The following is a 72089-nucleotide window of genomic DNA, read 5'->3' as shown; positions in this document are numbered from 1 at the left end:
AGTAGTCTCGCAGTGTCTTGTCATATCCTAGTTTTGCCTCTTCTTAAGGCCAAAATGAAATCAGATAGCTGAGACTTCTATACCAAATCTTCAGAGCTGGTGAAACTAGTGACTGTCTAAGGAGGTCACCTTCATAGAATTTGACATGAGGCAATACTCCGTGATACTCCTTAATATTGGCCGAATGAAAAGAAAAGACAGGAAGCAAAGTGAAGTAGTTTAGAAATGGTTAATGAAATGCTTTTTCCAAAACTGGTTAATGGTTATAGTCATCTTTCACTTTATAAATGAAACATTTGACTTGAAGGGAAGTTAGGAGATAAGGTGGGCAAGGAAACTGGGTTTTTATCTGGAAGCATCAATAGTGTTCTTCAAGAGATTCTTCTAGGACCTTCAAACTCAGACAAACAAAAGCTTAGAGAACTTGTCAGAAAACCTGCACTACAAGAAATGCTAAAGAAAACTCTTCAAGCTAAACAAAAATAGCAGCTATAAACTTGAATTTATACAAATGATAAAAAGAGTACTAAACATGAAAACTGTGTGAGTAAACATAAAATACATTTTACTTTCAATCTTGATTTCTTTAAACATTGTAGTTAGTGTGTAGTGTGAAAGCAAAATGAATGATCAAACACAATGAAGAATGGTGGGGGTGTAAATTTATATGTGATGTAGAATAATATTATTTGAAGAATAATCAAAGAAAATGAAATCAGCACTTTGTGATATCTGCATTCTCCACAGCATTACTCACAATATCCAAGATATGGAAACAACTGAAGTGTCCATCAACAGATAAACAGATAAATTGTGAGATTCATTCATTCATTCATATTTGCTGGCTTGCGCTCTCTCTCTCTCTCTCTCTCTCTCTCTCTCTCTCTCTCTCTCTCTCTCTCTCTCTCTCCAGTCTTTACCATTAGTAACATATGAATGAACCTTAGAGGACTTACACCAAGTGAAATAAACCAGAAAAAGAATGAAAACTATTTCATGGCTGTTATGATCTCACTTAAATGTGGCATCTAAAACATGTATCTACATCTCAAATACACAGACACAGAATAGATCAGTGTGGTTGCTAAGGGAAGCAAGAAAGAGGCAATAAGAAGATGTAAGTCAAAGGGTACAAAGTTTACAGTTAGCAAGAGAAAGAGAGGAGGAGAAGGAAAGAGGAAGAAAAGACAAAAAATTTGGTCAATTTGACTTAATTAAAAATTATAAAGGAATAAACCACAAACTAGAGAATATACATTCTTTTCAAGTGCAGAAAGAACATTTACCAATTCACTGTGTATTTCAACAAATTTTCACTAGTCCTAGTAAATTAAAAAGACATCATAAAGTGTTTGTGTTGTGATCAAAACCCAATTAAATCAGAAATCAATTACAAAACGAAAAATAAAGGCCCTAAATATTTTCAATTAAAAAAACATATTTTTAAACACATAGGTGAAATAAGAAACCACAAGAAAATTGTAAAATGTACTGAACTGAATGATAATAAAAACACAACATATCAAAAAACTTAATATTTATCTAAATTAGTTTTTAAAGGAAAAATTTTATAGCTTTAAATGTTTATATTAGAAAAAAAGAAAGGTTAAAAATCTATTACACCTAAGTTTCTATATTAAAAGGTAAAGCAAAACAAAATGCAAAATTACAAATTTAACTAAAATAAAACAAAGAGAAGGAAATAATAAATACATAATTAAGCAGAAATAATTGAAATAAAAAAAGCAAAAATCACAGAGAAAAACCAATAAAATGCCCATCCATTTTAACCTGCGGTTCCTAGACACTAATACATACTTATAATCACTATTATATAGTGATAGCCATCATGATAGAATTTATGCTAAAAATTCTGAAAACTTAAATGTCAGAAATGAGGTAGTATGTTACAAACATTTCCACAATGGAATACCATGCTTCCTTTCTTTAATATGCAGCAGTTTTAGAGGTACTAATGTGGCATGATCTAAGATATTAAGCTAAAAAAGAAAGATGCAGAATATGTAAAGAATATTATCATATGTCTAAGTGTACACTTTTTAATCAACATATGTGTGTTAATTTTTTTATATTTACATATGCATAATACATCCCTGGAAATATACACCAGAAACAAGTAATAAATAGCAGTTGTTTCTGGAAAGAAGGGCTGTGGCTTTGATATGTAGACAGTATTACATTTCACTGTTTTGTCCTTTATAATCTAATATCGTATAAATACTCTATTCAAAAACTATTTTTAAATTTCATTGTTGACACATAACAATTGTACATGTGAGGTGTCATATTGTAAGGGTAAAAGAAATTGAAGTTAAAGCGTAAAAGTTAAAGGGTAAAAGACAGGGCATTGTAAAGTTTCTAAGCTGCAAGGTCTGAGTTAAAATGTAAAGGATTAGGTATTGTTAGGTTTCTATGCTACCTGCAAAACCTGAAATCCCTGTAGCTATTAGGACAATACTGGAACTGCCCAGTAAATATTCCCACTGACTCCGTGGTTGTCCAATAACTCGGGACTCTGTGTAACTGGTCACGTAGTCCTTTAGGCCCTAAAACCAATCAGTTTGAATGTGTACCCCGTTTAGAACTGACCTATCACTCCAGCCTGACCTGTTCCCGCCAATGAATGAACTAATCATGTTTAGGAGTTGTTGTTTGATTTTCCCGCGGTGTATAATGATTTGTTAAAGGAGACTGTGATGTATGTAAAATCCCCGCCCTTCCAAAAAAAAGTGTACTTAAGCAGTGCTCAGCCCCTGCTCGGGGCTCTGGGCTGCTTTCCCTTCTTGAGTGAGCACGGAACCCCAGCATGCTGGTTCAATAAATCCCCTTCTGCCAATTGCATGAGTGGTCACTTGGTGGTCTCTTTCTCTGACGCTTCGCCTGACCCTTACAATGTGATATTTGATACATGTAAAAGTTGTATAATGATCAAATTAGGGTAATCAGCATATTTATCACTTCAAATGTTTATCATTTCCCTTTGTAGTGTGTGCATTAAATATACTATATTCAATATAGTATATTTGAAATATACTATATTAACTACAGTCACCCCATGTAACAGAACACCAGAACTTATTCCTCCTATGTACTTGTAACTTTGTGCCCATTGACTAACCTCTCCTCATCCTCTTTTCTACCTTCCCTCCTCAGGCTGTGGTAACTACTCTCTACTTCTATGATATCAACTTTTTAAAATCACCCATATATGAATGAGATCATGCAGTATTTGTCTTTCCATATTTGGCTTATTTCACTTAACATAATATCTTCCAGGTTCATCCATTTCCCTGCAGATCATAAAATTTCATCCTTTTATGGCTGAATAGCATTCCATTGTGTATGTAAACCACATTCATTTTCATTATCTATTCATTTGTTAATGGACACTTAGGGTGATTCCATATTTTGGCTGTTTTAAATTATGTAACAGCCAAGTGCTGCAATAAACAAGGGAGTGCAAACCTTTTCAATATACTGATTTTATTTCCTTGATGTATATCCACCCCCCCCACCCAGTAATGAAACTGTTGGGTCATATTGATAATTTTTTGAGGAAACTCCATATTGTTTTCCATAATGGCTAAACTAATTTACATTTCTATCAACAGTGTGTAAGGGTTTCTTTTTCTCTACATTCTCAGTCACTTGTTATTTTTTTATCATTTTTAAGTTTTTTTTAATTGTTGATGAACCTTTATTTTTTATTTATTTATATGCAGTGCTGAGAATCAAACCCAGTGCCTCACAAATGCTAGGCAAGGGCTCTGCCACTGAGCCACAACCCCAGCCCTTTTTTGTCTTTTTGATAATGGCTCTGCTAACTGGAGTGCGATGGTATCACATTGTGGTTTTTTTGTTTTTTTTTTTTAATTTTTTATTGTTGGCTGTTCAAAACATTACATAGTTCTTGATATATCATATTTCACACTTTGATTCAAGTGGGTTATGAGCTCCCATTTTTACCCCATATACAGATTGCAGAATCACATCAGTTACACATCCATTGATTTACATATTGCCATACTAGTGTCTGTTGTGTTCTGCTGCCTTTCCTATCCTCTACTATCCCCCCTCCCCTCCCCTCCCCTCCCCTCTTCTCTCTGCCCCCTCTACTGACATTCATTTGTCCCCCTTGTATTATTTTTCCCTTTCCCCTCACTTCCTCTTGTATGTACTTTTGTATAACTCTGAGGGTCTCCTTCCATTTCCATGCAATTTCCCTTCTCTCTCCCTTTCCCTCCCACCTCTCATCCCTGTTTAATGTTAATCTTCTTCTCATGCTCTTCGACCCTACTCTGTTCTTAGTTACTCTCCTTATATCAAAGAAGACATTTGGCATTTGTTTTTTAGGGATTGGCTAGCTTCACTTAGCATAATCTGCTCTAATGCCATCCATTTCCCTGTAAATTCTATGATTTTGTCATTTTTTAATGCAGAGTAGTACTCCATTGTGTATAAATGCCACATTTTTTTTATCCATTCATCTATTGAAGGGCATCTAGGTTGGTTCCACAGTCTTGCTATTGTGAATTGTGCTGCTATGAACATCAATGTAGCAGTGTCCCTGTAGCATGCTCTTTTTAGGTCTTTAGGGAATAGACAGAGAAGGGGAATAGCTGGGTCAAATGGTGGCTCCATTCCCAGCTTTCCAAGAAATCTCCATACTGCTTTCCAAATTGGCTGCACCAATTTGCAGTCCCACCAGCAATGTACAAGTGTCCCCTTATCCCCACATCCTCGCCAGCACTTGTTGTTGTTTGACTTCATAATGGCTGCCAATCTAACTGGAGTGAGATGGTATCTTAGGGTGGTTTTGATTTGCATTTCTCTGACAGCTAGAGATGGTGAGCATTTTTTCATGTACTTGTTGATTGATTGTATGTCCTCCTCTGAGAAGTGTCTGTTCAGGTCCTTGGCCCAATTGTTGATTGGGTTGTTTGTTCTCTTATTGTCTAATTTTTTGAGTTCTTTGTATACTCTGGATATTAGGGCTCTATCTGAAGTGTGAGGAGTAAAGATTTGTTCCCAGGATGTAGGCTCTCTATTTACCTCTCTTATTGTTTCTTTTGCTGAGAAAAAACTTTTTAGTTTGAGTAAGTCCCATTTGTTGATTCTAGTTATTAACTTTTGTGCTATGGGTGTCCTATTGAGGAATTTGGAGCCCGACCCCACAGTATGTAGATCGTAGCCAACTTTTTCTTCTATCAGATGGCGTGTGGTTTTGATTTGCATTTCCATGTTGATTACAATGTTCAGCATTGTTCACATACCTGCAGTTCCATCTGTATATCTTCTTTGGAGAAATGACTATTCGGGTTATCAAAAAATATTTTAAATAAAGGAAAAAAGGTTATAAATATCATAAGGAGAGAAATGGGGGAAACAAAAGCATAAAGGACAAGAGTCAGAAGTTTGTCCTTATCTGTAAGTAGTCTCTTTTAAGACAGCAGGTCATTGTTTATCTAGATAAAATGGCCAAGAAAAGAGCTTCTGTGGCCTTTTTCTCTTTGCCCTTATAGTGTGTAAGACATAACCATGACAGGAGTCTTTTGCACGCGTGTGTATGCGCACGCTCTTACGCGCGCGCACACACACACACACACACACATTTACACAAAGAAGATTAAAGATTTAAAAGCTTCAGACAGGGCTGGGGACATAGCTCAATTGGTAGAGTGTTTGCCTAGCACATACAAGGTCCTGGGTTCAATCCCCAGCATCACCAAACCCCCCCCCCCCCAAAAAAAAAAACCTTCAGATAGACGAGCTCACAGGATTTCCCATTTACTGTTACAGTAGCCAAACTAAGGAATCTTTCTTTGAGTTACACATTCCACACAAGCTACCAGGTACCTTTATTTTCTTACTATGATGGAGAGAAAAAGGAATGATGCAATAATTGCTTCATGACCACATACATAGGACAGTCACAAAAGCTAGCTGTCAGAACTTGTTATTGTGGTATATCACTTGATAAAAATCCAGGTAAAAGAAATTTTCAGGAAATAAAGTAAAATATTTACATTTACTTCAGATAAAATATTTAAATTCTCCAGCTTTTAAAATTAAGGTTACCTTCCATGTGTAGAACTAGACAGTGTAATTTTATTTATAGTTCTAAAACCAGCCAGGTTCTACTTCATTGTCCAGAATAATTTCTCCTCTCTGATTTTGTTACCTTGAAACAATAAGTTTTGTTTTCTGTGGTTTAAATATATTTTCAATTTTAATATTTAGAAATTTATATTCTATTAACCTTGGAGCACCTAATTTTATAAATGACTACCAAAAGTCACTTCATATTTATGATCATCTTTATATAAAGCACCTAAATTTGTCTTATTAAAAAAGTACTCACAAAATAAGTAATCCTGTCTGATTCAATTATTCTAACAGCACCACTAATACAGAAAAATGATGTCATATAAGTATTGGTATTTGGAATCTAACCTATGACTTCTGAAGTTTCCTATAAAGTACTCCATTTAAACCTCCATTCTTTTCTTTCTTCAATCAATAAATAAACTACTATACTCTTTTCAGGCAAGGCAATAATCAGTTCCTCTATCCAAGTAAATTAGCATTACGGAAGTAGGTAACAAAACAAACATAGATCCATTTGTCATTTTTTGAAACTAAGACACAGGTTGCTATTTAGCTCAAAGTCGGCAAAACATTACTTGAATTTGTTTACAATTTGAAAAAGAATGAATTCACATCCAAGGAAAAGTCACACCAGATTTCTAAACCAATTAAGAAAGTTCTTCAATTCACTCTCAGTTATCACCAACAATACAACAAAAACGTAATGTTTGCCTCTATATTCAGTGTCAAATCTAAAGGAAAATTTTATAAACCCAATGATCTTGACTTGAGAAATCTGAAGTATACTGCATATAATTTACACTGTCTTTTATTTGCCACTTATTAATCTTGCCCAAGTGCATAGAAGTTGTTGGTAATGGGCAAAAGCCAAAACTATCTCAAAATCAATGACAGCAAATATTAACTCACATATTGCTTACAAAAATTAAAAAAAAATTAACAGGGCATATATAAATAAGTGGAGATATATAAAGGTATGTTTATGGACAGAAAAGGTCTATATTTTAAAGAGAAATTCTCTCCCAAATTAACCTATAAGTTTAAAAAATTTCAACTGCCATTTTCTAGAACTTGACAAGTGATTATAAAATGTATATGGAAAAGCAAAGAGCAAACACTGGCCAATGAAGAAGAACAAGATGGGCAGATGTGCCCTACAAAAATCCTCTTCCAAATACTAACAATTACTAAAGTCAAGATAAAGACACACACAGGGGTTGACAACAAAAGAGAAAACTTACACCATACACAGAAATCACTGCCAGGATAGTATAGCCCTAAATGTGAAAAAAAAAACAAAAAAGAAAAACAAAAAAAAAAACTACAACAGTTTTAGAAGACAATTTATAACCAGTTTTTAAATATTATAGCAGGGAGGCATTTCTAAAACAAAAGACCAAAAGCTGAATTAAAGAAAGAAAGAAAGAAAGAGAGAGAGAGAGAGAGAGAGAGAGAGTGTCTCTGCACTCATGGAACTTACATTTTAGTGGAAAATGCCAGAAAAATCAATGAGTATGCAAATAATTATTTTCAGATAGTTATGAGTATTTAAAGTAAAATAAAGAGTTATGGAAGAGAAATGATGAAGTGCTAGTAGGAAGGAGTGCATAGGAGAGTAAAAAAAAAAAAATTGTTGTGAGGGAGCATCATATAAGCCTAGTCCTGAATTCAGTCCAGAATACGTCTCAGTCAAGACCATTCTGGACCGTAAAGAAAACTGAAAATGCAATGACACTGAGACAAGCTTTTTCTTCAAGGTAAAGAATGAGAGCTTAGGGGGTTGTGGCTCAGTGGTAGAGCACTTGCCTAGCATGTGTGAGGCCCTGGGTTCGATTCTCAGCACAACAGAAAGAAAGAAAGAAAGAAAAGAAGGAAAGAAAGAAGGAAGGAAAAAAGGAAGAAAGATAGGTATTTTGTCCATCTACAACTAAGAAATATTAAAAAGAAGGAGGAGGAGGAGGAGGAGGAGAAGAAAAAGAAGAAGGAGGAGAGCTTAGAATGGTAGGAGATGAAAAATAGGCAGACAACATCTGATCACCAAGGGTCTCCTAGGGCCTCTTTGAATTTTAACTTAATCATAATTAGAAACCTTTAAAGAGTCTACTTAAAGAAATGGTTTGTTTTTTAGATCATTTTGTGTGTTACATGAATTACAGGAGCAAGAAGGAAGTGGGGGGCATGAGGAAAGGAGCCGCTGCACTTAGTAAAAGCAAGAGATGGTGGTGGCCAGACTGATCAGACATATTGGCAGGGAAGGTGAGGTAACGGTAATCGCTTCTGAAAGTAGAGGTAATAGGAATGGCGGCTGAATAGAAAGATGCGTTGTACAAGAGAAGGAGTCATCTGGAGGCTGAAGAGACTGGAATCAAGGATGGCCACTTAGTTTCTGTCTGAACAACTTACCAAATAGTAGTTTCATTAATTGAGTTGAAGGTGAGCAGTTACGGAGAAGAGACATAATGAGCTCCATTTTGTACACTTATTGATCAGCTTCTCTATACAAGGCACTATGATACACAGAAGTCACAGGTATCCGTTCTGAAGAACACTTAAGCTTTTGTCAGTTGCTAAACAGAATCAATAGTTTCACTGCTATCTGGATACTACTAGACACAGCTCAGATCAAAACACAAACAAAATGGTTCATGAGAGATATTGTAAGTTTCCTTCCTAATAACTATTCTCTTTTGTCCTTATTAAACAATCTTGATTAGTTTGTCAAGACAAATATGTGACCAATTAAAGATACTTATTATATAAACCATATATGTTTTTAAAAAGGGGGGGGGATATATACTTGAGTTAACTTTTAGATTCATTTAAGAATCTCTAAAAGGAGCTAGGGATGTGGCTCAAGCGGTAGCGCGCTCACCTGGTATGCGAGCAGTGCTGGGTTCAATCCTCAGCACCACATACAAATAAAGATGTTGTGTCCACCGAAAACTAAAACAATAAAAATTAAAAAAAAAAAAAAAAGAATCTCTAAAAGGATTGAAAAAAGACTACAATCAGTAGTTATTTATTGAGGGGAAAAGACATAAAACTAGAAGGAGGGAGATATGTGAAAGTAAGATTTTTACACTTTGATATTTTGACAATGTATTGGCTATTCAAAAGAATTGAAAAAATTAATTTAAAAAAACCTCACCTCATAAATGCCTCATGGCTAGAAGTGATCAGGTCTGTGCTAGCCAATGAGATAGAAATGAAAGTCACCGAGAAGGGCTTGCTTCTCTTTCCTGATAAATATAAAGCCGAGCAAGAAGACTTTCATATTTGGCCTTTGCTGTTTTCTCTCTTTTTACCTAGGATGTGAACGATATAATGGCTGCAGTTGGAGCACCCATTTTGTGACTGGAAGGACAAAAGCTGCACATTAAAAATAGGACAAGAAGCCACCATAAAGAAACTGGGTCCTTGACAACCTCCTCAAGTAGCTAACCAGCTCCAAATTACCTACCTGGGCTCTATGTTTTATCAGAAGGTATTAGATTAACCACTCTAGTTGAGATAAAGTTGTAACTGAAACAGTCTTAGAACCCAAGTTAGGCCTGCACCATGATAGAACGGTGGCTAATGGATGGTCAAAGTAACAAGAAAAGGTGGCAGAAGGAAAATAATACCTCAAGGCATTTCTATGTTAATTTCTAAGAATAAATGGGTAAAAGTAAGTAATCATCATTTTCAAGTCTCATAATTTATCCATTCTGACATATGTTTGGATAGCTGAGTTCCTCATACAAGCAATGTGAAAGTTTGCATTGATTTTTTTTTTGTCTTATGTAAGTCATACGAAGAGAGCATAAAAAGTATAGGATAGAAGATCTAAGGAGAAGAATTCTGATTCTTGATTATGTCTAACTATGATTTTTATGCCAATCTCACCCAGAATTTGTATAAAATACTTGGTTACCATTAGAATTTCATAATGAGAGTATAGAATAAGTATTTTTTATTACAAAGCCTTAAATTCTACTACTTTAATTGCAATGAGCATTTTAAGATGATGGTCAAGAATAACCCAATCAATAAATGGGCAAAGAAACTGAACAGACACTTCAAAGAAGAAATATGAATGATCAACAAATATATAAAAAATGTTCAATATCTCTAGCAATTAGAGAAATGCATATTAAAACTACACTGAGATTTCATCTCACTCTAGTCAAAATGGCAATTATCAAGAATATAAGCAACAATAAATATTGGTGAAGATGTCGGGGAAAAGGTACTCATACATTGCTGGTGGGACTGCAAATTAGTGCAACCACTATAGAAAACAGTATGAAGATTCCTCAGAAAACTAGGACTGGAAACACCACTTGAACCAGTTATCCCATTCCTTGGCATATACCCAAAGGACTTAAAAATCAGCATACTATAGTGATGTGGCCACATTAATGTTTATAGCAGCTCAATTCACAATAGTAAAGCTATGGAACCAAACTAGGTACCCTTCAACAGATGAATGGATAAAGAAAATGTAGTACACATACACAATGGAATATTACTCAGATAAAGAAGAAATTATGGCACTTGCTGGTAAATGGATGGAATTGGAGACTATCATGCTAAGTGAAATAAGCCAGTCCCAAAAAACCAAAGGTTGAATGATCTAATATGTGGATGCTAACACACAATGTGGGGAGGGATAGAAGTTCAGTGGATTAACCAAAGGGAAATAAAGGGAAGGGAGGGAGAATGGAAACAGGAAAGACAGCAGAATGAACTGGAATTTTCCTATGTTCATATTTGAACATACAACCAGTGAAAATCCACAATTAGGTATAGCCAAAAGAATGGGATCCTAATTAGAATAAGCTATACATTCCATGCATGTATAACATGTCAAAATATACTCTACTGTCATGTATATCTAAACAGAAAAAATTTTTCAATATTTATTTTTATTTATATATGACAGTGGAATGCATTACAATTCTTATTACTATATATAGCACAATTTTTCATATCTCTGGTTGTACATACAGTATATTCACACCAATTCGTGTCTTTATACCTGTACTTTGTATAATAATGATCATCACATTCCACCATCATTAATAACCCCATGCCCACTCCTTTCCCCTCCAACCCCTCTGCCCTATCTAGAGTTCATCTATTCCTCCCAAGCTCCCACTTCTTATCCCACTATGAAGCAGCTTCCTTATATCAAAGAAAACATTCAGCATTTGGTTTTTTAGGATTGGCTAACTTCACTTAGCATTATCTTCTCTAACTCCATACATTTACCTGCAAATGCCATGATTTTATTCTCTTTTATTGCTGACTAATATTCCATTGTGTATATATGCCACATTTTTTTTATTCATCATCTATTGAAGGGCATCTAGGTTGGTTCCACAGTTTGAATTGTGCTGCTATAAACATTGACGTGGCTGTGTCCCTATAGTATGCTGTTTTTAAGTTCTTTGGGTATAGACCATGGAGAGGGATAGCTGAGTCAAATGGTGGCTCCATTTCCAATTTTAAAAACAACAAATTTTTAAAAAGAATTACGCTTTCAATAAGAATTCTTCTTACATTCGTATTTGCTTATCACTTTTAATTTCTTCTATAGGATATTTTCCTAAGGTACTAATAAAAAGTAAAACATACTTGTTTTAAAGAGATCTTTTCAACTCAAGTCTGCTCTAAAGGAGACATGTTTGCAGAATTTCTCAGGAATACAATGTATACACCTTGCATTACTGTTGAGAACCACAGCCCAAAGGAGCCCCAGCAAACTTCCAGCTGCCAGCAAACTTCCAGTTGCCAGCTGATGATTGGCTCACAGAGGCCCCAGCAAACTTCTAGCTGCCAACTGATTGGCTCCTCTGTGGTGATGCTCATTGGGCTGTTTCCCTGCCCTTTCAGACCACGGAGCTGCTCACTGGGGGATTTTTTTTGGCTCCGCCCATGTGACCCAGCCAATCAGCCTCAAGAGCGGGAGGAGTGGGGGAGGTGGAGCGGCTTGTGGGAAGCTGGTGGTGGCAGTTGGGCTCTGAGGGTTTTCCTGAGGAGCTGTGTGGTGTGGTGTGTGTGGTCTAAAAATAAAGTTCGTTTCTTTTGACAAGTGGCTCCTGAATTGTGCCCAGCCAGACTGCGGCACATTACCATATATAATTCTGCATGATGGACATGGTCACTCATTTCATCCTGCTAATGTATTATAGATTATCAAAACTGGTAGTCAAAAAGAATATGCAACCATAATGAAAAGTAATACCAAAAAATCCTAACAATCTTTTTCCCTCTACCTTTTCACTAAAGTTTTAGAACATTACCTTTTAAGCAAATATCCACATTTCCTATCAGATTCAACATCTATACTTCAATCTTAGTTTTCCACAGTTCAAGACTAAACGTGTATCAATATTCTTAAGATTTTCAAGGAAAGAAGCAGTTGGATAAGATACTTTGAATTCCAATTTCAGCCACCTCTATGAGATACATACAGAGAAGCTACATATTCAGAGTTATTATTGTTTCACTCTCTGCAGTACTTAAGTCATTCCTGGGTAGTAAATGAAAGGACACAGAAAGGTACATTAACTTTCTCAGGCCACTTGGGAACTATTTGGTGTACAACTACAGAAAAGCACTAAATGTGCCCCTAAGAGTATGGCTTGCTAGCTCAGAATTGTTCCAACACTAAAGAAAACACTTCATTGTTGTTTAATATTATCTGTTAGATGTTGCTTTTTAAACTAGCACTATGCAAAAAGTTTAATGAGATGATTTTCAAATGGAAATATACATCAAAGAAGTTACTAAGTCTCTGAAAATAATACAGATCAGAAAGGCAACCATGAAGCTCAAGTTTTTATTACCTTGATAATGTAATATTTTTAAATGTCTGGATATTAAATGAGACCATTTGTTTAAACTGATTGTGACATTGTTTTAAAAACTTAAGAGTATATATATGAATGAGACACAGTGTATAATGGAGGAGAAATGGAATAAGTAAATATTTCAGGAAGCACTGAATGCATATATAAATGTGATTTAGAAGAAGCAGGCTGTGAGATCAAATATCCATCTTAAAATTTCAGTTCTTTGGTGGTTAAAACAGTAAGAGAAAAACAACGTTGTTTTGCACTTAGAAACCTGTTTCTAATCAACTGAGCTACTCCTATGGGGTCAAATAAAAATGATTAGCTTATTAAAAGCATAGCTTTGCTATTTAATAAGCAAAAATGATTGAAAATTCTGCACCAGATCCTGATAATTTTAGTGTTTCTAGTTAAGCCTGCAAAATTGCATTCATTATTAGTGTCTAGATTCATTAACAATTCAATTTATAGATATTAATGCTTATAATGCATGCTTCGCTTGCCAAAACTTGAAGAGAAATTGTTTCAATTAGCTTTCATGGATCATGAATCCAACCGGCTGGGTATTTTTAGACAAAAGATACAAACACATCCCCAAGCAATGCTAATGCACAGCTGGGACTTGTGTGTAAGGTCACTTGAGCTAACAGTTTAAAAGGAAAAACAGTAAATGAGTTTTACACAGATGAGCAAGACAGGAACAGTCTTCTATTTCTAACCAAATATTTGAAAGGCATATATGCACTTAAGAAAAATGGCAACAAAATTATTTGCTTTTGAGATTTCTAGAAGACAAAACCATGAGATAGAAATTGGCAAGCTAAACTCAAGGAGCAATATTTAGCATATAAGACAATATGAGAAAACTCAGTGAGAAGCCTTTAATTGTCCCTTTGTAGAAAGGAAAAGGTATTTCTTAGAAGTCTCAAGCTTAATAGAAATGCAAATTTCGTCACCTTCACAAGGGACATGCCCCAGTAGTAAGAGAATAAAAAACAGATTGATGTCAAATGATCCAGATGACAAGGTAGATTTACAGATAATTATTAATTCTTTATTTCATGTTGGGCTACCAATTCAAAGTTTCTATTTACAGTCAGTGATAAAGGGTATACTCATAGGTAGAAGAGACATTCTTTGGAGGATGTCCATCTCCTTAGGATACATTTATCTCACATAAGTCTTCACATAAACTGAGCAGTAGCCCACCTTTGCACTTTTCATGTACTATAGTATGGTGTTGTGTTGTATCATATGGGATCAGATCTCCATCTCCATATGGTCTCTGCTTGTTTGTAGCTTTTTATTTACTGGAATAGCAAAAGAAAAAAGAGACTTCTTACATTATAACTGAGAGATATTTCATTTGCCTTCACTGAAATGCTGACCCTTGTCATAATGAAAGAACAGAATGAATAAGGATTCCTGGTTGTTCCAAGAACTAGTTTCAACCACCTCAAGGATCCTATGAAAGAGCCCTAGACAAAAATCTAAAGCTAGTAGTATAAATCAAGTTAAGGTCGAGATTCTAGAAAACAAATGAAACATTTCTACAACTCTAAGAACATAAATGTCTTAATAGTACAGTTGAAAAACAGACCATAAAAAGAATAAAAACTCTTCAGGTATACTTGAGGAAGTATGAGAACATGTAAAATATTCCTTCTGAAACTAAATGAAACTTTATATTGAAGTTTATATACTAGTCTAGAAGAAAAACAAATAGATGACTTATACATGTATTCATTATTATGTTCTTTAGCTTTATAGTGGTATAACATTTCCCAAAGACAAATGGGAGTCTAATATAAACCATAATTACTTCAAAAGGCACTTAATAAAACTAAAATTATTAGGATTAAAATCTAGATTTCTAGAAAACTAAGAATAAAATGAAATCTGATTGCCTTTACAAGGTAATAAAAACTAATACAAGGAGAATGAACGAAAGCAGGTTAGAAGAAAAATGTAAAACAACTTTAGGTAGAAAAGTGAAAATTTCCATTTTTGATATATTAATTTGAAGAAAGTTCCACAACTAACAGAAAAAGAATAAGGTTAATAGCAATAGGTAAGTGGGATTAAATGCAAAAATTAATGATATAACTTACTTGTTTATTCAGTAAGTATATATTTCTACATTATATACATAATTAATGTATATTACATTTAATATCTAATATAATACACACATATATGTAAATTCCTCATACAAATTCACAAGGAGTAAATTATTCTTAATCAAAAACTATAATTTATTTTTTAAACAAAATAAGTTATTTGATAAATTAGTGTCCCCAAAGATACACATGTGCGCGCGCGAGTGCGCGCGCGCACACACACACACACACACACACACCCCTAAAAAGGAATGATGAGAACCATGATCATTGAAGAAATCATTAGCAGTACCACATTACTATTCAGGTCCATAATTCATTTTTTAGTATTAAAGTCCATAGGGGCCTGGTTTGCTTTGCCACACTGAAAATAGGGAACAGCAGGGATTCCTGTTATAAGAAGCTAGCTTCCCCCATTTTTTCATAAGCTTCCTCCAGCTTCTAAGTGCTCTGATTATTCTTTTGTCTCTCTGAGGCTAATCTGTTACTTAAGGTACTTCTCCCTCCTTGCTCCTCCCATACCTCTATAATGGATGTAAAGGTCAGCAACTCCCCCTGGGGAATAGTATTTTCAGCAAGCCTTGTGATGAGGTAGTCATGGGACTCCCATTGCTGTTAACAGAAGTCATGGGCTATATTCCTTCACTGAAATTTAACCCAAAGATCTTTCAATGCTAAAAATTATATTTCATGTAACCTATATTTTCTACACAATCCATATAGTTTAGGTTATAAACCAACAAAGGATATTTGGAGGATGACAATAAACAGTAATAAATATAGCAGGGTATGCAGATGATGAGAAATACAAAGTGGCATATAGCACTATTAAAGAGCAGGTTAAACAGGTAGTCAAGTATAGAGATCTGGGGTAACTATATATCATCATTTTGATGAAACACATGTGGAGATGCGGACAGGGGTACTTAATATTACTTCATCCATTAGAGAAAACATAAGTGCCTTTCTTTGTTGTTTTTTTAAATTTATTTTTTAGTTGTAGTTAGACATAATATCTTTATTTCACTTATTTATTTTTATGTGGTGCTAAGGATCGAACCCAGGGTCTCGCATATGCGAGGCAAGCACTCCACCACTGAGCCACAACCCCAGCCCCCATAAATGCCTTTCTTATAGTAATTTCCTACAGAAACAAATGTCAACAAAAAAAACTTTCTATGTAATGTAACATAGGACAAGTTAAGCAAATATTACAACTCCATGAAGGCAGGCATATCATCTTACTCACCAATGAACTCCATGGCCACCCTAAAATAATGTCTGCTTCATAGTATGCATTCAAATATTTGATGATTCCTCATAATGCGGCCTAACTGTCTTCCTAAGTAAAGCAAAATAATAATAGTTTTTTTTTTTAACAGTGTTTGTTAGGATTAAAAGAAATCAAGAAGGCTGGAGGTATGCCTGTAAACCCAGCTACCTGAGAGACTAGCAGGAGGATCACAAGTCTGAGGCCAGCCTGGGCAACCTGGCAAGACCCTATCTCAAAATAAAATAAAAAGGGCTGGGGATGGAGTTCAATGGCAGAGCACTTGCCTAGCATGTGTGAGACCCTGAGTTCAATAGTTCAATCCCCAGTCCTGCCAAAAAAAAAAAAAAAAAAAAGAGGCAGTAACTTATGATAAAGGTGGAAAGTAAAACCAGGTAAGTGGACATATGGGGACTCTATACTATTTTTGTAATTTTTCTTTAATCTAACTTATTCTAAAATAAGGCTATTAAAAAAAAGAAATTAAGAAAAGCACTTAAACCATCATCCAATATATGGCTAGAATGATCAAAAAACATTTGCTGACTCTCCACTTGGTATTATCCATGTACTCAAAGAAATCAATTTCTTTTTAGCTCCTAAAACTTGTAATAGCCATAAATTATCTTCAATATTCTCACTGGATACTACTAAAGGACTCTGCCAACACTACCTCACTACCTTCCTTTTTTTTTTTTTCTCTTTTCTCTCTTGTACTCCCTGCCCCCACCATCCCCGGTCTCCTCCTGTCATGGGAGGAAGGCTTGAGGAGGTCCCTAAGGGTGTCTCCTCAACTCAGGACCATTGGTGTTCTGGACAAATGTCACAGAAAAAAAAAAAAATATATCAGTGGCACAAGCAGAGGCTTATTTAGGAAAGCAAGGATTACTCAGCAGGAAAGAGAGAATATGGGCGATCTCAAAAGTAAAGGGCAACACCTTGGACCAGGGTTTTAATATTTATAAAGGGACAATACCAAGGGGCTGACCTAGAGGTGGAGTCGGGGCAAGGTTACACAATTTCATGTCAGTTTTTCTTGTGTGGTCAGGGCCTTTGTATTATACTACTTCCGGGAGTAAGGACATGGGCCAGAGATGAGTTGCTCAGGAGTTGCTTGTTTTGCATTCTAATGGTTCATGGGTATTTCTTGCATTCTTAACAGATCTCTTTTGAGAGTTTGTATTTATTTTTCTTTTTATTTCTATCTCTAAGATCCTATCGCAATCCCAAGTAGTAGCCATTCAAACTTGCAGGAATGTTTTGAAGGTGTCTCCCATTTTATTTATGGGAAAATGTTATGCTACTCTTTTGGAAGAAACAAGTGACTTAATTTAAAGGATAATTACAGTTCCCCAGTTGTTCTGATGCCCTAAGTCTAATAAATAGGATGGCAATCTAGTTAAAATACAAAAATATTCATCCCTTTCAAATGCAAAAAAAAAAAAAAATGTTTATACAGACCACTTTCCAATTAATGACAATAAATGCCAAATGCACACATGCCTATGAACATTTTTAGTGAGACATTTATTCTTACAACTGGCAATGACATTTTCAAAAAGTTTTTTCAGAAAAAAAGTATTAGTTATATTCTTTCTCAACAGCAATCTTTCTTCTTTTTTAATTTCAGAAAGTTTGAATAAAAGATTTAACATTATCAGTGTAATTATGTCATTTTGCAAAAATATTAAAAACCATTCCAAAATAGCAAAAACCATTCCAAATAGTATAAATGGAATCATTTTCCCCATGACTTCTATTAAAAACTGGAAAGGCATTACCATTAGAAAAAAGAAAAATATTAATTTAAAAATTATTTTAAGGGATGTAAACATACACATCCAACATACACTGCTTTACCAAGACTTAAAATATATCAAAAATTACTACTTCTTTAATTCAGAATCATAGAAACAAAAGATAGTCTCTGAGATTTCCTAATGCTTTTGGTTATCCACTTATAACAAAAAGCATGCTCATCTGCTCCTTACTTATTTCATATTCCCAATTCAGATCTTTGCTTTATCTGAATTCTTTGTAGAATTGAAAAACAAACAAAATGAGAAAATCAAACTGAAACAAGAAGCTATAAATATGATGAGAGTTGTGAGTATACATTTAAATACCAGATAAGTTGGTGGGGAGTAGTCTTTTTCCAGTGGTTCTCAAAGTTTGTCGTCTGCGGACCTCTTTTTTGTGCTTTCAAAAGTATTGAGGATTGAATGCTGGATGTGGTAGTGATAGGTAACAGGCAGATGTAAGCAGTGGAAACATGAGATTAAGGATAATTCTACAAACTTGGGCCTACTGTACTGACCCCCAAATGCTTTCTTTCTTTCTTTTTTTTAAATTTTAGTTAGTTGTATATAATAGTAGAATGAATTGTGACAGACTGTATACAAATGGAGCACAACTTCTCATTCCTCTGGCTGTACATAGTACAGAGTCATACCTGTAGTGTAATCATACATGTAAATGGGGAAATAATGTCCACTTCATTCCACTTCCTTCCCATCCCCACACTCTCTCCCCTCTCTTCACTGCTCTCTGCATAATCCAAAGTTCCTTCATTCTTCCCTGTGGCCCCTACCCACCCCCCGCCCCAGCATCTGCTTATCAGAGAAAACATTCAGCTTTTGGTTTTTTGGAGTTTGGCTTATTTCACTTAGCATGATATTCTCCAGCTCCATTCATTTACCTTCAAAAGCCATAATTTCATTTTTCTTTTTGGATGAATAATAGTCCATTGTGTATATATACCATGTTTTCTTTATTCATTCATCTGTTGAAGGGCATCTAGTTAGTTCCATAGTTTAGCTATTGTGAATTGAGCTGCTATAAACATTTATGTGGCTGTGTCCCTGTACTATACTGTTTTTAAGTCCTTTGAGTATAGATGGAGTAATGGGATAGCTGGGTCAAATGGTGGTTCCATTCCTATTTTTCTGAGGAATCTCTATGCTGCTTTCCATAGTGGTTGCACCAATTTGCAGTCCCACCAGGAATGTATGAATATACCTTTTTCCCCTCATCCTTGCCAATGCTTGTTGTTGCTTGTATTCTTGATAACTACCATTCTGATTGAGATGAAATCTTAGAGTAGTTTTGATGTGCATTTCTCTAATTGCTAAAGATGATGAATTTTTTTTGTATGTTTGTTGATTGATTTTTATATTTCTTCTTCTATTGAATGATTTTTATATTTCTTCTTCTGTGAAGTGTCTGTTCAGTTCCTCAGCCCATTTGTTGAGTGGGTTATTTGTTTTTTTGATGCTAAGTTTTTTGAGTCCTTTATATATCCTGGAGATTAGTGCTCTATGAGAGCTGTGTGTAGTAAGGATTTTCTCCCATTCTGCAGGCTCTCTCTTCACATTATTAATCATTTCCTTTGCTTTTAAAAAGCTATTTACCGCCAGGCATGGGAGTGAACACCTGTAATCCCAATGGCTCAGGAGGCTAAAGCAGGAGGATCTCAAGTTTGAGGCTAGCCTTAGCAATTTAGTGAGGCCCTTAGCAACTTAATAAAACCCTGTCTCAAAAAATAAAATAAAATAAAAATTTGTTTAAAAAAGGAAGTGGCTGGGGATGTTGCTCAATGGTTAGGCACTCCTGGAGAGGGAGGGAAGGAGGAAGGAAGGAAGGAAGGAAGGAAGGAAGGGAGGGAGGGAGGGAGGAGTGGGGGAAGGAAAGGAAAGGGAAGGAAGGAAAAAAAAGGAGGAAAGGAAGGAATAAAGGAAGAAAGAAAAGAACAGAACAGAACAGAATACAATTAACTAATTATTCTACCTATGGCCCTGTCTGGCCTAAGTCAACAGGATGTGCTATATTTCTTAACAAACACCTGTTATCTATACGAGAAATGCGACCCAAAAGTCTCCTTCCTGCTCCCAAGAACACAAATTAGCCTGAAGAGGGGAATTTTGTGACCTTCATACAGACTAGAGGACTCAAAGAGACAAAGTTAAAAGCTAAGTCATCTAACCATAAAATCTGTAAGAACAGTTCCAATTAGAACTAGTCAGCATGGGAAAAAATGATCCAGAGTTGCCTTGTATCTTTAGCAAGTCATAATAGTAAATTCTCCCCTCCAATGGGTAAAACCATGCACAGTGGGTCTTGAAAGTCTGATGCAATCTAGCTGTCAGTCAAAAATCAAGAAGTGGACCTGGAATCTTTCCTGGGACCCTCAACATAACAGGATGGCAAAAGGAGCTCACCATCTCTTTCCTCTCCCTTAGGAGTGTCTCCTTTCCTCTATTTCCTATCCCTTCTAATAAACTCATGCCTGCTACTTTGTGTGACTTGTCTGAAATCTTTCCAACATGATTGCAAGAACCTGTGACTGAGGACATCTGCAGTCAATTGATGTCCATGTATGATCTTGCTCTGTAACAGTGATAAGTGCCTGTAATCTCAACAACTCCAGAGGTTGAGGTAGGAGGATCACAAGTTGAAAATCAGCCTGGGGAACTTAGTAAGACCTTATTTTTAAAATTTGTTTTTTCTTTACTTAAAAAATGGGCCAGGGCTATCACTCAGTGATAGTGTACTTGTCCAGCATGCACAAAGCCCTAGGTACATTCCCCAGTACCACAAAACAAATTATTTTAAAAAAAAAGTATTGAGAACTTCAAAAAGCTGGTTTAGGAACAGAAACTGAAACTAAAAAATTTTAAACACTTACAAAATGATTTTAAAACAATAATAAATTACTACATAGTAATAACATTTTATGAAAGAACTATTTTCCCAAATTTCTAAAAATAAGCATTTTTGTTTCGATGTGAAAATAAAATTTTATATTATGAGCATCAAGGAAAAGGGATGTTTCAAGAAGAAATGCCATATTTATTCTCAAGTGATAGGAATGAAGTTAAGGATGTACTAAGCACCAATTTGAGAAGCACAGGGTCTAGGAAAACAAAACAACAAAGCAGAGCAGGGAAAATGTTCTCCTTTGACATCTGTCAAGATGCATTGGTTCTCACCCAGAAGAATTCAATGGTCTTGAATCATCAATGGTCTCTTAGTTAAAACATGAAAACTTGCCTTTTACTCAGAGTTCTTTAACCAACTAGACTGACCCTTTGGTTGAATATATTTGGTATGATATCTGTTAATTAAAAATTAGACTGGGTTATTTTAAATTAGCCCAATCTGAATCTAATCCATAATGTCCTTGGAGACTCTGGAGAAAAATTATGTCCTACGGATAAAAAAAACAAATCTTTAATCTTTTATCATCTATAGTCTCAGACCAGGTTTTAGTCTATTAGTATCTGGGGTTTTATTTTCTACTAGATATTATTAAGAAATACTACAATTTTCAACTTATAGAATATACCTGGCAACTAGGCTTCCATTTTTTATTTTTTTACCTTGTAGAAGCAAGAAGCATAGAACTCTACATAAAAAGGCAAAAGTTAATGAAAGACTGGTTTCTCTTGTTTTTTTTTTTTCTAATAGTCAGTTCAAAACTATGTGTCTGCCAAGTAAAGGGATATATGCTGATCTTATATGCATGGCTTCTCCCTGCACAGCATTTGAAGGCAAATTCCTACTCCTATATACTTTACCTGAAACTAAAAGTATGCTCTACAGTTGGTGTTATCTCATATGACATTATAGTCTTATCACACACATGATTATAAAACTGACTGATTAGATTCTCTATAGGTGGGGGTCATAAATATGTATTCATAGGAAACTTAGTGGTGCTAATGTAGTCAATCAGACACACTTTTGAGTCTAACCAGCATTGCTCATCACTGATTTGAGAGACTTATATTCATAACATGGATGTCCAAACTTAAATGCATTTTCTTTTAAAAAAAACTTTAAGTATTACTTAAACACAATTTTCATGTTTCTATGTATGACTTAAAAACAAATTTAGTTTTTAAAAAATAGGTCAACAAACATAACTGACAACCACTATGCTCCTTTTGGTTTCTTTATTTTAAAAAAATTTTTTTTTTTAGTTGTTGATAGACTTTATTTTCTTTATTTCTTATGTGGTGCTGAGGATCAAACCCAGTGCCTCATGCATGCTAGACGAGTACACTACCACTGAGCCACAACTCCAGCCCCAAGCCACAACCTCAGCCCCTCCTTTTGGTTTCTTTACCTAGTTAAGTCAAATTGATTTTCAGCACCTGGGCAACTGCTGTTGTTTCTGGCTTCAAAATGGTTCTCTGGCTTTCAAATGGTTCTCCATCACATTGTTCCCTTCCCTAAGATCACTCTTGCTCTCAGCACCATCATTTTACTTTTATAGTCCTCCTTAAAGATCCCTTGCCCCCATCTTCAGCCTCCACCTACCCCACTTATTCCACACCCTGGGATAAATCCTACTCATCACAATCTGCAATTGTGTTATTTGTCTTTTGCTTACCATCAGTCTCTCACCACCAGACTGTGTCTTTCTTTTCATCATGAAAATACTTGGTATTACTTGGTAATTACTTGGTACAGGGATTTTGAGAGATAAGCAATAGACACCAAACCCAGGTAACTTAGCAAATAGGTACCTGGTCAGAAGAAATTGGAAGGAACAGAGAAGCACACTAGAGAACCAGTCTACTGTCTTTGGCACTGGTTATTTACACTGCTGACACCATCAAAACGCAATCTGGTGATAAAAAAAAATGATGCCGCCTCTGGAAAGCAGATGTTGGCACTCACTGTTTCTGCTGTCACAACTCCTCAAGGGGCAGGGAGAGGTTGGAAATTTAGTCTTTTACATCGTCATTTCTGATTCAAACTTGATCTGTTTGCCAGAGTTTAGGCCATGGGCCTGCAGCCCCCTCAAGGAGGTTAGGAAAAAAGCATCTTACATTTCCAGCTTCTGCTGTGCTAGATGAACTTGGCCTCATACAGAGGAGCTCCAATACAGAAGAGGGTTCAGCTGTTAGGTAGCCAAAATAAAGGATAAATGGCTCCACTTATAGAGGCTCTCAAATATCTCTTGAATGAATAAGTCCTAAAATATATTTTTAAAAAATACTATTAGAACAAGTTTAAAATAAGTACTTGTAACTACAAAATTTCTAGTATTTAACTGCTATCAATTACTATTTATTCTAATCCTGATTCTGATTTCCTCCTTCCAGACTTGAATTAAAAAAAAAAAAAAAAAAAATCTGTGCTTCCAAGCAGCTTGAATTTCATTAAACATGATGTCACAGATAAATATGAGGGACTTTCCAGATTCCCCTTAGATGAAAGACTAGTTGCCCAGCTGCTGGGAGAGTGGGCATTGTATAGCCATCACCTGACAGATATTAATAGAATGGCTCCAGGCTCCTTCCCTAGGCACCCTCCATCCAATGACTGATCAACATGGGAACCTGAAGTTTTGATCCCGTTGCCTCAACTCCAGACTATAAAGCCAATCAGGCTCTGGAATTCCCCACGGTCCAGTCCAGGCTGGCAGACTTCCTTCATGCAGATTAACTTCTCCCTCTACTCACCCCTGCACTGGTCCTTTGCCTTCCACAGGTGGTGACCTCAAGGATACTCCTCAATAAACACTCGGCACACTAAATTCCCTTTCAGCTTCTACATCCTGGAGAACCACCCTGGGACTGTTCTACCAGCAGTGGTCAAAGAAAGTAAGTATTCAGAATGGGCTTTGGAACTGAAGGAAATGTGCTAATAGTCTAGAACGAAGATTTTATGAGGCATTCTCATTTTGTATATGTTAAAATCATTAAGGTAAAGATAATTAGGTTCAACTAACAAACTGTTAAAATGAGATCATATGGAAGCTACCATGTTCTACTTGGAGAAGATAAATTATTACCAGCACAAGATGGACAAAACAAAGTGATTACCAGGAGATTTTATTTTCTCCCTCAAGCTAAATAGTTTTTCAACATAAATAAAAATGCCAAGGATGGCTTGTGAAACCACTTAGTGTTTGGTGCTTTTAAATTTTTGCTTTAAAATTCCAGTAAACATAAACCAAACAATTAAATTTGAAGGTAATACATAACTAAGCCATAAACACTCTCAAGGGTCATAATTTGTACTCTTTGCCCCATTTATTTAATAAAATATAAAGAAAGTGATAGAACATTAAATATTTCCAACCGAAATTAAGTAGAAACTTCACCTAAAACCTTTTTTCTAGATTTAATTGTAAATGTCACTACATAGGATCAGGGTTATGGAATTCTTTTAATTACATTCTACCTTTTTTTTCCAGTACCCTTTCTCTGCCAAAATTCCCAATTTTAAATAAGTAGAATATAACACTAAGGTTACCTCATAGCTATGGTGTCTATAATTATCATTTTCAGAATATAGGGAGGAAAATGAAATTGAGAAATAGCTTGCCTCCAAGGAACAGTTTAGATTGAAAAGCACTACACCAACAAAAGCAGAAATCCTGCACTCTAACTTCCTATTAACAGATTCTAGATTGTAGCCTGAAGAAAAATAAGAACCTCAGCACCCTGTGCTGAAAAACTATTTAGCTTAGAAAATAAGTTAAATCCTCTTCATGCAGAAGCAGATTTCTTGGTGGGACTTGAAGTTGGTGACAGGAAGTTACCCAGTTATTAAGACATATCCAACTATGGAAATAATGTGGAGCTGCAAAAATAGTAACAGTTCTATTATTACCATAGTATGAAAATAAATTATATTGTTTTGCTCTGTTACTAAATTTGGTTAATTATCCATGCAAAAAAAAAAAAGATATTTCTGGCAACCTCCAAACCAAAATTATAGCTAACACTGTTGGGGTTAGAAGACAAGAGATTTCTACAAAAGGAAAAAAGTCCTTCTTAATTCTAATTCAAATGCTACATTTTACTGACTCAAAGAAATATGGTCTAACAACCATACTGAAACTCTGGTTTCAAAGCCAATGAGATAACTTATTTTTTTGGCTAAACAGACAACCTGATATGAGGCACAATGGCAACATTCAAAATGCTAGAATAGGGACAAGAAGAAGAAATTCATAAAGTACTCGATATGGACCTTGCATGAGAATCACTGTATTGGGGGGATTTACTTAGAAAAATGAAGCCCAATCAAAAATTTACAGCACAATTGTATTATTATGAACCACAAAGATATAGAGATTTTTAAAAAGGTCCAATTATATGCTTTGTACATAAGATGCACTTTAAATAAGTTGAAAGTAAAACAAAAAGATACATCATTCGCATAGTAACCATAAGAAAGCTGAACTGGTTATATTAAAGCCAGGCAAAATAGAATTTAAAACAAAATATTTCTAGTGATGAAAAGGAACATTTAATAATAGTAAAAGAACCAAGCCATCAGGATGATTTAGCAATTACAAATATATATGTTCCCAAAAAAGAGCCACAAAATATATGAAGAAAAAAAAACGACAAAATTGGAGAAATGGGTAACTAAAATATTATAATTAGAACTTCCATACCCCACTTTCAGTAATGGATAGGGTAAGCGGGAGATCAACAAAGAAATAGAGGACTTGAACAACACTGATATCGAATAGAGCCTAACATGTCTGTACAACACTCCAGCCAACAGCAGCAGCATCTATATCCTTTTCAGGTGCACATGGAGAGATACTGAAGAATAGGACCTATCTAGCCCATAATAGAAGCCTCAAAATTTAAAATCACTGAAATCATACAGAGTATATTGAAATTAGAAACCAATAACAGAAGGAAGTTTAAAAAATCCACAAGTATTTGAAAAATAACATGCTCTTAAATAGTCAATCAAGACAAAATAAAGGAAATTAGAAAAACCTTTTAGATGAATGAAAATGAAAACAGCAAAACTTATGTGATGCAGCTAAAGTAGTGCTTACACAAAAATTTATAGCTATAATGCCCTTATTAAATAAGATCTCAAATCAATAAACCAAACTTCCACATTACTTCACCAGAAAAAAGAAGAAACTAAACCAAAGCAAGCAGGAAAAAAATATATATATTTGAATGGAAATTAGTGAGATTAACAGAAATAGAGGAAGAATCAGAGAAAAGAACCAAAACTTGTTTCTTTGAAAAGAATAATAAAATTGTCAAACCTGCAGCTAGACTGACCAGGGGAAAAAAAGAAGACGCACATTACTAAAATGAGGAATGAAAGAGAAAGTATCACTATTCACCATACAAAAATAAGAAGGGTTAGAAGAAAATACTAAGAACAACTGCATGCCAACAAAACTAGATAACCTGGATAAAATGAAAAAATTCCAAGAAGGTCACAACCTACTTCTTGGGCTGGGGTTATGGCTCAGTGGTAGAGTGCCTGCCTAGCACTAGTGAGGCACTGGGTTGGATCCCCAGAACCATAAAAAAAAAAAAAAAAACAAATACACACACACACACACACACATACACACTAAATAAACAAAACAACTTACTTCTTCATGAAACTGGTTTGAGAAGAAATAGAAAATTTGAGCAAGGAATATTTTCCAATTCATCCTAACAGGCCAATATTGGTAAAATGCCCCCGAGTTCAATCTTTAGTACCAAAAAAAAAAGAAAAAGAAAAAAAGCACACACACACTCTCTCTGATAAAATCAGGCAGGGACATCACAAAAACAAATAACAACAAAAACAATCACAGACCAATACTTCTTATTAATATACACGCAAAAATCCTTGACAAAATGGGATGAAAATAGTAAGACAACACAAACTACTTATTAAAACTGGATCAAATAAAAACTAACAACACATAAAAAGGCTTATTCATGATGATCAAGTGAGATATATCCTAGGAATGCAGGAACAACTCAACTTTTAAAAATCAATTCATGAAATAAATCATATCAATAGAATAAACTACAAAACCCACACAACTGTCTACATAACAAACATTTGTTTAAAAAGAAGAAACATTGGGGCTGTGGCTGTGGCTCAGTGGTAGTGCACTTGCCTGGCATGTGTGAGGCACTGTGTTTGATTCTCAACACCACTTATAAATAAATTTTAAAAAACAAAGGTCTATCAACAACTAAAAAAAATATTTATTAAAAAAAAGAAGAAGAAAATCCAATGCCCTTGGGCTAGAGTTATGGTTCAAGGGTAGAGTGCTTGCCTAGCAGTGAGTTCCATTCTCAGCACAACATAAAAATAAATAAATAAATAAATAAATAAATAAAGCAAAGATATTGTGTCCATTTACAGCTAGATTTTTTTTTTTTAAATCAAATGCCCTTTCATGGTTAAAAGAAAAAAAAAAAAAACCTCAACTAACTAGGAATAAAAGTGAACTTAACCTGAAAAGAGGCCTCTGAGAAACACACAGCAAACATCATACTTAATGGTAAAAGATAGAAGGCATCCCCCTAAGAAAAGGAAAGAAAGACAAGGTCCACTTTTACCACTTGCATTCAACACTGTACTAGAAGCTCTAGTTTGGGTAATTAAACAAGAAAATGAAATAAAAGCCATCTAGATTGGATGCAAAGAAAAGTAAAATTATTCTTACTTGCAGATGACATGATCTCATATATCAAAAATCCTAAGGAAATACACTAAAATCCATTGTATCTAATATACTAGTTTAACAAAGTTGTAGCATACATGATTAGTACACAAAAATTAACTGTACTTCTCTAAGCTTGAAATGAATAGTCCAAAGATTAAATAAATAAAAAGATTGCATTTACAATAGCATCAGAGTAAAATACTTCAGAGTAAATTTAATAAAATAACTTAAAACTTACAGAATAAAAACTACAATGCACTATACAAAACATTAAAGAAGACCTAAATGAATGGAAAGACATCCCATATTTATGGATTGGATAGCTTAATATTGTATGATAATACTTTTCAAATTTGATCTTATATCAAAATACCAGCTCCCTACCACCATCTTTTTTATTATTTTTCAGAAATTGGCAAGGCTGTCCTAAAATTTGTATGGGAATACAAAACCTAGAACAGACAAAAATAGCTTGATAAAGAACAAAATTGGGGGTAGTCACATCTCCCAATTTCAAAACATACTACAAGACTATAGTAATAAGGATAATATAGTCTTGGTGTATACACAGTCACACAGATCAATAGAATAAAACTTATGGTCCATAAATAAAAATTCACATTCAAAATCAAAATTCAAAAGTGCCAAGTTGATTAAATGAGGGGAAAATAGTTTTTTCAAAAAACAACACTGGAATACCTGCAGAAAAATGAAGTTGGATCCTTTTCTCATACCATACCCAAAAGTTAACTCTGAATAGATCACAGACCTAGATATAAGATATAAGACTCTTAAAAGAAAATTTAAGGGTAAAAAAGCCAAAGGTTGAATGTTTTCTCGAATACGTGGAAACTAACCCACAATAGTGGGGGAGGAAGGGAAGGGAAGAGAAGGACTTTAGTAGATTAGATAATGGGGAATGGAGGGCGGATAGGAAAAGGAAAGACAGTGAAATGAGTGTGACATTATTTTCCAATGAACATGTGAAAAAAAGCATAGTACATCCACAAGAATGGAATCCTAACTAGAATAAGATATATTCCATGCTTGTATGATTATATCAAAATGGATTTTACTGTCATGTATAACTAAAAAGAATCAATTAAAAAAACTGAAAAACAAACAAAAAAACGTAAGGGTAAATTTATAACTTTAGATTTTTGCAATGGTTTCTTAACTATGACACCAAAAGTACATGGGACAAAAATATATATAGATATTTAGGATTCATCAAATTTTTTAAATGTTATGCTTTAAAACACATTATCAAGAAAGAAAAAAGACAACTCCAAAGAAGTGTAGAAAATATTTGCAAATTACATAAAGAACTAGTACAACTCAATAATAAAGATGATTAATGTAACCTAAACAACTTTTTCTATCAGATAATAAAAATGCCAACAAACACATAAGAATATGCTCAACATGCTGAGCCATATGTGAAAAGCAAATCAAAACCACCACAGTATGCTACTGCACATCCTTTAGTATGGCCAGTATACTGAAACACAAAAAACAAAAAACAAATCCAGACAATGAGTATTGTCCAGGCCATAGGGTAACTGGAACCCTCATATATTGTTGGTATGAATTTTAAATGGTACAGCTGCTTTGTTTAAAATAAAAATAAAAAATAAAAGCCCAGCAGTTCCTTAAAAGTAAACACAGTAAGCATATGGCTCAGAAATTCCACTCCTGGGTATATACTGAAGAGAAACAAAAATGTATATCCACACATAAACCATTACATGAATTTTCATAGCCATATTATTCATAATAGCCCAAAAAGCATAAACTACCCAAATGTCCAATAAATGATGAATAATAAAATGTGTTATGTTCATATAATGAATTATATAGTCATATAAAAGAAATACTGATACAAGCTACAATATGGATGAGTCCTGAAAAGAAAGATACTAAATGAAAGAAACCAGTCACAAAACAACACACATTGTATGATTCTACTTATATGTAAGTGCCCAGAATAAATGAATATTAGAGAATCACAAAAGCAGATGATAGCTATCTCCAGGTAAGGTGAGGCAAGGTAGGCAGTGATGCCTAGTGGGTATGGGGCTTCTTTCTGGGCTGAAGAAGTGTTCTAAAATGGACTCTAATGATAGTTAGACAATTCTGTGAATATACTAAAAAAATGGAATCATACACTTTAAAGGGATGAATTATATGTCATATGAATTATGTCTCAATAAAGTCATTAAAATAACAACATTGATAACAAGGAGGTGAGGCAAGAGGTAGGGCCAGCACACCAAGGGACCAGGAACCATGCTAAGGATTTACATTTCTAAAGCACTGGGGAGTACTGAAAGATCTAAACCTGTGAAGGACATGATCACACTGTAAATAAAACACTGCTGGCACATCAATGCAGATAATAGATTTAGGGAGAAATCATGCAAATGGTGAAAGAAAGGCCATTAGGGGATCCCTGTGGTAACCCAAGGATGACTGAAAAGCAGGTTTAGTCTGGAGAAGGGACCTGCTGAGGAAAGATAATGATGTCAGGTTTTTTTTAATATACATTCCTATGACACATCTAAACACAAGTGTCAGAAAGTCAGTTTTATGAAGTCTGGGATCACGAGAAAGGTTTGGAATACAATAGTAAGCATCAGGAGGAGGAACAGGCAGAAACTAGAATCTTGTGTAGAGGACCAAATTGTTCAAAAAAGGAGGAGAGGGGGGAAGGAGGAGGGGAAGGAGGAGGGGGAGGAGGGGGGAGGAGGTGGGGGAGGAAGGGGGAGGAAGAGGGGGGGAGGAGGAGGAGGAGTTGGAAAACCAGACAAAGACAGCATCTTGGAATGCTCCCACATAACTCCCATATACACAGGATGGGCAGGTCGTTGAAACTCACAGAGTCTGAGGAGGGATTACAAAGGAAGAAGAGAAAATCACAGAAATGACATCCAGGAGGGAATTTCAAAAAGGACAAAAAAAAAAAAGTATTTACTGGATTTAACAAAAATCACTAGGTATTTGGACAAAAATTTCAGTGGCAGAGGGAAAATCCAACCCACAATTGAGGAGGAGCAAATGAGAGATGAGGAAGCGAGAAACAGCAACAAGAGTGAGAAGCAGGGGTGGGGTTGTGGCTCAGTGGTAGAGCGCTGGCCTAGCACATGCGAGGCCCTGGGTTCAATCCTCAGCACCACATAAAAATAAATAAACAAAATAAAGGTATTGTGTACAACTGAAAAAAAAAAAAGAGTATAGAGAAGCATGCCTTTGAGGTGAGAGGAACAGGTAGAGGGTGGCACAGAATAAAGGGTAAACCTTGTATTGTTTCATTTTTTAAGTTAAGAAGTCTCAATCATGCATGAATATTGAGAAGAAAAAGACAATTCGGAGGCTAAAGGACAAAAGAAATAAAATGATAATGTCATTCACTAAGGAGAGGGAAGCGGATGAAAGCACAGCTTTAGACAGTGAGAGAAAATGAATATATATGAAAACTCTTCCTAAGTGCTGGGAGTGATGAGAGGGGTAGGAGGAGGAAACAGAGATCCCTCCTGATTGCCTCTGCTCTCTTGGTGAAGCAGAAGGCTGTAAGTCACCTCCTTAAAGCTAATATGGAAACAGTAAGAAAGCAGCCCCGAAGATGGTGAAAAAGGCTTAACGTAACTATCAAGAGAATGGAAGAATCTGACTGAGGAACACAGAGAAAACTGGCATAAAATACTAACGGTGTCATTCAGACTAAAGTTCAAAAATTCAAACTAAGTAGCAGTCTTCAAGAGTATGTGATCTTTCTTTCTAGCCATAAGGGGTTAAAAAAAAGTAGAAGTTAAATAAAATAGGGGTTAAAAAAGTAGAAGTTAAATAAAATGGAAGTGCAGAAAAAAGAACTGAGGATACATATGTTCAAAACATCAAGCTTTATCACCTGTGAGGTCCTGAGTTTGATCCCTAGCACCTCCAAAGTTGTTTTAATTAAAAAATTCATTAAGCTATGTACTTCAAATTTGTTTACTAAATTGTTTGTTAAGTTATGCCTTAATATATTCATCTAAAAAAGAATCCTTTGTCTCATTCCAAGTATTCAATCTCCCACTCCCAAATCAAAAGGCAAAAAATATCTCTGGACAACTTCTATTTTAAAATAACAGGTGAAAAAAGATTGAAAATGGAAACAAAAAAACAAAACTTGGGAAAATCCCATCTTCCCTCAAATGCATATTTTTAATCTAGAGTAACTTATAGACCACCAAGTAGACTTGGATATCAAGCACCAGTTCCCACATGAAAATTGTTATTTTTGGCTTTAGCACTTTAATCTAAAGAGGACACAAATTCTGCTCATGTTTGAATAACCCTTGCCAACAAATTGATCCCATAGCAGCAGGGCTGCAGGGAGTAGTTTCCAAGATTGAAGGGAAACATAAAGGGGAAAAATTCAGTAAATATATTTCCTCCTAGGATAGATCCATTTAAAAAGAAAAAAAAAAAAAAAGCTTTTTTTCTCTTTCCTTCTTTTCCAAAAGCAGTCCAAAAGGGCATTAAGGAACATCTGTAATATACATAGAAGGAAGCAATACCAAAGAAATGTAGATTCCACAGCTGTTAACCCAAGGGACACCTCAAACCAGGCAAATCTCTAAATAAGGTCTGAAAGGCAGATGCTCTACTAAAGGCCACTAACTTCCAAAACCAGGAATATGAAGTGAGCACTAAGCATGCTAATGTATGACTTTCTAGAAAGCTAACTTTTGCTTTTTATATGGGCAAAGCAGTACAATTAATAATTCTTTTGTCAATTCAGATATATCCAAAATGGATTAGGAAGTGTGCCTAGCTACACCTACCATCTGAACATAAGGAAGGATTTTCCTTTTCATTTCAATATCTATCTTCTTCATCTACAAAATATTACATATTTGATTAACAATATCAGAGTAAGGTCTCCCAAATGTACAATATCATATGTGAATAAACCCTCAGAAACTCTAATAGAATAAAGCTACAGAACCAAACCACCCTGGATTCAAATCCTGATTCTCCACTTTCAATGATGTCTTGGTCAAGTTACTTCACATGTTTAGGCCTCAGTTTCCCCACAGAGAAAACAGAGCTATTATCTACTCATAGAGTTATAAGAATTAGATAGTCAATATATTTAATTATAAAAATATTCCAGTGACATTGTAAGTGACTCATAAATCTTAGTTCCTATTAAGTCTGTAACTTAGCAATTTGTAATAAGCACATCTCTTTACTACGACTTCTAAAATTTGCATGCAGCCAGGGCTAACTCATGTGGCTTACACCCTGTGAATACCTGATAACTGGAAAAGGGTCAAACTATGGTATACTGAAATTGTTGGCCTATTTAATAAATAGCTGGAATTTGAAGGCTAAAGATTCAATGCACTATTTCCCTTCTCTAGTAGTTCTCATTCACATTATGTATGTGTTTACTAAAATGACCAACTGCCTTTTGTGGAAAATGTCAATACTCTGTAAACACAGCATCTGGGAGGATTAAACAGAACACTACCAAATTTGAAAAAATACAATGAAGTAAATTAAGAAGGACTAGAAAGGTATGTTCTAAATTCCTAGAAAAACTGTTTTGGTAAGCTTTCATACTTTCTCTCCTTTTTTCATTAGACTACTATTAAATAGAGTTCTGTCCCTTTAACTGTCAAATGGTTTGCCATTTTACATGTGATCTTTCTCCACAGAGGAATCTTTTAAAAGTTATAAATAAAATACCCCAAATATTTTCTTTTTCCCACAGATGAGAACATTAGAACACTAACATTTTAATCTGTTCTGTACAAGAGTGAGTTGTGTCAACACAGTGCTCCCAGCTACAACGCTGAAAAAAACAAGTTTAATTAAAGACAGAGAAGAAACCGTGTGTGGAGCCTAAGCCATTGAGATACAAGGAAGAGTTGTCATCTTCAGAGTGAGTTCTCTAAGAACAAATCTCTGTCAGTGTCAAAAGGAAAAAGAGAGAGAGACAAAGCAAAGCCAAAGTGTGATTCTATAAAGGAAAAACCTGGTGGTGTCAAATGTCAACGTTCAGACTAAGAACTAAAAACACTGTTTCCATTACACTGTTTACCTTCAGAGTCCAGACCAGACCCTACTCCTAGCATCATAAAACATCTCTGGATGTAAATAGATACCTATTAACCATAGACACATTGAACTACAAAAGGAGAAAAAGACCCATGTCACAATAATGATTTAGCAACAGTGAATACTGCTTTTACTGGGTTTATTCCAGAATATTGGCTATTCTCTTTTCTCAGACTCTTATTTGAAGGGCAAATCAGCATTACCACAATGCTATCAGCTAAAATTATGCACAAATCTAACTACATTTTTGCAATACATAGCTTGCTGCCTATCCCCCCTGCCTTTCTGCCAGGGCACTCAATTATCAGAGAGGCCCTACAGAACAATGAAAACAAGACAAGGCAAAAATGACCCGGCTTTAGCTTTGGCCCTGCCAATTTCCTAGCTTAGTAAGTCTTGGGCAAGTCACTTAATATATTTGTGATTACTTTCTCTTATCTATAAAATAGGGATAATGCTAATTACTCAAGAGCCTTATTGTAAGGCTTCAATGAGATAACATATGTAAAGAATCAGGTTCATTTGTTTAGCTCACATAACACACACTACACAAATAGTATTCTTTTTGTATTTATTTATGGAACAGAGTTCCTGGTATACTAGCTGGCTATCCCTGAACTCACAATCCTCCTGCTTCAGTCTCCCAAGTAGCTGAAATTACATGCATGCACAACCATGCCTGGCTTCTTACTAACTTTTGATTTTTAAGATACTGGTCACTTGTCGATTGTATATTATCATACCTTCGACTACATCCTACATTCCTTAGAACCAAAACTTCTTTCAATCCTATATAATAGTCTATCTCACTTCAGAAGGAATATTAGCATTTACTGGATTGTTCATCCATACATAACTGGGTTTTTCACAGCACAGTGTAACAGAATGGCTGTCAGCATGCTGAGCTCACATGTCAAAACCACCTGCGTTAACTGATAATATTTCAATCAGGCCACTCTTAATCACTACACAACTTTTAGCAAGTTACTTTAGTATGCCACAGTTTCTTCATTTGTAAAATGCAGATAAAACACTATCATTACAGAGCTGTTATGAAGATCAAATATATGTAAAGCTATTATAATGAATGTGAACTAAGTATGAGCCCTTAGAAAACATTTGCTTATGACTTGATAATGTATCTGCCCGATGAATATTAGTCTATAATTGTTGTATAGCATTAGATATTTCTCTGAATTTGTATGTATAAATTTGTAGGAAGATGAAACAGGGTAAATATTTTGGTCAATAGTTAAAAATATGATAGGAATAATAGAAAGATGTATAAAGAAAAACTTGACAATATAAAACTAACTGAATTAGAATATAAAGAATCCAATCTGTATAATTTTTATGTTTGTATATGCCAATTAAAAAAGAAATTCAGGCTTTCAGAGGGGAATAAATAGAATAAGCTTATGTTGTCATGAAATTGAAACACAATTCATAAAAATGCCATATTTTAACTGTATTAGGGAAAGCATCATGGAGAAGACAGCATGAAGATTCAGACAGATGATGAGAAAACAAATGTTATTCAAAACAATAGAAATAAGAAGAAGTATGAAAGGATTACAAATAGCCCATGTGAAAGCCAGTACCCAGATCTGTCTGCCTGGAGACAGGTTCTTGTAAGAGAATAGTTCCTCTAAGAGAATTTCCTTCCTTGGAGTTTAGAAAGCACACAATATGTACTCATTAAGATCTAAAAGACAGGATAAATTCTAATTAAAAACATTTTCAAATTCTACATTAAGAAGAGCTTTCCAATGGGTATGCCAAGGCATATCGGTGTGCCTAAATTAAGTGACCAATGTACTAAGAATTGTGAGCCTCTCAGCCCTTGGGGTATAAATCCTCTAGCTATAGATGGCTGGCCTATTCCCTCTGTGTGCCATACAAATATAATTTTCTAAACATAAAATGCCATAAAAAGTTGTAAAACAATGGGTTAAATAATATGGCTATTATGCAATGAGAAAAGAAAACTAAGTGGGAGAGAAAATGATGTACAATGTCTTTGCCTAGTCTGGTGGCATTGTGGAAGATCAAAGAGAGGAAAGACAAGTGGCAAAAGAGTAGTTAAGAAAGTGCTGTAAGGCAACAATAAATGTTGGCAAGGATGTGAGGGAAAAGGTACACTCATACATTGCTGGTAGAACTGCAAACTGGTGCAACTACTATGGACAGCAGTATGGAGATTCCTCAGAAAACTTGGAATGGAAGCTCCATTTGACCCAGCTATCCCACTCCTTGGTTTATACCCAAAGGACTTAAAATCAGCATATTTCAGTAATGCAGCCATGTCAATGTTTACAGCAACTCAATTCACAGTAGCTAAACTATGGAACCAACCTAGGTGTCCTTCAATAGATGAATGGATAAAGAAAATGTGGTGTATATATTCAATGGAATATTACTCAGCTTTAAAGAAGAGTAAAATGATGATATTTCCCCAGTAAATGAATGGAGTTGGAGAATGTCATGCTAAGCGAAATAAGCCAATCCCAAAAAACCAAAGGCCAAATGTTTTCTCTAATATGCGGATGCTAATTCACAATAAAGCGGGGTGTGGGGGGCACTAGAGAATAATAGCGTTACCTTAGATTCGGTAGAAGGAAGTTAAGAGAGGTAAGGGGAGTAGATGTGGGGATAGGAAAGATAGAATGAAATAGACATTATTACTTTATGTATATATGGGACTGCATGACCAATATGACTCTATAACATGTACACTCAGAAAAATGAGAAATTATATCTCATCTATGTATGATATATCAAAGTGCATAAATGCATTCTACTGTCATGTATAACTAATTAAAACAAATTTTAAAAAAAGAAAGTGCTATAATAAGTTAGGCACAAAACTAAAGCCCAAAATTAGAGTAGTAACAACAGGCAAAATAGGTTGTGAAAGAATAACTGCTTAGAACTCAGTTTAGTTCAGTCAAATATTTATAGCTGTCTATTATGTGTCTGCCATTCTCCAGGCATTGGGGATTTTAAAACTGAAGAAACAATTTCGAGTGATTATAAATTTTTTAAATTATAGAGACAGAATTCCAGGTTTTCCTTAATACGATCTGTTTTACACAGACTTAAAGAAAGGAAATATCAAAAGGCATTGTATATTGCACCATAAACCAAAGGTAGTTCCAACCTAACCATTAAAGCTTTAAAAAATAAGCCTTTTGGTGAAAAGACCCAATATCAGTAGCCAATGGGTTATGAAGAAAATTCCATGGAACAGAATGCTAAAGACAATAAATAGTTTTTAACATGTTTATATATGAGCCAGGGTTAGAATGCATGCTATTGGTAAACTCCATTTTTAGCTTTTAAAAGATAATTATAGCAGCTATCATTTATTAGGTGCTTACTACATATCAAACTGTGCCATCAGTTGATATATTATCTCATGGTATCCTCAAAACAACCCTGAAAGGGTAAGTATTGTCAGTACCACATTTTTTCATGATAAAACAAGGCTCAGAATATTAAGTAATCTACCTAAGATATACAAAGCCAGTGAAATAGCAAAGCTAGAATTAAAACCTAGCTCTAAAGTCCTTGTTCTTAAGAAAATGCTCTAAGACAAACATAGGTAAGACACATTCATGCACTGTTCTAAGAGAGAGTGCTTGCCCAAGGCTCACTAACTGGGTCCATTCAGGAAGAAATTTTGAGGTCTATATATTAGTATTCTGCTGACATACAAATTACCACAAACTTGTTGACTTAAAACAATGCAAATCTATTCTCTTACAGTTTTATAAGTTAGAAGACTAAAATGAATCTCACTGGATTGAGATCAACATATTAACCGAGCAGTCATTCCTTTCTGAAGGTTGTAGAGTACACTCTACTTCTTTCCCTTTTCCAGCTTCTAGAGGCTACCAGAATTCCTTGGCTCATGGCTCCTTCCTACATCTACAAAGCCAGAAATGGTTAGTCAATTCCTCTTCATGCTGCTCTGTCTCTCTGGTTCCTCCATAGTTTTATCTCTTCTCACCGCAAAAGGGTTCTCAGTTCTGAGGACCCGCATGATAAGATTGGGCGCACTCAAGTAATCCATCATAGCTCACCATCTCAAACTCCCTAACTTTATCGAATCTACAAAGTTCTTTTTCTTATGTAAGGTAACACATTCTGAAGATCAGAACACACACATGGGGGGCGGGCATTATTCTGCCTTTCACTAAGAAACAAAGGAGCTATTCAGCGTTTGAACCATTATAATTGGTTACACATGTATAAGATAATTCACTGATAACATTTTAGCTTGCCCTTACTTATAGGAAGAGAATGTGCTGTTTAGAGGATGCAATGTCTACTCTCATGAGCAGATGCGTTTTACATTATGTTGAATGATTTGTTTTCTGAGTTATACATTACTGCCTTGTGAATGCTGTCAGAATGAGTCAGAATCTCTTAGTCTAAAAACTCCAAGACTCAGACAAGATCAATATTCTGAATCTTTAAGTTAAGGATCAGAGTCAAGGGTGAGGGAGGGGGTATAGTTAATGGTTCTATATCTATGATAAAAACAACCTTTTGAAAATCATGTTTAAGAAGTTATATATAATTAGATATATCTAAGAATACAGTTATATGTCACTCCCTTTGATTTATGAGACTTGTATCAACAAAGAGAATAGTTACAGCTTTCTGATTGTGCCTGTATAATCAAGCAAATGGTTTGAAGTAGAATGTCCTTGGAAGGCAGCAGGGAATTTCAAATCAAAAACTTTTAAAACTTGGATCACAAAGATCAGTGGTTGGCTAGTCGTGGGGTATTTGGGGGAGAATATACAGTGACTGCTCATGAATATGAGGTTTCTTTTTGGTATAATAAAAGTGTTGATTATGATAGTTACATACATAGATACATAACTCTGAATAGACAAAAATCATTGCATTATACATTTTAAATGAGTAAATTTCATGGTGTGTACATTATATCTCAACAAAGCTGTATAAAAATGGGTCACAAGGAGAATTCAGTGAGAGGAGGATCTGGTTAAATATACATATTAAATGAAGAATAAAAATAAGAGATCTTATGCAATATGATCTTAGTGAAGATCCCTTCCTTAATGCCTACTATTTCCCTCTTTTTTGTTCTATCTACTTTAGATTTTTATATATTCTGTTCTTGGAAATGTCATAATTTTCTATGCCTTTAAATTTTGTTTTGCAGTTTACTACGTTTACTACTCTACTAATATATACTATATAAAATTCAAAAAACTTACTCCATAAATTATGAATATAGAATATAATTCTGATGCTAATATCAAACACTCCTTACTAGAAAGTAAATACAGATAAGGGAAATGTTCTCATTCTGTTTTAGGAGCTCCTGTTTTATTACCCTTGTTCTGCACTGTGCATGTATTCTCTATATGCCTTAAATCATTCCAACCACCTCAAGAGGTATATCAAATTCATGTGTTCTTGTACCAAGATTTGCATATTAAAATCAAAGAACTTGTCTCTACTTGCAAATGTAGAAAGTTCACACTTTGCAGACAACCTTCATTTGCTCATTTTATAGTTATATCTATTATAGTGCCCCAGCAGTGACTCCGCATCTGTAGAATGCTATTGAATGACTTTTCTCCACAGTTCTTTTTACCTGCATCCTCTTTCTCAAGAGCAATAATAGCCCTCTCTTCAAAAACACTATAACAGAGTACACTGTCAGAGGTTACAAGGCAGTTTTGCTTACAAATTAGAAAATCAGGCAATGTTTTGCTTGAGGCTTTCTTACAGTTGATAGGAAAATAATCACCTATATAGCCCATAAAAATGTCCCCCCTGAATAACAATCAAGCCATTTCAATAGAATACTTTCCTGAAACTGACACATTAGTTAAATTAATAAAATAACATTATCTACGCCGATAAAAAAGTTCCTTCAACCTTGAGGTGGAACACTTGTCTCCTATGAGCTTAGACAAAATGGTCTGGTTACTTTTCTACATAAAAGTTGTAAAAGATCACTTCCTATTCTCAGGAAAGAGAAACAGAAATACCTGATATTATAAGCCTAATCCTTGAGTATGATTGTGCTTACATACTGGATTCTCCACTGAATCACAAGTATACCATACTGTTATATGTTTTCATGCAGTACAATGCATTCTATTCATATGGAATGCCTAGTTATATATGCTGAAAGAACATGATGGTCCAAGAACAGAAGATAAATATACATAATCCACACTGTAAAGTACAGTTTTATGTAATTTTCTTGCTCTTAAATACAAATGCACAATTGACCATATAGTATAAACACCACAAATTCAGTTCCTGATGCAAAACTGCCTTTGTCAAATAATTTTCTCATTCATTTTTCTAGGATTCTATCAAAACCTGGAAAAAATTTAATTATTGCAGTTGAAACTGGAAAATGTTGCAGAGGTTACAAAATAGCTTGCACTGAAATTTATAACACATTTGTAAGTTTGTCAAGATTGTGTTGTTGTCATTGTTGTTGTTTTAATACACATAGAAACTCAAGTCCACATTCTGAGGATCCTTTCAGACAACTGAAAGCTGAATTTTCCAAGCAGGCAGCTGTAGCTCATTAGCTCTGCCATGGACCGTGAAAGCCACTTGCCAATAGTGTCGAAAGACTATTACTCATTTCAATCTCTCCAAAGAAGATAGACCTTTTTCTCCAACAAACATTAGTGAAAAACACTGAATTTGGGGCTGTGACTGGAACAGCTCAGCGCACATGGATGGAAACTCAACAGGGAAACTAAAGCCAACTGGAGGTGGCAGATTGATGTTCTAGCTTTTTACCTTCAGAGACCAGAGCTTCCAACTAGTTTTCAAGAAGAAAGAAAACAAAACAATCATGTAGAGATAATAATGTACTTGAAGCATGTATGATAATCCGATTGCCTGACAGAACTGTCAGTCTGAATGGCAAATTCTCTGCATATGATTGAGTTTTGCAATCCCAGCAGCTCAAACTTAAGGGGCCAATCAAATCAGCTTTAAATGTCAGTCACCATCCAAGCAAGGCAGTTACTCAGAAAAATCAAGATTACACTTAGAAATAGTTTAAGTCCTTATTCAACAATCACGAAGACAACTAAGGAAATTCTATAGACATTTATAGAATTCTGTAGAATTAAATAGAATATTAGTATGCTATAGCTAGCATGCAAAAGGTAAAAAGTAATATAACTACCTAGGTAATATTGAGTAGTGTTATTCTTCCCACAGTATTTAAATCTAAACAATTATATAATACTCAACTAAAATTTAGCTGGGTAGAGACTGATGTTCAGTTTAGATATAAACACTACGTGGGATTCCAAGTTATGAGATATGCTTTGTTTCTTAATCAAGATGCTAGCTACTCAGGTATCTCTAGGTTATAAAAATTCATTAAGCTGTATACTCACAATATATGAATCTTTTTGATCAAAGAAGTTTTGTGATCAAGGAAACATCATGTCCTCTAGTCAATTGCCCCATGAATTTAATTGCTGAGAAAAGCAACAATATCAAATTCCTATTTGATCACAACGTCAGACTTAGTTTTCAGTTTTCCAAGCTACCTGTTAAGGACAGACTCACGTTAGCATCTTAGAGCAACAGAACATGGTTCATTATATGTGGGTATATTATCTCAATAGTTTTTTACAATGAGAACTATTTATATTTTAATGTCTTAGAAGAGTATTTTTAAATAGCTCTGATATCAGGGTTTTTTTAAACATTTTTAGTTGTAGATGGACACAATACCTTTAGTTTTTTATTTACTTATTTTTATGTGGTGCTGAGGATTGAACCCAGTGCCTCTCACACGGAAGGCATGCACTCTACCACCAAGCTACAACCCCAGCCCCTGATATCAGGTTTTATTCCTGAAAAGATCTACCAAACCACAAGTCATGCGTAATATTCTTTAATAGTCACAAAGTAGTTTGTGAAAATATAAGAACAGTATTTCAATAGTAAATACTCACAATATTTGATACTGATGACAGAGGCAGAACAAAACACATACAAACTTCCAGCTGCCAGCACTAAGACACTTAACAAAGCATATAAGAAAGATAATAGAAAAAAGAATGAGACCCAGATATGAATTCCAATTTTACAAGACACTGTTAAAAGATATATCTAACTCCGAGGTTACCGTTAGAGAATAGAGAAACAAAGTTTTAAGGCTATAATTACTGAAAATTCTGTAACAGCTTTTTATTTCTATAAGGTAGAATCATTGCTTTAAGTTGAAATTCTCAGCATTAGCTTGGTCTACTGTACCCACAACTCCCACACTGTGTAAGCTACCTCAATAACTAGGAAAGGCTCTCTTTTTGTTTATGGGCCAAGTATTACATTATGTGTTTTTAATACCAAATATTCACATATGCAATTCTATGCATATGAATATTATATCATGATAGCATATGAGGCTGAGACCAGTAGTAAGGTTACAAAAGTTCATAGTACCCTTATATTCTTTCTAGGTACTGAAATTATCCAACGGGCAAACCCCAACTTCAACTGGATGTTCAAAATGCACAGAAAGTCATTTTCTTGATCAGTTTGTGTTAATACAGCAACAATTTTAAATCTAATTCCATGAAAGGAGCATTTTTTAATCCATCAAAATTTACATAACTCACTATAGCTTACAATTGGGTCAAAATTCTGAGAAAGGAAATTTGGTCTTAACCTTCAATTAAAATAAATTCTCAAATGCATGTCTAATATCAATGGCTTTTAAACATACTTTTAGCATATAGGTAGCATTGAGTAATCTGCTCAAAGTCATCTCAGTTTCTTTCTCACATTAACCAGGATTTCAATGCACTACTCCAAATAAATTTGTTAATTGCCGAATATTTCCAAATAACCAAAGGTTGAGTTAACTATTAAACCATATGAAACTACCACTTTTATAGATGAAAGCAAGTCAAACTTTGGTAATTTCATGTGGCTTAATTAAAAATGGTTTTTAGAGAGTTTCAATTTATGCTAAGAAAAAATAAAAGTTTACCTGATGTGAAAGTACAAAAAAAAAAAAATACTTCCAAAGGAACAACCAATTGCTAAGGTATAAAAAGCAATAAAATAGTAGGCTTTATAAAAAGATGGGGAAAAAATCAGGTAGTTCAACAGGTTCCTGAAATCCTGGTGGTGATCGATAAATTGACTTCTGCTTCACCTTTTATGAAGAGGCTGTACTTAGCAAATCACTGTGTAAGCTACCTCAATAACAGCATTCCTGCTATCAAGTTTACTTGCAATGATTCCAACAAAGAAATTAATTTCTTAGATGACAAGAAAAGGTTATCTGAAATGGGGAAAACACAGGAGATTGAGCTTTCTGCTAATAAAACAGACAAATATCAGTCTAGGCACTGAATTCAGAACTGTTTAACTGTCGGCAAGATCTGAATTCCCTGTAGCCCAAAGGCTATCATCATTTTACACACAGACATACACTATACATACATATATGTATGAATGTATACATATATGTATGAATGTATACATACATTCATACATACATACTTGCTCTGGGTTTTTAGGACTTTTTTCTAAAAGTTCAGACTCAGAAACCCAAACCTGAGAAAACTGGAATAGTCAACCTAATCTCCAGCTACTAATCCATGTTCATGTACACATACACACACACCACAATGCATCCATCCACATTCCAAACACCAAAGAATGTTTTTCTAAAACACATAATGAATATATTAACTCTTCAGACAATAAGCAGTATTATAAAATCATACAACCGCTATTGTTTGTTCTATTACCATATCAGTAAAATATGTAACCAGCAGTGATAAAATCTGAGAACTAGAAACTACCATTGATCACAAGTTATCAGATCCACTCCTTCCCCAAAACACTCATGTTTAAATCAGACTCATATCACTAAGTGTTCTCATAGAAAACCTCTTACGACTATTCCATTTTGCAAATCTAAGGAAAATCTCTAAGGTATTCTGCAGGTATGAATCTCAACTTCACCACTGAATAACAACATAACCTTGGGAGAAATTGTTTAACTTCAATAATTATCTATTTCCTAATATGTAAAATGAGGATAATAATGGTACCCTCCTCACAGTATTTTCACAGGTATTAGACGATATGATGTATATAAAATGCTTACTATAATACATGACATTAATTCCAGTAAATGTTATCTGTTATTTTCAATAGTACTGTTATATAGTTATAAATTTACAAGTACTTTGAAGGTGGCAGTTGCCTATCCCTGGTTTTGTTAGTGAAAATATTTTCTTTTAAAAATAGTTTATTTCTTTTTGTAATATGTAGATCTCTGAAATAATTCTGACTGTTAAAACTAGGAGACTCTTGAGTAGTTTAAAAGAAAGAGTGTACTTATAAAAGAATTAATTACTTCTTTACATGGAATTTCTTTCCATTGTTGTATTTCAACATCATATGTAATATTGCAAGTAAAAAATAAAAATCAGAGCTTGTCACTAATGTAAAAAATAAATATATATGCAGTATTTAATGGGATGAAATACAAGTGATAGATTGTCCATATTAAAAAGAATAAGAATAAACAATGAATCAAAATAAAATCAAATTAGATTTTAAAGCTTGAGGAAATTTTTTAAATCATCTAGGCCCAATCCCCTCACTTTATAAAAAAGACTGTAAAGGGTGATTTATGCAATGTTATATGGCCAAAATCAAACATATTAGAAGAACCCAGGTCTTCTGACTTATAGTCCAAATATCTTTATAATATGCTTCTCTCCAAAGAATAAGTGAAAAAATCATTAGACAAATTCCTATTTCAAAATTTCTAGTAAAAGCCACGTTTGAATACACAAAACTAATTAAGGGGAGGATGTGCAATGAGAAAGCTAAAGGAAAAATATCCAGTGTAAATAGTAGAAAATATTCAAATGGCAGCTAAGCCATTCCTTCATTGTATGCTAATATATAAAGTACATACTCTGAGCTTCCAGTTCCTTGTTTGTAAAATGGGAATCCTACCTACAACAAATAAACAAGATATTCACAGGTTAAAATAGCACAATAGGGCTGGGGATGTGGCTCAAGCGGTAGCAAGCTCGCCTGGCATGCGTGCGGCCTGGGTTCGATCCTCAGCACCACATACAAACAAAGATGTTGTGTCTGCTGAAATCTAAAGAATAAATATTTTTAAAAAAATCCTCCCTCCCTCTCTCTCTCTCTCTCTCTTTAAAAAAAAATAGCACAATAGTTGAGAGTCAAACTACCTATATTTGAATTTTAACTCCACAATTTACTCATTGTTTGATCAAGTTATATAACTTCCCTGAGCCATGGGAAGCCCTTTAGCATAGAACATGACACATAATAGCTGTAATAAGTTTTAGTGTTATGAATATATATAAATTACCTGCCCTGCCCTTAGAGGATACTGAATAATAAAAGCACAACCGTCATGAATAACAACAAAAATATCTGCTTTACAAGTAAAACTAGAACAGATTGACAGAGTTGACATGCCAAATAAAAATCAATGCTCTTTGCCACTTCTAGTGCAAGAATGAAGACCATTCTCAGCAGACTGTGGACATTCCAGAAAATGTCAACTTCACTCTGAAGCAATACATTAGTTATTGTGAAGGGCCTCAAAGGAACCCTATGGAGGAATTCCAATCACATCAGTGTAGAACTCAATCTCCTTGCAAAGAAAGACATTATTAGGATGGCAAATGGCAGGGAAATAGAAAGGCACTGGTTGTTGTTTGCACTGTTTGTAATCATGCACAGAACATGATCAAGAGAATCTGTGCATGCTCACTTCCTTATCAATGTCTTTATTTAGAAGAATGGGTCTCTTGTTAAAAATGCAAAATTTCTTGGGTAAAAAATACATCAACAGGGTTCAGAGGAGGTCAGATGTTGCTTGTTCATAACTCACACCCAGAAAGATGAGTCAATTCTTGAAGGAAATGACATTGAGTTGAACTTGTTTCAAATTTAACTGCTTTGATTCAATAAGTCACAACAGTTAAAAACAAGAATATCAGGGGGAAAAAAATGGATGATGTCTATGTCTCTGCAAAAGGAATAGTTCAGCATGCTGATAAATAATATCTAAGAATTGTCCTGTTACAGAAACAAGATCTCAGGTTATAAGACCAATGTGTGGTATTTTAGTGATGTAACAAAAGATCTCTGTTGAGCCGACAAAAGACCTCTATTGATCCTAAAATGGTAGCACATGCCTATATTCCCAGCAATTTAAAAGACTAAAGCAGGAGGATCCTAAGTATGGGGCCAGCTTTGGCAACTTAAGAGATATCCTATAAGGCTGGGTATGTAGCATAGTGGTAGAGTACCCATGGGTTCAATCCCCAGTGCCACAAAAAATAAATAATGAAAAACATTCATTGAAAAAAAATTAAAATAAACACTTATTTATCCTGAAACATGCCCATACCCTGAAATGTGTGAAAAGTTTATTATACTAGGATTAAACATCAAATTCATAAAGTATAAAAGTTGAAACCTATCCAGTAAATTATTACTCCATAGTGAAATATTTAGAAAAATATGGTATTCAGGGTGTTGGACTTTCAAATGCTCAGTTCACAAGGTATTGTTGTTGTTATTCTTTTTCTTTTTAAAGGTTTAAGTCAGAAGTTAAATAATAGCAGAAGGCTTACAAAGTATGAAATTAAACTTACAGCAAAGATACTTAAATAAATCTCTGAAAGACCAGCTGTGCATAGAAGAAACCTTCATCTTTAGAAGACTGTATCTTTGTGATATGGTTTTCATAAACTTCTAATCAAAATATAATAAAAAGGAAAAAATGGTAGAAAATCACTTCTAATATATCACCATTTAAGAAAACCAATTCCCAGGTGACTAGAAAAGATCTATCTCTGAACTGGGTGGAAAGGCGTGATTCCTAAATCCAAAGGGAAATTAAACCACAAACTTTAAACAAAACAGCATGAAAAAATCAATATCTCACAAAATAAAAAGGAATAATTTAGTTTTCAGCTTTCTTTTTACAAAAATTCTATTTTTAGATCAGATACAGTGGCTTAAGATACTACCATGACTTAAATCTATTTGGTAGGGAAATACCTGTCTGGCTCTGCGACTTCTAAAGGTAAATAGGAGGCTTTGCATTTAAGTAATAATGTGGAATAGTTCAGAGTAACCTCATGCCAAAATGGCATATTTCTAAGGGATGCAAAGGTATTCAATAAAAAGCTTTTAAAGGCATATTTTTAAACTTGCAGCAGGAAAGCTTTTCTGTGTCAAGACAGTAATTCTTTTAACAGCATTGATCAAAATGTCATTCTTTTATGAGTGTACAATACCTTTTAATGGCATACAACAAGCCATTAGGGTTATACACCTCTGTATAGCAGACAGCTTACTGGAAAAAAGGGAACACTGGCCAAGATACAGTCAGTAGGCTTTATGCTTCTAATAAGGATCATTTCCCCCCTAGCAGCTTCATTCCGAAGTCCACAACTGAAATTATCCAAAAATTAAGAATAAGCTCTCTTCACCTCTGAAATTTAGAAGTGCTTTCATAGAGGCCTAGACTGCAAGGTCTAACTTGTATCTCTACAGATACCATAGGATGGCCTTGAAAACCCTTTAACCTAGGGCCAGAAAGAAATTATTCATGAAGATTAGAAAAGAATGATGGTTTTATTTGCTTTCCGGGGAAAGAAGAAAGTGAATTTTTTTAAAATGTTACAAGATGATCACTTTTCATATTTATTTATAAGGCCAAATAATAAAGGAACATTAAAGTTATGTATTACTCTAACACAAAATATTTCTTTGTCACCTATAATTGATTAGGTAATTTTTCATAAAAGGCAACTATTTTAACAAGCCCATGTCATTGACATATTCACTTTTTAAGAAAGTTGAAATAAATTCTGAAATTATTTAGAGGAAAAAAATCACAAGTATACAAACCCACAAAAAAATTTCTATCAATTTACCAAATTTCTAAGCACTCAGGAAATGGGAAACTAAGGAGCAGAACAAAAATAGAAGGTGGTCTTTTCATGCTTTTCACATTACACCTTTACTTATTTTCCTCTGCTAAAAGAAATATGTCTTAAACACAATAAATTCCTAGAACTATAGAAATATCCCAGATAAACTGGAACCTAAATCTCTGCCTTATGAAAAATATTTAAGGACTTCAGATAGTCTGAAAAATATATAATTAATAAATATGATCCTGCACAAAAAGTAAAACCCAACTTCACAAACAATACTAGATGAATTTTAGAACTTTATCCCTGAAAGCAAAGTTTAATAAGTAGAACAGTCGATCTTCTTTTAAAGGTAAGGGTGTGTGTGTGTGTGTGTGTGTGTGTGTGTAAAAATGGAAAGTGAAAAGAAAAGTTCTATAAATGGTTCTCCAAATTTTATAATCAAACAAAAACTTTTGTTTCAGGCTCTGTAGAGCACCAGAGCATTTGTACCAATTCCGTCACTGAAATCAATTAAAAATATAAGATGAAATACAAAAACGTCTTAAAAGCATCCAAGAGTTATTAAGCATAGTTAGAAACTACCAATTCAAAATGTAGGTTAAAGTGGGAATTCAAAGATAGAGTGCTAAATCTGTTTTTGCCCTGACAATATGTGATCAGCTATTTTGACTTAAGCTGTAGACTTACAGACCTTGTTTAATATGAAGCACAGAAAACAAAAACTGATACCACCTAAAGGTCTAATAGTGTCTCTCCTCCTGTGAAGCTGGGATCCCAGAGTATTCACCTTGTAAAGGTGATTAGGAGTCCGGACTAAAAGACTACAGGGAAAGTTGGTTTGGCAATGAGCAAAGCAAGGGCAAACACAAACCCACAAGTCGCCACCCAAACAGATATACAGTCCAAACACACAACACATATATAAACAAACAAACAATCATAAAGTGGTGCCCAACTGGTAGCATTCCCAGGTGCCACACTTCAGCAAACACAAATGTTATCTGGTGGAACACACTATTAAATACACAAGAAAACTAGGCACCATGAAAAAAACATTTATTTATTGGGATTATCAAGTATAGATTATAAAATAGCCATGCTAATATGTTTAAAATATTTTTTCATAATGTAAAAATATCTTTACAGAAAATTTAAAATAAATGAGTTAGGGGCTGGAGTGTAGCTCAGTGGTCAGTGGTAAAGCACTTGCCTAGCAGCTGTGAGGCCCTGATTCAATCCCCAGCACACCACACACACACACACATGCACACACTTGAAAAATAAATGACCTATGACGTATGAAAGGCATTTATACCAATTGAATATATTAATTAAGAAATTAAAAACAAAAGCTTAATGGAGAGCCTATGGAAATGAGTTCAGAACAGGCTTACCCTCTCAATAAGAATAATTAGAAAAACCAGGTAAAAATAGTCATACATCACTTAACAGGAATGCATTCTGGGAAATTCATCAATGGTTTATTCATTGTGCAAAGATCACAGTGTGCACTTACATAAGCTGAGACCACTTCACCATCACTAGGCAACACAACCACATGGGACCACTATCATGCACAGAGTCCCTTGTTGTCTAAAAGGTCTTCATGTGGCAAGTGACTATATGTTTTAGTCTCTTTTCTGTTGGTATAACTGAATATCACAGACTGAAAAAATTTATAAAGAATAAATAGAGGTTTATTTAATTCATGGTTTGGAGGTGGGAAATTGAATAACATGGCAGTGGGTATTACCTGGAGAGATCAGGGAGATGGAGCAAGTATTCTTATAAAGCTACTAGTACCTTCATGAGGGTCCCATCATCATGACCTTTATCTAACCCTAATTACCTACTCAAGGCCTCGCTTACAAATACTATTAGCATATGGTTTGGGGGATTAAATTTCTAATACATGAAGTTTTGTGGACAAAGTCCAGCCATAGCAATATGGAAAATAGTTGTATGAAGACATTACATAGCTACCACTAAAGAAGCCAAGACACGGGGATCAAGATTTTTAGCAAAAGAAAAGTCACAAAGAGGTAACTCAACCTTCAGCGTGGATTTTCTCAAGTCATTTGCCAATTCTAAGGCAGAAGTCTGAGAAGCTAAGTAAAGCTGTTAGCAGTACCACAGAGTAGGGAGGAAAATGAAGCTTGGGAAATAGTAGCAATAAACCAGAATTGTATCATAAGAATGAAATCCAGCTATACATCAACTCAACCCCTGACTGAATTAAGTTAAACTGTTTCTATTCTACCAACCTCCAGAAGCAAAAATAAACCCTCTTTGGAAAAAGTTAATATCATCTATAGTTTCAAAAATATCATATCCAAATCTGACATCCAGTTGACAATTATAGGACATAACAGGAGAAAAAATGTAAGAGAAAACAAAAGAAACAACACTACAGGAGATATAGGCATCAATCTAGACTTTAAAATATCTGGACTTCAAGAAAATAGAAGAGTACTCCAGTTTCCCATAAAATCATGGAAAAACCTATATCCAAATGTCTCCACAAAACTTTAAAAATAGTCCACATATATAGCAAAATTAAGAGACAATACTACAAATGTCAAACACATGTAAGTAGAGAAACAAACAATAAAATTCAGTAACCATCTTTGAAGCCCAAGTTAGAGAAAAAGAGAGAGAGATACAGACTATGCAGATAAAAACGGAAAATCAGCAGGGCTTAGGAGACATGAAAAATGCAAATAACATAAGCATCAGAAAGTAGAAATAATCAAAAAGTAAGTCTAAGACCTATTAGATCAGAGTACTGGTTACCACAAGATCAAAGGGAAGAGGCTTGCAATTGCAAGAAATAGAAGTGCCAGTCAGGAAAATGCCATTCTGACATACAAGGGGTACTGTTCAAGTGCTTGGTAGGAAGAAAATAAAAGATAAAAGTTAATAATGGTCCCATAGGGGAGAAAAAATCACAAAATCAGACATAGCAAACCTCCAAAAAAAATATACCATAAACTAAAGAGACTTCATTTCATTATAGTAACAAAATAGGGAGATTCCAAGATATCTTGTAACCTCCCTCACCACTATCTATATAAACTATTATAACCAGTTAAGAAAAATGAATTCAAAATGAAAAGAAGTTATTATAATACAAAAAAATAAAAATAAAAAACTCTTTAGCAGAGGAATAGTCCCCTCAAAACAATACACATCCACAAGGCAGAGAAAATTATAATATGTCAACTTGAATTGTAAAATGTTAAACAAATATTTACAGTTAAAATAAATACATCTCTCAAGCATTCAACAATTATGTACAAAAATGGCAAAATTCAGTTAGATGTGAATTGAGTACTATTCGCATATGAGAAAATTTTTAAATAATCTTAGAAATGAAAAATTATAAAGTACTCAAAACGAGAGGATTGATAAAATTATAATAAAGGTCACTGAACAAACACATGAAAAGAGTTAACAGAATAAAATAAAATGAAGGAGTATAATAAGAATCACTGAGAAAATATTAATATACAAGACAGAGTCCAACATACAAAAAAATTGTAGAGCCTGAATAAGAAAACAAAACAATGGAATAAAACTAATATTTAGAGCTATAATACAAAAAGAACAATGAAATAAGACATGAATCTATATATCTAAATACCACAACTCAAATAAGTATATGCTAATTATGAATATCTACCCACCAAGTAACATAGTAACTTCTTCAACAAAGGAGAATCAAAGAGAAAGAAAGACAAAATAAACAAAAGACATCAACATACCATATGTAGTAAAAAAAAAAATAAGAGTAGAGAAATACAAAAACATATGGAACACACGAATATAATGTTAGTATTTGCAAATTTAAACCCCTATAAGCTTTATCAATCTGTAACTGTAAATCCTCAAAAGAGAATAATCTTTTCAAGTGTAGACAAATATATATGGTTGTTCTGATAGCCCCAGATTGGAAATCTCAGTGTCTATGAACAAAGCAATAATAGTAAATTGCTGCACAGGCATGTGCTAGCATACTGAACAGCAATGAAGAATGGATTGTTACAAAAAAATTACATCACGTTTTATTTTAAGTAAAAGAAACTAAACCCAGAATAGCAAGTACTTTTAGATGAAGTTCAAAAATCAAGCAAAACCAATTGACGTTGATAAAGACTGTGTTGCCTCTGGGAGGTCAAAGAGCAAGAAATACCTAGGAATAAACACAGGGACTCCTATGGGATGATGGGAATGTTTTGTATTTTGATCTACATGTCTCTCTACACATGTAAAAAGAACATATTTTTTCTTTGAAATATATACCAAAGATTAATTAGTATAATTGTTGAGCTTTACTGAGTGTCAAACAACAAAAACAGTCATAAAAGAAACACTTTACTAAAAGAAGAAATGTGAATGGTCAGAAAATAGAATATGTTCAAACTCCTGTCATCAAGGAAATGCTAATAAAATCACTACTACAACTTCCACAAAACTAGCAGAAATTAAAAGAATTACAAACCATTTGTGGGAGTCCAAACTGGTATAACCATTTTGGAGAACTGTGACATATCTGTTATGCTAAAAACATGATTCCTTCAACAGATTTCTTGTCTTCATATCTATTTCATTTCAGTCAGATCCTTAGTAACCACATTCATGGAGTCCTTTCTCAGAGATTCTTACATTTGCTGTAAGTTTTCCTCTCACTAGATTTTTTTTTTTTTTTTTTTGCAGTGCTGGATCCAACCCAGGGCGCCCCACATGCAAGGTAAGGCCTCTACCACTGACCCACATCCCAGCCCCTCCTCACCACTTTGTTTTCATCTCTCTTTTTAATTATAGGTATATTGCGCCTATAAAGGATCAGACACAGGCTTGGGTAAGACAGTCTATCCAATTCAAAGAAATTTAATAAATATGATCATAGTTGAAAATTCACTCTAAGACACCTTGATTAATTCTGAGGTTTTATCAATGGGTATAAAGGCCATGCCCTTGATTTGATCCTTGCTAAAAGACTGACTTTTAATTGACCTTTGTCACTCAAAGGCTTCATCAATTTTATTTTTTTGAAGTGAGGATTAAGAAGCAATTTTATCTCCCAACAGCAATAATTCCTTTTAATTCCCCTTCATTCCTGTTTCCAAAAATAGTTTTCCTGAGTTCTTCTTCTTGTAATGCCTTCTAAGTGCAACAACCAGAAACCAACATACACAATATCAAAACAAAACATTCTGTTTTTCCTATTGCTGGTTGTAGAGCTACAAATTTACTAAGTACATGATCAGTACCTAATATAGATTTTTTAAGCTAGGTTTTCATATAATATTTTGTCCTTTGGAAAAGTTGGTTGGCCTACATTTTATCAAGTCCCACTTAATAATGTTGTTATGAGTATAACAACAGTAACACCAAAAAAAAGAAATTATTCAAATATCAACCTGTCACTCATTCCCCCAATTCAGATTATAAGAAAAAGGAGATGATTATGTAAGACTAGGAGATTTAACTACAACTATGAAATATATTTTGGACTTCATAATCTATCCTCGGGCTAAAGCAAACTGGCATTTTAATTTTTAGATCTTAAATATAACAGATATAGTAGAGTGACATGGGTAAGAATTTTAAGTGATTATACTATACTTTTGCCTAAAATTCATAGATAATAAGAGAGAGACTTGAAAAACTTGGGAATCAACCTAACAAAAGAGGTGAAAGACTTTTACAATGAAAACTACAGAACCCAAAAGAGAGAAATAGAAGAAGATCTTAGAAGATGGAAAAATATACCCTGTTCATGGATAGGCAGAACTAACATCATCAAAATGGCGATATTACCAAAAGTTCTCTATAGGTTTAATGCAATGCCAATCAAAATCCCAACGGCATTTCTTGTAGAAATAGAGAAAGCAATCATGAAATTCATATGGAAAAATAAAAGACCCAGAATAGCAAAAACAATGCTAAGCAGGAAGTGTGAATCAGGCGGTATAGCGATACCAGACTTCAAACTATACTACAGAGCAATAGTAACAAAAACAGCATGGTACTGGTACCAAAACAGGCGGGTGGACCAATGGTACAGAATAGAGGACACAGAAACCAATCCATAAAACTACAACTATCTTATATTTGATAAAGGGGCTAAAAGCATGCAATGGAGGAAGGATAGCATCTTCAACAAATGGTGCTGGGAAAACTGGAAATCCATATGCAACAAAATGAAACTGAATCCCTTTCTCTCGCCATGCACAAAAGTGAATTCAAAATGGATCAAGGAGCTTGATATCAAATCAGAGATCCGCCGTCTAATAGAAGAAAAAGTTGGCTACGATCTACATTCGGTGGGGTCGGGCTCCAAATTCCTCAATAGGACACCCATAGCACAAAAGTTAATAACTAGAATCAACAAATGGGACTTACTCAAACTAAAAAGTTTTTTCTCAGCAAAAGAAACAATAAGAGAGGTAAATAGAGAGCCTACACCCTGGGAACAAATCTTTACTCCTCACACTTCAGATAGAGCCCTAATATCCAGAGTATACAAAGAACTCAAAAAATTAGACAATAAGAGAACAAACAACCCAATCAACAAATGGGCCAAGGACCTGAACAGACACTTCTCAGAGGAGGACATACAGTCAATCAACAAGTACATGTTAAAATGCTCACCATCTCTAGCTGTCAGAGAAATGCAAATCAAAACCACCCTAAGATACCATCTCACTCCAGTAAGATTGGCAGCCATTAGGAAGTCAAACAACAACAAGTGCTGGCGAGGATGTGGGGATAAGGGGACACTTGTACATTGCTGGTGGGACTGCAGATTGGTGCAGCCAATTTGGAAAGCAGTATGGAGATTTCTTGGAAAGCTGGGAATGGAGCCACCATTTGACCCAGCTATTCCCCTTCTTGGTCTATTCCCTAAAGACCTAAAAAGAGCATGCTACAGGGACACTGCTACATTGATGTTCATAGCAGCACAATTCACAATAGCAAGACTGTGGAACCAACCTAGATGCCCTTCAATAGATGAATGGATAAAAAAAAATGTGGCATTTATACACAATGGAGTATTACTCTGCATTAAAAAATGACAAAATCATAGAATTTGCAGGGAAATGGATGGCATTAGAGCAGATTATGCTAAGTGAAGCTAGCCAATCCCTAAAAAACAAATGCCAAATGTCTTCTTTGATATAAGGAGAGTAACTAAGATCAGAGTAGGGACAAAGAGCAGGAGAAGAAGATTAACATTTAACAGGGATGAGAGGTGGGAGGGAAAGGGAGAGAGAAGGGAAATTGCATGGAAATGGAAGGAGACCCTCAGGGTTATACAGTGGAGGGGGTAGAGAGAGAGGAGGGGAGGGGAGGGGAGAGGTAGGGAGGGAGGATGGGAAAGGCAGCGGAGCACAATAGACACTAGTATGGCAATATGTAAATCAATGGATGTGTAACTGAAGTGATTCTGCAATCTGTGTATGGGGTGAAGGTGGGAGTTCATAACCCACTTGAATCAAAGTGTGGAATATGATATGTCAAGAAATTTGTAATGTTTTGAACAACCAACAATAAAAAATTAAAATAAAATACAAAAAAGAAAAGAAAATCTTCCCCTCAATAGTTTCTGTATAGGACTTTTTATTTAAAATGTCTATCACATTGAATGCAACACCACAAAAATCAACTGCATTTACACCTTCCATTTGCTCGCCTGTATAATTCAACACAATAAAATAAAAATATGAAGAAATCTCTCCACAACATTAGCAAATCACCCTCAAATTGCTTGACCTACCCATGGCTTGTTTGGCCAGGTCAACCTACCATTCACAAATCAATCCTCTTCTCTCCCTATAACACTCTATATAAGGTAACAAATAGAAAAATAAAATCTAGTAATAAAGAATCAATAGGATCTCTATTACACATTTAAAAAATTCAAATGAGTCTTGCCATGTCTTGAACTTCTTTCCTCCTCTACATCCTTCTGCCATGATGCTCTGCCTCACCTCACACCCAGAGCAACAAAGTCCACTGTCTATGGACAAAGACTGCTAAAACCGTGAGCCCAAACAAATTTCTCCTCCTCTAAGAAAAGAAAATCAAATGGAAATCTGACTCTACTCTTAAATATTACACTGAACATAAAACATTCACAGGGTAAACAGGACATTCCAGATAGCAGAAAGTTTCAGGTAGAAGAGCATAATTATATTAACTGTTTATTATGATTTGACTCTAAAAGTATCCCTCAAAGAGTCTATGTGTTACGCAATGTAGCAATGTTCAGAGGTGAAAATATTAGATTGTCAGAACTATAACCTCAACAGGGGATTAACCCATTTGATGGGTTAATAATTTGAATGGGGGGGGGGGCTGTAGCTCAGTGTAGAGCGCCTGCCTTACATGTATGAGGCATTGGGTTCAATCCTCAGCACCACATAAAAATAAACAAAGATATCGTGTCCATGTACAACTAAAAACACATATATTAAAAATAATAATAATAATAATTTGAATGGACTATAGCCATGGCTAGAGGAAGCAGGTCACTGGCAACTTAGCCTTGGACTACATCTGTCCCTGATCTCTTCCTCTCACTCTCTAAGCCTCCCATCTGCTACAAACTAAGCAGTTTTCCTCTATCATTTGCTTCTGCCATGATGTTTCTGCCAAGGAACCTGCTGACCATGAATTTCTGAAACTATGAGCTCAAAATAAATGTTTCTTCTTCAAATTTATACTTGCCAAGTATTTTGGTCACAGTGACAAAAAGCTAACACATTATTTAAATAATGATTCCTCATTTAAGTTTGTTTCTGTCAGCTTTTTACCCCTGTGACCCAAAGGCCTGACAAGAAAATTTTAGAGAAGAAAAAGTTTATTTGGGGCTCATGGTTTCGGAGGTCTAAGTCCATACACAGCTGACTCCATTACTCTGGGCCCCAGATGAGGCAGATCATCATGGCAGAAGGGTGTGGAGAAGGAAAGCAGCTAAGGACATGATAATCAGGAAGCAGAGAGAGCTCTGCTCACTAGGTACAAAAAAATCTACCTTCTCCAGCAGCACCCAACCTGACTATAATTACTACCCAGCTAATCCATTCAAGTGGAGTAACACACTGATTAGGTTAATGTTCTTGTAACTCAATGTTTTCACCTCTAAACTTTCTTGCATTATCTCAAATAAGAGCTTTTGGAGACAGCTAATATCTAAACCATAACAATGTTCAAGATACATAGACAATTAGAGTTTATTTTGCTAATGAAATCTAACTACTAATGATTTGCAGAGCAAAACTTGACTCATCCCGATTCAGCATCTATAAAGTTGTAATCTAATGTGATATGCTTATACCATATTACTTTCCTGGTCAACTAACTGAGATCTTGTCCTGTTCCATAGAAAAGGATTATCTTCTACGTCTTAAAGCACTAACTTAAAAATTTCATGGCATTGCTCAGGAAAAAAAAAAAGACAGTGGACATCACTTAAAAAAAAAAAAATCTCAGAGTAAGACCTCTAAAAAGCTTCTCCTTCATAAAAGCAATGAAAACACTAACAAAAACTGAAAATCAACATTTTCTAAATGCTAGAAATTAACCAAAGACTGGCAGCTATTCAGAAAATGATTGTTCAAGAAAAAAAAGGTGAGCTTTTTGACATTTTAATTTGCCCTATGCACATCTGCCTATATCCTCAGTTCTATGGGAGTTTTGAGAAAACAACAGCCATAATAAAGTCTGATGCTTCAAGATGTTGGAACTCTTCCAAAGCCCCATCCCAAAGAATGGTCATTTATTAGACTTAGAAGACTACATGAAAGGCTATCTTTACTTGAACTGATTCAGAACACACCAGTACAAAAAGCATTTTACCTGAAAATATCTGTCAAAACCAATAAAAGATAATAGTTGAACATAATTTTTAACCATAACTCTCAAGAGTTGACAATAACAAGATGAATGATCCAATTTAAAAAGTGGTAAAACATCTAAACAGATATGTCATCAAAGAAGATACATAGATGGCAAATAAGCATATAGACAAAGTTCAACATAATATATCATGAGGGAATTGCAAAATAATACAAAAATGAGATACTATTACACATATTTTTATCATAAAATCCAGAAGTCTTGCTCATTTGTATTTACTCAAACAAGTTAAAAAACATATCCACACCAAAACCTACACATATGACAGCCTTATTTGTGACCATCAAAACTTAGAAGCAACCAAATTGCTTTTTAGTAGGTGAATGGATAAACTGTGGTACATCAATACAAATGAATACTATCCAGCACTAATAAACTATGTCAGGTCATGAAAAGGCATGGAGGAACTTTATATGTATATTACTAAGTGAAAGAAGCCAATGTAAAAGGCTAAATACTGTACAATTCCAACTATTTGACATTCTAGAAGAGGTAACATTCTGAAAACTAAAAAAATCAGAAGTCGCCAGGGATTGGAGGGAAGGAGGGATGAACAGGTGAAGCACAGAGGATTTTCAGGACAATGAAACTATACAGTATGATGCTAAAACGCTGACATATAACATTATACATTTATCAAAGCCTATAGAACATAAACTCTCAAGAGTGAACTCTAAGTTTCGGGCTTTGGGTGATACTACTATATACACAGAGATTCATCAATCATAACAAAAGTACCCTTCTGGTGCTGGATATTGATAATGGGGGAGACTATATGGGGAAAGAGGTATCTGGGCACTGGGTACTTGATGCTCAATTTTGCTATGAAACTAAAACTTCTCTAAAACTAAAGTCTTTAAAAAAAATAAAACTTTAAAATGCATATTACAGAAAAAGATGGACTACAAAGAGTCATACTTCCCATATAAATTACTGATACTGTGGTACGTTTCCTTCAAGTAGTAGTCATTATATCTCATTTTTATTCACAGAGGTCATATCATAGATGTAAGTTTGCATCATACTCATGATCTGACCAAATAATTTTCCACCTCCTTAGTACTGGGGGTGTGGGACAAGGCTGGGATTGATGGAGTTGTGGGGACTGGACTACCACTGAGCTACACCCCCAGCCTTCTATTTTTATTTTGAGAATCTCACTAAGTTGCTCTCAAGGCTGGCTGCCTCAATCTGGCTGCCTCATCCTCCTGAGTTGTACTACCTCACTCATGTTCTTATCTTCACAACCACTGCTCAAGAATAGTTAGATGTTGAAAGCCACAGCCGAAGGGGCCCCAGCAAACTTCCAGCTGATTGGCTCACAGCAGCCCCAGCAAACTTCCAGCTGATTGGCTCACAGTGGCCCCAGCAAACTTCCAGCTGCCAGCTGATTGGCTCCTCTGCAGTGATGCTCATTGGACTGTTTCCCTGCCCTTTCAGACCACGGAGCTGCTCATTGGGGGACTCTTTTGGCTCCGCCCATGTGACCCAGCCAATCAGCGTCAAGAGCAGGAGGAGTGGGGGTTGAGAGGCTCACCAGAAGCCAGTGGTGGCAGTTGGAATTCCTGAAGAGCTTGTATGGTGCAGTGTGTGTTCTAAAAATAAAGTTTGTTTCTGCTTGACAAGTGGCTGGTGAATTGTGCCCAGCCAGACTGTGGCAGTTAGACAGACACTTTATAAAACAGATATAATTTACTTCATAATTCATTTTATTTTACATACATTCATATGGCATTTGATATACATTAGGTATTTTGACACACACATACACATATACATATATATATTATTTATTTATTTATTCATTTATTTTTTGATACTGGGATTGAGCCCAGGGGTGCTTTATTACTTTTTATTTTGAGGTAGAGTCTCACTACATTGCTAAAGGTCTTGCTGAGTCACTGGGATTACAGGAGTGCACCAGGCTCTGAGCCCAAACACTATTCTTAACCTCTATCAATGTTGCCACTAAGTCTTCTACTTTTGAATATTTTAGATTGCTTCTGTTTTATATAACACTACAGTAAATTCTACTATGAACAGCTTCGCTGATATAATACTTATGTTTCACCAATAGTAGAACTATACTAGGTACAAATAAAGTGGAGGCATGATTATTTCAGTTATCTTCTTCCTTTATTATCTTTTGTCTTGCTATTGTTTAAAACACCTTTGTTTTTGTCTCCTTTCTCTTCTTTCTGAACCCATATCAAACTTATGACTTTAAATATCTCTTTTTTTATGTGGACAATGCCCCAATGTATTTCTCAACACACACTCACAAAAAAAAGTCTCCAGTTCTGGCCCATTCATTCCTGACAGCTAAATATTTGTTTTGGGTTTTTCAATCACTATGTCCTCAACTATCTCCCATAATTCACCCTTCATACATGCCTTTGCTCTAACATTTTATTTCTATTAATAGCACCATCCTCCTAATCATCGTGCTTAGAAACATATTTTCTTTTACTTTCTCCCCTCTTTTTCCAGACCCCCAAAATGTTGACTTTTCCATTGTACCCTACTAAAAACTTCAATAATTACCTGAAAGATAAATTTCAAAGACAGGCACACTGACACATTCTTGTAATCCCAGCTACTCAGGAGGCTGAAGCAAGAGGATCACTTGAGCCCAGGAATTTGGGGCTAGCCAAGGCAACACAGTGAGACCCAGTCTCTTAAAACAACGTTTCAAACTTGAAGACCTGGAATTAATGATCTGAAAAGTTCAATTTTTTAAAATATTTATTTCTTTTAGTTGTACACAATGCCTTTATTTTTATTTATTAATTTTTATGTGGTGCTGAGAATCGAACTCAAGGCCTTGCACGCACCAGGCAAGCGCTCTACTGCTGAGCCACAACCCCATCCCTGAAAAGTCCGATTTTATTTCCCATGATTCCCTTTCATTGAAGCATAAAAGTAAACTATCTGCTATTGTTCACATAAGTTTTATACGTTGTTCACTTCTTTCCTGCACATTCTCAATAGATATAGAAAGAAGATATAATAATCCAAATGTGTATACACTTTTTAAAAAGCATAAGGAAAAATATAGCCCCAGGAAATAAGGAAGTGCTTTAAAAAACCTTTTTTAAAAAGCATGCAGTGAAGGGGGTGGGGTTGGGGCTGGGGCTTGGCAGTAGTGCACTTGCCTGGCATGTATGAGTCACTTGGTTCGATTCTGAGTACTGCATATAAATAAATAAAATAAAGGTCTATCAACAACTAAAAAATAAATAAATAAAGCATGCAGTGAAGAGATTATGTCAAATGGACATGAAACAAGTAAAAGAGCTGCCAAAGGCCAAAACTGGAAAAATCTGCGACAAAATTAAGTAGTATTGGATTATACCCTGAAGCATTAAATAAATATCTATTAATTCACATTAATATAAATAAGTGATACAGTAAGCAAATAAATGAGAGAAAACAAATCTTCCATGCAGAAAAGCTCCTAATATGGACATATTCCATACCAATGGAGGTAGAGCATAACTCTCCACTACTTAGATGTGAACAGTGTATGTTCTTCCAAAATACACATCATACAAAAAGAGAAAGAGTAACTTTATGGGAGAAAACCTGACAAATACTGCCTCAGTCAGATGATCAAAGTTAAATAAATAGTGATAAATAATGTTGAGAGTAGGTACCCTTGACATGGTTAAGATGAAAATAGCACTTTTTCTCTGAGGTCTTCCTCTAAAATCTATACTCCAGTCTAATCATGAAAAAAAAAAAAAATCCGAGAAAGTTCACAGACAAAAGGAAGGAACCGAAATAAACATGAATTCTAAATGTAATGTGGCATATTAGATAGGATTCAGAACAAAGAACAAAGACATTAGGCAAAAAACTAAGGAACTGAATAAAATGTGGACTTCGGTTAATAAAAATGAGTCAATGAAGTTGCATTAATTCTAACAAATGTTCATAATAATATATTAATAGTAAGGGAAATTGCTATGGGCATATTAAAACTCTTTTCTCTCTGTAATTTTCCTCTAAATCTGAAACTATTATAAAATAAAAATTTGTTTGAAAAAGCCCCAAAACATTCCACAGATTTGGCCCCCACATCTTAAAAATTTTTGGGACTAAGTCAAATTACAGAATATGGCAGAAGTGATACTAAAAATTCAGACAATAAATGCCATGCGGCCTCCTCCACCTGGCACTCATAACTTCCATTAGTGAAATGCTCTCTCTTGCTAGTGAACCAAAAGGCAAAGAAGAGGTTACTATTTTGATTTGGAAGACAATTCCTTACTACCAGGGAAAAATGAGGTACTATATGTGATGTTATGGTTTAGATATGAGCAGTTTCCCAAAAGCTCACGTGTGAGACAATGCAAGAAGGTTTAGAGATAAAAATGACTGAGTTATTAGAGCCTTAACCCAAACAGTGAATTAATCCTGATAGGAATTAACTGGTTGGTAACTGAAGTCGGGGAAGGGGGATGGCTAGAGGAGGTAGGTCATTGGGAGAGTGCCTTTGGGGTTTATATTTTGCCCCTGGTGAGTCTCTCTCTCTGCTTCCTGGTATCATGCTCCCAGCTGCTTTTCTCCACCACACACTTCTACCATGATGTTCTGCCTCCCCTTGAGCCCCAAGCAACACAGTCTGCCATTTATGGATTGAGACCTCGGAAACCACAAGCCCAGAATAAACTTTTCTTCTCTAAAATTGTTCTTGTTAGGCCTTTTGGTTGCAGCAGGGGAAAAGTTAACTGAAAAACATGATAAACATAAGGAAAAATATATTTGAAGTAGCACAGAATCAAAGAACCTATGAGCACTCCCATGTTGAAAGTTAACATAAACCTAAACAGCTCAATACAGACAGGACTACTGGCAAAACAATCCTCAAGAAGAAATGAATTATCCCTCCAGAAAAGAAACCACAGAGAACGAAAGTACTTGCTGAGGACAAAGGGAAGCTGGAATGGGCAATAGAAGAAAATGTTTACAACTACTGGCTACAATCATGTGAGTTTAAGAAATGAGACCTGTCATTATCTTTGATGTGCCTATATAAAAAGTAATAGTTATTTAACTTTTTATTTCCCTCATTTCAAAATCTTCTAAACTAAAACTTAACGCTTTTTCTCAAAGATCAGAAATATGGCAAAGATGTAGTGTCACTTCTATTAAACATCACACTGGAAGTATTAGAGAGCTCAATAAGACAAAAAATAAAATAAATTAAAGGCATACATGTCCGGATGATAAAAGCAAAACATCCAGATAAATTATTAGTGACATACAAAAGTCTAAAACTAAAGCTAATAATGAATTTAGGAAGGTCACAGAATTTTAGATTACTATGCAAAAAAAAACTATATTTTTAAATTGACAAAAGAACTAAAAGAATAACAAATTTTACAATATTATCAATAAATATGAACTAGTTAAGGATAAATTTAACACAATTTGTGCAATATCTTTATATCAAAAATTAGAAAGCATTGCTGAGAAAATTAGAAAATGATACAAACAAAAAGTGGTCATATTCATACATTGAAAGAATCATGTTTCTTATTCAGTCAATTATCACCTTATTGGTCTTATATAGATTCAATGTAATCTCAAAGACATTCTCAGAAAACTTGTAGTAAATTGACAACTTGATTAAAAATTTCATATAGAAAGGGTCAAAACTGACACTATGTCTTTAAAAAGTATATAAAGCTAGTGGAGTGACACTACTAAATATTAAGACTTACAAACTTATAGAATTATTACATCTAATTTTGAAACACAATGACACAAGGGATAGATAAATAAATCAGCAGGACAGACTAGTGAGTCCAAAAACAGAATACTACACATAAACTAGTTTTCAACAACTTTATTAAGCTACTTTAGAATTGAAGAGCTACATACAGAATATTCTTAGTTTTTTTTAAAACTAAAACTCTCTTTACTAGACCTTCATTCTTAAAAGATATTTTGCTAAATATATAAAAAGCATAACAGGGAATTTTTTTTAACTCCCTTGGTACAGCCATTTTATCAGCTTAGAGACTTAATGCTTTTCCAGTTCATGCCCCACAGATCCCTGACTACTTCTGCACCCTGGGAATTTCTCTTAATTTTTTAATGTCTTTTATATGATATATACACGTAACTGTAAGAGGGGGCATTTTAGGTTAGCTTTTCCTTGTAGAACAGGAAGTCTAACATTCATTTTCTGAAAAAAAAATAAAATGTAGGATTTAGATATTTGGGAATATACTTTATTTTCCATGCTATTGCTTCAATTTTACTATAATATTACTATAATATTAAACTTTCAATTTTCTTTTTGTTTTAAGTAATATTAGAATTATTTCCTACCACATTTATTATTTCTTGGAGGAGTCTTTGATTATAATAAAAACCCTCTCTTTCGTTAGAATAAATTTCTATTCTCTTTGAAGATCCAAATCTGTTTAATTCTTTGATATTAGAAAGGGATCTGATATCAATAAATATTTGAAAGCACTCAAGCACCCTCTTGTTTCAGCTGTGTAATCTCTTTCCCAGGGGACCTCCTGACTAGGTGATTACCTTTAAACTAAGACCCTACCCACGTAAGAAAAATCTACTGATGGCTTTTCCTTACTCTCCACATCCTTGTTTCCTCCCTCTGAGACTATTTGATATCATTCAAATATCTCCTAGAAGGCATTGATTTGACTTCTGAGAGTAGTACCACTTTGCAAAATATGCATTAGTGAAACGGCTTCCAGACCATCATACTTTACATTTTTGCTTGGTGTAGTATTCCCAAAGGAAACCACAACTTCTTTAAAAGAAGTTATATAATGACTTCACGTGTGCAAATCAGTCCTCCCTCAAACATGCTTTTCTCAACTGGTTCTTATCTGTCTTCAGTTGTGCATTTGAAAAAACTACTCTTTTGCAAGTGAAAAAAAGTTTTACCTTATTTATCTATCCCTCCCATAATCTACTACCATTTTGTTCTGTCTCGTATATGTTCTTATAAATATTATTTAAAATATTCTAAAAATAAAAAACTAACTTTTGTCCAGTATGGTGGCACACGCCTGTAATCCCAGTGGCTCACAAGGCTGAGGCAGAAGGATTCTAAGTTTGAGGCCTCAGCAACTTAGTGAGACCCTCTCAAAATAAAAAAAAATAAAATGGGTCGGGGATGTGGCTCAGAGTTAAGCACCCCTGGATTCAATCCTTGGTACTAAAAAACATACATACACATGAGGCTGGGGCTGTAGCTCAGTGGTAGACTGCCTGCCTAGCACGTGTGAAGCACTGAGTTCAATCCTCAGCACCACATAAAAATAAATAAAGGTATTATGCCCATCTACAACAAAATATTTTAAAACACACACACACATACACACTTCTGTATATTTATTACACACCTTGAAATAAAACTTTACCAATATAATTGAAGCATTCAATGAAATCTTCCTTAATAACATTCTCCCCACCTCCCTTCTCCCAGCTCTCCACAGGCACACCACACAAGTTTTCTTTACAACTAATTACACCCTGCAAGTGGATGTTTATGATCTCCACATTTTCATACTTTGCTAAATTATACAATGTTCTATAAACTCTAATCCTGCATTATATATATATATATATATATATATATATATATAAATAAAATAGATTCCTCTGCAACCTATTTTATTTCAGTGATTATGAGACTCACCATATTGATACATATAGTTCTACCTCATTATTTTAATAGCCTCACTTTTTCATTTTGAGAATATAAAACCATTTTGTAATCATTCTACTATGGACATTTACTTCTGATGATTTTCTAGTTATGAAACATACTTTTTGAACACACCATTACTGGATCACAATGTGTTATTTTTCCCTTTTTCAAAATACTGCTTTGCTGAAAGATAATTCATGTTCCATAAAATTCAGCCTTTAAAATGTACAACTCAGTAGTTTTTAGAATATTCACACAACTGTGCAACCACTGCAACTATTTCTAGAAGATTTTCATTATTCCCAAAAGAAATCCCATAATCATTAGTAGTCACTCCCTATTCTCCCTTGCCCCAGTCCCTACCAATGAGTCTACTTCCTTTCTCAATGGATTTGCATATTCTGGATATTTTATATAAATGGACTAATGTGATATCTGGCATTTTGTGACTGGCTTCTTTCATTTTGCATAAAGTTTTCAAGGTTCATCCACATTGTAGCATGTACATTAATTTTGCTGGCTCCATGGGTGTATACATATACCAAAACTCTTAAAAATATACACTTCAAGTATATGTAATTTGGTTTATGTCAACTACATCTCAATAAGGCTATGAAAGAATTAGGTAGAACATTTTAGTTTGGCTTTTGTTTATTTATTTATTTATTTTAGTTGTAGTTGGACACAATACCTTTATTTTATTTATTTTTATATGGTGCTGAGGATCAAACTCAGTGCCTCTCACGTGCTAGGCGATCGCTCTACTGCTGAGCCACAACCTCAGCCCCTTAGTGTGGCTTTTCTTTTAACTTTTTTTTATAGTTGTAGACAGACAGTATGCCTTTATTTTATTTAATTAATTAATTAATTTACTTTTATGTGGTGCTGACGATAGAAACCAATGCCTCATACATGCTAGGCAAGCGCTCTGCCACTGAGCTACAGCCCAGCCCCAGGTAGAACATATTATTAGGTGTTTTATCAAAGATGAAGAGATAGTGGCTGGGATTGTGGCTCAATGGTACAGCACTCACCTAGCATGTGTTGGGCACTGGGTTTGATCCTCAGCACCACACATAAATAAATAAATAAAATAAAGGTATTGTGTGCACGTACAATTAAAAAAAAATTAAAGATGAAGAGATATCAAATCAATGTATGGAAGATGCACAATATCACAATGAGTGATATTGAGTGATACTGTGCATCTTCCACACATTCATTTGCTATCTTATTAGAGAAACAGAAATTAAATTATAATGAGACATAAATATACACCTACTGGAATAGCTAAAATTTAAACTACTACTAAAACCAAGAACTCATGTGAATAAATAAAATAATTATCTGCTGCTGAAGGGAATGCAAAATGTAACTACAACTTTGGAAAAACATTTGGCAATATTTTATGAAATTAAACATATACTTACCATAAGACCCAGTAGTTTCACTCCTGGGTAATCACCCAGCAAAAATTAAAATCTATGACAACACAAAGATCTGTAGGCAAATGCCTAATGCCTTTTTCTCAAATTCATTTTTCTCACTTTTTCTACCTCTGTTTTTCATTCCAGTTTCTTCCTAACAGCCCAAATCTGGAAACAACCCAAATGTCCATTAACTGGTGAATGGATAAACAAACTGTGATACCAATGTATAATGTAATACTATTCAGATATAAAAAGGGATAAATTACTGATATATGCAACATCATGGATAAATCTTTAAAAGAATTATGCCAAGTGAAAGAAACCAGACACAAACAGCTGTGTTTCAATTTACATGATAATCTCAAAATGCAAACCCATATTGGCAGATATCAGATCAGTGGCTGTTAGGGGCTGGAAATGGGTCAGAGAACTGATAATAAGAGGGTATGAGGGAACTTTAAAAATGACAGAAATACTTTGTGTTTTATTGTGGTAATAGTTCTTTACACTTGTTAAAACCCAAAGAACTATGTTCCTAAAAAATTATTTTAACATATGTAAATTATGCCTCAATAAACTTAAGAAAAAGAAGCAGTGGGAAGTGGGGGACACTTACATACTAGAGAACAAAGATAAGAATGATTCCAAATAGCTTATTTAAAATAATACAAGCTAGAAGACAATGGTAAAGAACTAAAAACCCAAGTTAACCAAGAATTATATATCCAGTTTTAAAATAAACCTGCCAAAATGGAAATTAAATAAAAATGTTTTCAAGTTAAAAAAAAAAAACAAAACACTGATAGAATCCTTCACCAACAAGCCTGTACTACAAGCAATGTCAAAAGAAGTGCTTCTAACTTAAGGAAATAATGAAAATATGGATCTACAAAAAGAAATGAGAGTGACAGAATAATAAAGATGTAGGCAAATAAAATTTACTCTTATTTTCTTAACTTCATTGATACTTCCTCACAAAGAAAACACCAGCCACAATGGGTGAATTCTATCAAACATTTCATTTAAAAAAAAAAAAATGCCAATTCTATACAAACTCTTTGGATACAACAGATCTCAGACCATTTAAGGATGTCAGCAACCATTAGTCTAATTCTAAAATCCAGACAATCACAATAAAGCAAAACAAATTCCAATCTCCCTTGTGGAAACTCTAAAGAATAAAGTTATAAAATCACATTAAAAGTCATGGAGTATGTTAGGGTATACTATGTTCATGGATGGGGAACATTGAATATTGTAAAGATGACAATTCTTTCTAAATTAATCTTTATATTTCAGGCAGTTTCTATCAGAACTCAAAATGATTTCTCATGGCATTTAACAAGTTAATCATAAAATTCATGTGGAAGATTTAAGGGCCAAGAATAACAATGCAAAAGAACAATTTGATGTGTGGGATGAAAGAGCAGTTTACCTATTGGATATTTAGTCTTATTTTAGAACTATAGTAATTTAATACTCTCTGTATTTTATGTTTGGGGCTTGACAAAGGAGGCAGACTGGATAGCTCAAAAACACAGGCACACATAAGGAAACTAGATAGGATAAACTTGACATTACCAATTCAGTGACAAAAAGATGTCCTAGTCCAGCGGTTGGCAAATTTTCTGTAAACAATCAGAAAGCAAAATTTTCAGGTTTTGAGGCCCATATTGTTTCTTTCACAATGAATCAACTCTGACATTGCAGCACATAAGCAGCTGTATATAATAAGTAAAAACATGGACATGACTGTGTTCCAACAGAACTTATAAAATAAGTGGTAGACCAGATTTGGTACATGGGCCATGATTTTTCAAATAAGCAGCAGAATAATAATAAATAAAAATAGTTAAGGCCATTCCTCAATCATACACAAAAATAAATTTCAGGTGAACTGAAGTTCTACGTGAAAAAATAATGCTTGAAATGATTCCAGAGTATATATGAGAGTTTATACTCAGTGCATGCTGGCAGAATTTCACAATTTGAATTGCTTTGATATAAAACATCCAAAAAATTAAAGCATGTGTTAGACAGCCTTAAGTCACTGTGACAGAAACACACAACAACAACAAAAAAAAATTAGAAGAAGAAAAGTTTATTTGTGGGTCATGGTTTCAGGGGTTCAATCCTTGGTTAGCCAACCTCCTTATGTTTCTGACTAGAGGTAAGGCAGAACATAATGGCAGAAAGATGTGATGGAGAAAACCTGGATAACTCACATCAACTAGGAAGCAGAAAGAGTGGGAGGAGCCAGGGACAAAATAAAAACCCAAGGGCACACCCCACTGGCCTACCCCTATGACCCAGTAATCACCAATTAGGTTATAACTCAAAATCTAATAATTTCACCTTTGGACACAATTGCATTTGTCTATTACATGAACTTTTGGAGAAAGTTGGTTACCTCATATCCAAATCATAACAAGGCACACAAATTTTCACTCCTCATGCTGATCAAGAATTTTCCTACTTTTTGTGTTAATTTAAAAACACTCTGGATACAATATATAGTCAACTTATTTTTCTGTATGTCCCTGTAGTTATTGCGCAGGTGGCGAAAACTTATTTCTGTGAAAAATCTTCCTATAACTCTAATATGTATTCAATAACTTTTCTAATATTATCTGTGAAAAATCTTCCTATAACCCTAATAAAGTATTCAATAACTTTTCTAATATTTTTAAACCACTGCCCAGTTGAAAGTTTCAGTCTTTTCAATCCCCACCTCCCTTAGATTTACAAGTCTTAACTCAAATGATGACCATTTTGTAAAAGTGAGACACCTGGCTGATTTTCCGTTTGTTTTTTTTTTTTTTTAATAAAATAGAAATAAACTGCTAGAAACTGACTGGGGTCCCTACAAATAGCCATATTTCAAAGTTTATCAGTTCCCTGGAACTGATAAAAAATTTTGTGTCTGTGCATATTCTGGAGAAAAAGCTCCATTTTTTGTTTGTTTGTTTTTTCTTGTTTCTGAATTTTTTTTTTAACAACTCCAAGGGGGATGTGATTTCTCTAACTTCCAACCAAAAAGAAATTTAAGAACCTTTGTTCTAGAGGTTGTGCATAAAGAAGCTCATTTGAATTATTAAATTGGAAAAGAAATCGCAGGTTATTACAGTCACAGACAGTGAAGGGAAAGATAGCTAACACTGTTAAATCTCCTGAAATGGTCGTGAATCTCAATGGAAATTACATGCATTGAAACAGGGGATCATAATATACATATAAGCTAAAGGTTAGAGAAGAGAGAGGGTTTAATCAGTGAAGGCTTTTATGCTTTGGATCAATTGCCAGAGTTGGTTCTCCAACAAACATATTGGCTTTACTTTTCAAAGTCTGAACAGTATTCATAACCCCAATATGAGACATATTATCAACAGGGTCTGACCAAGCACAAAACGCTTTCCATAGGAACTCATCAATAACTTACATTTTTGTAGCGCTTTGTAAGGTGCTGGGCCTTGCCTTTCCGCATGACCTTCACTACTTCCTGCTTGGGAGAAGGACAGCAGCATCCCTTGGTAAGGAACGTTCTGGACTCCATTTGTGAGGTGTGCGAGGCTCACCAGGTTGCTGGGGAGCCGTCTGTCCACACTGTCAAGTTCATGTAGAAAGTTCCGGATCGTGTTGGTAATGGAGATAAGGATATGCTCGTGACAGAGATCGGTGGGGCATAAACTACATTGGAGGGAAGAAAAGTCAACACGTCGGAGCTGCAGTGTTGCTGGAAGACAAGAAACAGCTGTGAAGAGGGGCGGTCGCGTTGGGCGAGCTTCCTTCAGGGGCCAAAGCGGGCCTGCCTCAGGGGAGTGAGGCAGCCCCGCTGCAGGCTCCCCTCTGCAGAAGGCCTGTTTGACGCCCCTCCAGCTCCAGCCGCCCTTTTCGTCATTCTCCCCACGCAGTCGCTCATCCCTAAATCTCGGGTTTGAGCACAAACCCAAGTCCCTATGGCAACTCGCAGTCTGACCGCCACAAATTCAAAAGCAAGCTCCACGGCCTTGGGGTCTCGCCCATCTCCCAGAGTGAAGGACAGATGGGCCAATCGCAGACCGAGGAGCCGGAGACGTCTACGGAGGAGGGCGTGGCTAAGGGAAGTGGGTGGGACGGCGCTATGTTGCCAAGACGACAGCTTCCGGGCCGGCTGATTAAGGTGACTTCCGGCCAGAGGGAGAGACTCCTAGAGAGAAGTCACCTTGCTAAGTAGGCAAAGAGGCTTGGTGCTGCAGGCTTTTTCGCCACCTGCGCAATTTTCTTTACCCTCTTTCACCAAAGGAGTCACCTATCCGGTTATAAGGTGCAGGTTGTTTCCCTGAGGTAAGCATGTGGTAGTACTTCCTCTTTACACGAGGATGAGGGAAACTCACTAAGTCAACTTTGTCGCACAACATCGTGGTACTGAAAAGTTGAAAATTTGGATCTTTAAACATTCGGTAGCTTTTTAAATTGTACCCCGAATATATTCTGTAGCCTTTAAACACTCGGTGCAGTTCTGAGTTAACGAAAGTTCTGGGTTCTTTCAGACTCAAAAATTCCATCTAATTGGACAATCTACAAAAGACCTGAAGTTTTATTTCTTCAACGGCCTTAAAGGTCCTGTGACTTAATAGCCTAATCGCCTGTAAATTTAAAGGCAAATACGTGGTTTGAGAAAATGATTCCAAGAATCAAACTAATTGAGCTCTTTCTGTAAGAAAAATTATTCTCATCTAATCTAATTTTAACATAGATGTTAAACATAGCTCCTTTGGTTCAATGAATATCTCATTTGATAACAATAGCCTCACATAAAAAGAAAATGAACATTGTTCAAATGATAGAGGGGAAATAAAGCTTTCCATATACAGGTTTCTATAACTTTAAAATAAAATCTCATAGCTTGAAAATAGCATCTTTTAACAAACCACGAAGTCATTGTTAAATTACTGTCACCAAAACCTAAAATTTCAGCTAAACTTACCTGCTCATCAAGAATTTCTAGAGTCAAGGTTCAGAAAAGCATCTGCAAAAACTTAGATCTATATGTGTTTAGGTTCCTACCAACTCCTTTGTAAAATTTCATCTGCAAAACTCACTGCTAATGAGCACTTTTTCAGCAGC

The 72089-nt window shown here is 34.8% G+C and overlaps 1 pseudogene; it reads left to right on the top strand.

Moving 5' to 3' along the window:
* Nucleotides 1–35423: 35423 nt before the first annotated feature.
* Nucleotides 35424–46189, top strand: LOC124086396 (large ribosomal subunit protein uL6-like; annotated as a pseudogene).
* Nucleotides 46190–72089: the final 25900 nt, after the last annotated feature.

This window comes from Marmota monax, unplaced genomic scaffold, assembly GCF_021218885.2.
Source record: "Marmota monax isolate L192 unplaced genomic scaffold, Marmota_monax_Labrador192_F-V1.1 WCK01_AAM20220418_F8-fsc00024, whole genome shotgun sequence".
NCBI lineage: Eukaryota > Metazoa > Chordata > Mammalia > Rodentia > Sciuridae > Marmota > Marmota monax.
Note: the sequence above shows the minus strand (reverse complement) of the source record. Positions and strands in the feature narration are given on the sequence as shown.